General features: G+C 45.6%; 2 protein-coding genes and 1 long non-coding RNA gene across 3 annotated transcripts in view; 1 reads left to right on the top strand and 2 right to left on the bottom strand.

Moving 5' to 3' along the window:
* The window catches only part of LOC149346328 (uncharacterized), a 10,271-nt gene extending 9,396 nt beyond the window's left edge, over nt 1-875 (bottom strand). Inside the window, exon 1 of the mRNA XM_089541296.1 lies at nt 821-875. Within this exon, the coding sequence (XP_089397422.1) occupies nt 821-875 (55 nt within the window). The remainder of the gene's footprint in view (nt 1-820) is intronic.
* A 22,975-nt stretch (nt 876-23,850) lies between these two features.
* On the top strand, nt 23,851-30,890 carry LOC149346327 (uncharacterized). Its single transcript, XM_089541294.1, has 2 exons — nt 23,851-25,008; nt 30,747-30,890. The coding sequence occupies exons 1-2, from the start codon at nt 23,851-23,853 to the stop codon at nt 30,888-30,890; spliced, it is 1,302 nt and encodes a 433-aa protein (XP_089397420.1).
* Nucleotides 30,891-32,609: 1,719 nt separating this feature from the next.
* On the bottom strand, nt 32,610-41,710 carry LOC149346326 (uncharacterized). The gene is made up of 3 exons (XR_016292070.1): nt 41,582-41,710; nt 39,755-39,783; nt 32,610-32,649 (listed from the first exon to the last, which is right to left on the bottom strand). It is a non-coding gene; the product is annotated as an uncharacterized LOC149346326 (long non-coding RNA).
* Nucleotides 41,711-72,089: the final 30,379 nt, after the last annotated feature.

The raw sequence follows: 72,089 nt of genomic DNA, 5'->3' as shown, positions 1-72,089 counted from the left end.
TATGGTTTCTAAAATCTCTAAACCGTTAACAGTTTCAGTAATTGTGAGATATAAGTCTGTAATGGCATTAATATGCATAACTGTACTGAATGAGAAGTAAAGAATCCGAACTCTGTGAATCACCTTGCTAGTCACCATGATAAGTTTTTTTATCTTCTCCAACAGTGGTATTAAGATCGTGCGAAAGCCGTCATTGTACCTCTGAAAGACATTTTTGAAGGCTTGGTAGAGTTTTCACTGCAACACCCGGTTATCGGTGTCAAAGGCCGACGAAGATCGAGTAACGCGAACGCCATGTTACTATAGACTTCTGGGGAGAACGGAATCGTTCTTAATCAGGAACGTCTTTCGCGGAAGGTAAGGAAGATGTTTTTCAGGTAACTGCAAGTTTTCTCGGTATTTGGGACGCTTCAAGGGGAAACTACAACCACCTACACTCATTAGTGTTTTGCAAACACTTGAATGCGCTTCGAAACCTTGCCTCTGGTTTTATAGCTTACTTAAATTTCAGGGCCGATGTCATGTAAGGCAACGGGCCACAGCAGCAAGTGAGTAATGTTTACGTGTTACAAAATGAGCTGCAGTTGAAAAAGAAAAAGAGCGGTAAAAAGAGCGGTAAGAAATCTGTAATTGATGAAGTGAATGAAAGAAAAGGGACGATATATTTTTACCTAATAGCAGATGGCTTTTAAATATAGAAAAGTCGGGTACATTGAGGAAAGACCTCTTGTGCGATAGAACACAATTTCCGTTGCAAGGCAATCTATAAGAATAAAATTGACTTAGACACGATCAATATAGCAACCAAAACATTACTCACATTGGCCGTTGCACGATAACAACCAGAGCATCGTGAGGAGCAGCGCGACCCGCATTTTGGGCTCCACCAGGCTTCCAATGTTACCGCAGCAAAAATTCTGGCAAAATATATTATAACGTTCTGCTCAACGTTTAGTGCAAGAATAAAAATGTCCCGTTATTTCCACATCTTGTAGAAACGATAATAATGATTTTTTTGTTCCACGTGGTTACTATGCCAAAAAATGCGATTGGCGCAGTTACGTTTTGTACTGAAAGGTACCGTTTGCATTCTAGAATGCTATATGATTGCTTCTCTACAATACAACAAACTAGCTTTGAAGTTTCATATATCAGAACTCAGTAACGAGGGGGCGTCAGTGCTTATCTGGATACAGCACATATACACGTTCAAGCTTTAGAAAAACTTCTGCAGATGGAGACAATCATCTCTACCATGAGTGGCGCGAATGAAACGTCCATAAAATGGCTGGAGAAATATAGAAAAGCGATTATAGTCCCAAGAATGTCAATATTTCTCACAAAAACTAATCTAGATCACTTTTTCGGGAAAGCTGCGTCCAAAGGTGGCTCTAGAGAGTTAGACAAGAAAAAGCGCTACTTCACATCTTTTCTTCTATGCCCATATTGCTCCCTATTGTTCTGTGTATGCTTTTCTACTGCATTGCATTCTATTAAAGAGGGCTGGATATGAGTTACGCAGATAAAAGGCATGACACTTGATCTAGGTGAAGTTCACTATCTTCAAACTGCCGAGCCGAAAGACACTGCCTATTTTGGCGGCCGTTCGTTACAACCATAATATCAAGCTTCAGCCAGCCCGCTTCAGACTTCACTTTTGTGGTGTTTATTGTTGAAGTTCAGCATTAATGGTACGTGGTGGAGGACTATTCAGCAGGGTCTTTGTCAGCGGACATCTAACTGCGGGGATTTGGTGGAGATCTTTAAATTTCGGTTACTTGACTGCAGAGATCCAGGGATGAATAGATGTTTAAAATGCGTTTCAGTTGCTTTTTGGCGAATACAGCAGCTGTCTCTATAAACTGTTCAATTTTTGAGTTATTCAAACGTAACTGAAATATTTAAGTATTTAATTCTATGCATTGCATACCTTGTATCTTGTCTAGGAAGATGGGGAAAGCTAGTGTTCAAAATATTTTTCCAGAAATATGGCTTTTATATGGGCTTTGCTTGTAGAAGCGGAAACTCACTTAAAAAGTACGGTAATAAGCGCTACATACTTATTCCTTCTAAAGATGCTTAGCGCTTCTGTTGCCAATATAAACTAGTGTACAATGAAACTTACAAGTATATAGAAGAACTATTGCACACCAATACTGAGAATATAACCATTGGTAACGAGGCTCATTCATGGATATAGGAGCAGTGGCAAAACAGCAAACAGTGGAGTAGTTGAATCGCTTTTCTCTAGGTGTGTCTGTACATTGTAAATTTCTTTTAATTGAAACTGAATGACATCATAACGTATAAGACACCATAAGGCAATAACGCTTCTCCGCGCGTCGCTTCCTCAAATGTTAGTGATTGGACCTGAAGAAAACCGCGAGTAGCTGTTATCACAGTGCACACATTTAGTGAGCGAATTGCGACACGTTGCTATCATTGTGCAAAAGGTGAGCAGACATCGGTGCTCACAATAAGGCATACACGCGTTTCTGTTCTGTGCGTTGTCTTTTTATAAGTGTCCTTCCAAGAACGTGCGGAAACATGTGGGAGAACACCTGTTATATGTAGTTCTGTTCTGCAGGTTCGTGGCAGTTTTATTCTCAGTCAGTGCTATAGAAACGAGCACCACGTTTTCAATTGCTTATTTTTTCTTTTTTTACTGACAATGCAACTGAAACGGACGGCTTTAAACTAAGATGTCCTTAGTTTGAACTGTTGTGTGCAGTGAAGGAAAACACCTGTGTGCCTTCGCATTGACAAGCATAAAAAACTTTTCACATTCCCCTATGCTTTGCTTGGATTCAGTACCTGTTGGCTTGCTTCATATGCGTGTGATAATAAATACGTCATAAGTGTCATATGCGCGTCATAACTAGGCTGCGGGATGTTTTTTATGTAGCAATAAACTTCCAATGTACCTCAATCTTTTCACTTCTGAAATGTATTTCTAGTATATTAGGCCTTTCTATGCTTTCTTCTTTGCATCTTTAATGGTTTGTTACACTCGCCACCAGCACCAAAGTTCACACTTGTGCCGTTTCCTTCTTGTTCACTCTAATACCCTCCCTGCGGCAATTGAGACCATGCTTGGTGGCTTAACTCCGGCGATGAATCGCCGTGCAAGGTTATGGAAGATCTTCCGCGCCAAGGACGGTAGACAGCCTCGGGTCAACCGGAACTCTTTGTACGCAAGCGTCGTTAGTGATGGTAACCTGATACGAGCGCTCCCGATAAGGCGTGAGTGTTCCAGACTGACTGACCAGTTTACACAGGTCTTCTGGTACTGTGCTTTTGACAACCTGTCTCCTGCTGTCCCGTAAGAAGGCCTCGGCATGTTGGAGCAAGATTCCCACACAGTTCTCAGTGCGGTATGGAAGCATTGTGCTTTTCTTTCAGGCACTGTTCAGTTTTATACATGCACTCGTACACGAAAATATGAGAGAAAAGGTTTAACAGGACTTCTTGAATATCAAACTGCTTGATATTAACGAGGATTCAACCCCTTTCCTCGTGACTGTTGTCGACCTAGAGAAATTATTGAAGCTGTTCCTTTCGTGAAATGCCAGGTAATAATAATTATTTATTTCCATCACCATACAGTGTTGGATGGGTGGGGAATAAAAGCGGTCATCGCTTGACAAGGTTCCCACCCCCTGAACAGCGAGTGGGCAGTGGCATGCGATGAGACTTCTGAGAGAAAAAATACAATACAGTACAATGCAGTGCCAATACAGGGAAAAAAATGTTTAGTGTATGAATTAGGAAAATGTGGCTCCAGAAATCAAGTAGTTTAAGAGCTCAGGGTAACTAATGTTTCCTATGTCAAAATTTGCAGCAATTAATCTATTTAGGAGTCAGGGAAATTGTAATGTTACCATTTGGTGTCCATAGTTTGTTCTCACCACAGTGCGGTTTGCGGCGACGTGGGTATGTGCACTGAAATAATTTCACCGGGGCTAAGTAAGATATATTTGTTGTGCATCTTCTTTGTTATATTTTATAGGTGTGCAATAGTTTATAAGCATGCAGGGTGAAAACGTTAATAATTTTGTGCGTGGAATATAAGTTTTTAAATGGGTATCTTAATGGCCGGTTATGAACAATTTTGCGGGCCCTATTTTCAAGAACAGCAAGTTTTCGCAGATTGTTTGGGGTAGCAGTATCCCACACTAATGAACAGTAGTTTAGATGTGAGCGAAGTAATGTGCGATACAACAGAACTTTTACCTTTTGTGAGAGACAGCATTTGAAACGTGACATAAAACCTATGGCTCGAAATGAAATCAGATAGCAGAGAAGCCATTATCCCCCGGTTATAGGATGCGGCAACGCTGAATATTCTTGTTCGATGGATAGCCGGATGGAGTTGAAGGGCAAAAGATGAACAGGTTGGCTGCAGCATGGCAGGCAGATGACGAGCCGGTGCGAGTGATTGTCAGTGACTTGGACATCCACCCAAATCAACCCCACAACAATACTTCAAATAGATTGTAGTTGAAAACAGGGAAACGTGACTCACCTAGCACCTGCTTAAGGAAAAAAGCGGGCTATGCGTCGCTCTAAGCTCGATTCTTGGAAGGTTACAGAAAACGGAGCAGCGAAGCCGCACAGCGCGCAGCCGTCCATTGTTAGTGAAAAGGAAAAGTGAGCGCTCCCAGAAGTGTCATGCGAACACCTGTTTTAGGACGAGTACAAATGGAATATTGCTATATTTTTTTAAGGAATCAGCTGTTGTGGCTTCATGGGACTTGTAGCGTGCTCAGAACGGATAAGGTCATTTTATGGTTTTTAGAGTTTAACGTCCCGAACCGACTCAGGCTGAGAGGGACGCCGTAGTGAAGGGCTCCAGAAATTCTGGAGTTCTTTAACGTGCACGCACATCGCACAGCACACAGGCCTCTAGAATTTAGCCTCCATCGAAATTACACTGGTGCGGCCGGAATCGAACCCGCGTCTTTCGGGACAGCAGCCGAGCGCCATAACCACTGAGCCATCGCGGCGGCATAAGGTCATTTTTATAGTTACAGCGTGAGTGGTCCCTCATTGCGAGCTTCAATATTTTTCTATAGCTCATGACACTACAAAGGAAGTTTTTCTTACGAAAAATTGGTGTTTGAAAATATTGTCTTGATGCACGTAACGAAACATCTCATCTGGCATTTGTTCAAGAAAACGCAAATTTGTTCAAGAAAATGGGGCGCCCGTTTAGTCATATAAGCTTTTTATCTTGACCCAGTTTAATAAACACAGCTTGCCATTACCAGCCACGAAACCGAAAAAAGAGCAAGTAGAGAGAGAGAGAAATGGACGGAAAGGCAGGGAGGTTAACCAGGCGATGCCCAGTTGGCTACCCTACACTTGGGGAAGGGAACAAAGGGGAAAAAAGGAAAAAGAGCGGCAATGAAATGAGTTTTCTAAGTGTCCAGCGACCACTATGTCACGGGGACAGAGGGCGCGCACTGAAAATTTTAAGATTATAGACGAGAATACAACCCCGAGTCCCTTAAGAATCTCAGGAACGCTTTCACCGCTTTCCTTTGTGAGGAAGGTTGTGTCCAAGGCCCCAGAATGTTGGAGTCTGTTAGAGGACGCGAGTCCAAGCGGTGCAGAATAGCAATTAGGAAACCGCGCTCTCGCTCAAAATGAGGGCAGTCACAGAGGAGGTGTCCGATCGTTTCATCCCAACCGCACTGGCCACACGCTGAAGAGTTTGCCATTGCGATGAGATGGGAATAGGCGTTTGTGAACGCCACTCCCAGACACAGGCGGCACAACAGCGTAGTATCGCCGCGGGGGAGGCCGAATGTTATATGAAGTTGAAGCAACAGGTTGAAGTGGTGCGAGCGGGGTGTCCAACCTCCCGGGGCAGACCACGACTGTACTGTCAGGTTTCGGGCGAGCAGTTGAAGATGCCTTGCTGCGTCAGCTCTTGTCAGTGGTATGCGGACAGTGTTGGTTGTATCGTGAGCCTATCGAGCAGCATCCGCAAGGCAATCCGCCGTCGCGGATTGCTTTGAAGACCAGCGCTAGCTTCCTTCTCGTCGGGCCCAAGGTCCATCCTCATAGCCTAAGGGTTGGCCTTTACCATCTACCGCGAATGTTTCCCAGGTAGCTCAGGGCCAGTAGCCCATCCCACGGCAAGAAAAATGACGTCAGCGACCTTCAGGGGTGGGCTCGCTGGGCATCGCTGTGGGCGTCGCTGTAAAGAGCGGCTTGTCAGAAAAACTAATTTCTTGCTATTTCGTTTCTTATAAAGTCTTGCGGCGCGTCAGCGCACTTAACTACGAGGTACTCTCGGACGAGGCACTTCCACAGCAGAGTAACCGTCGACTACTCCATCCAGAGATCGTCAATATTTTGCGCACGAAGCCACATTTTGTGCGCTGACGCCCCAGCTTCTTCCAACTTTTCTTGTGTGGTTATGTGCATTTCTGTGAAGAAGGGAGAAATGCCAGGCTTGGGCCCGGCTGGACGTCTGCGCTGGTTGCGCTCGGGCTGAAGGATTTTGAAGTTCGTGAGCTCCCGTTCTGAAGAAGATGCTGCCAAGCTGTCGCGTCTATTTTTTGTCACCAGCACCCTGGCAATACCTATAACGCCTGCACACCTACCATTCTCCTCCATAAAGTCAGCTATAAAGTTTCAATAAGGAAGGTTGTTAGGCATGGAGACACGACCTCGCTGATGCTATTCACCGCCTGTTTACAGGAGGTGTTCAAACACATCAATTGCGAACAGTTGGGGATAAGAGTTAATGCAGAATTCTTTTCTAATCTACGATTTACTGATGCCAGTTCCATGCTAAGTTACTCAGATGAACTGCAAAATATGAGAAATGAGTTGGACAGGCAAATCGGAAAGGTGATTCTAAATATTAACAGGGAGAAAACCAAAGTATTGCTTAATAGTCTGGCAAGAAAACAGTGTTTGCAGTTTGTAGCGAGGTGCGGGAAGGGGTAAGGAAATGCGTCTACTTAGGGAAGGTATTGACCAATGATCCGGATCATGAAAGAGAAGTGACTAGGAGAATAAGAATGGGTGGAACGCATATGGCAGGTTCTCTCTGATCATGAATGAAAGTTTACAAATATCCTTCAAGATCAAAGTATACAACAGCTGTATCTTACCAGTACTCACCTATGAGGCAGAAACGTGGAGGCCAATAAAAAGGGTTCAGATTAAGGAGAACAAAGCGAGCTATGGAGCGAAAAATTATAGTTTTAACGTTAGAAGACCGGAACCGGGTAAAGTGGGTGAGGCAACAAATGCGGGTTAATGATAATCTAGTAGAAACCAAGAGCGATAATTCGGTTTGGGCAGGGTATTTAATAGCGAAGACAAGATAGCCGCTGGTCCAAAGGGTTTTGGATTTGATTCCAAATGATTTTATTCCAAGCATTCCATTTCCAAGGATTTGATTCCAACGGTTTTGGTTCCAAGAGAGCCAAGCGTGGCGACCCAGGCAGCATGAACCGTCCGCCCAATATGGGCAACGAGTAGTCTTTGGCTTCTTTTATATGGGATCGGTGCTGACTACATTGCCATCGTATCGGCATTTCCATTCTGTGCCATTATCAGCAATGGCCTCACTTGTTGCTTTTCTCTCCATATTGGCCATTCTCTTTTATATCATCTCCAACAATGTCCAAAATGTCCGCTGTTGTCCATATATTGGCAGTGCCGCTTCATTACACCTCCAACAAAGGGCCTACTTGTGCGCTTTAACCCCTATATTGGCAATGCCGATTCATTACACCTGCAACGATGACCTTAACTGCCCGCTGTCCCCCAAAAAGGCAACGCCGCTTCCCTAGACCACCAACTATGGCCCTGCTTGTCTGCTGTTCCCCAAAGCAATAGTTTTGAAAATCAGCGTCTTTTGCTGTTATGATATGTGGTGTAGGTTGCAAAGGTACTTGTTGGTTCGTATGTTCATCTGACAGGATTCAGGTAAAAAAAAAAAACAACAACATAGAAACGGTCTTTTGCATGTGCCTGGAAACAGCGCATGAGTGTTTTATTCTTTGGTCTTTTTCAAGCATGCTTTTTCAAAGGCGCTCTGTCCCGTTCTCTTGTCTTGTGTGTGTGGTTTTTTGACGCCTTTAGTTTAAAATGAATTACCAACTAGCCAAGCAAGAAGTTCTCTTTTTCAAGCAAATTCAGGAATTGTACAATTCCTTCAGCTACTGATCTCGCATCACAATTAAATTTGGTACGTGTCGCGTCCATTCGCTGTGTCCAATGGAGCGAAAAACGCACACGGTACTTTAGGACTGCGTTTAATTTAAACTCATGAGGGTGCGACTAGCGTCGACCGAGGCGGAAGGCGAACTGACCGTCCGAAGAAAGGAGGGAGCGAGTGAAGCGTCAAAAGCAGGGAGTGGCTTCCCAAAACACGAGGAGAGTGCAGGGGTCCACCTGGGGGGGGGGGGGGGGGGCATATAGCGACAGCGCGCGAAGAGGCGCAAGTGGCCGTTATGACAGAACACTACACAGCCACAACCGCTCGATGCTCCTCCCTTCGGCCGTGACAGAGCACTTCACGAAGAAGGGGACACAGCCCTTCCTTCCCCATTAGAAAGTTGTCTGCTAGCGTGTAGGGGTCGGCGCTGAAGCGTGGAGGCACGCTGTCTTTGTCCTCTCGGGGAAGCATTGTAGGCTGGCAGTTTTTCGCTGTCTTGTAGGTCTGCCCTGACCAAAGTCTCTTCTTCCGGGGAGAGGTGCCAGTATATGCAGTAAGATGCTGGACGAGTTCTCTCCGCTGCCGGACCGCTCTCAGACGGCGTAGTAAATACACGCAGCTGGTTGAGGTGTCGGCGTGCTACTGCGCCTTGCATGTTGACGAGCCAATAGCGCAGACCTATCCGTTTGGCAATTGCAGCTTCCTCCCAGTGTGTGTTTTTGAGAAACTGGCTGGCGAGGACACGATGCCCTCCATGAAGCGTACCGCAGCGCGGAATTGGGTTTTCTTCCTGGAACGTCGCCGTATTTGGCTGTGGGAGGATGGCTGTGAGCTGCGTTCACATTTCGCGCTCGAACATTATCTTCACTGGGGTCTGGCCTGTTGTGCTCTGAACCGGCGTGTGCTGCTTGAAGAGAAAGCGCGCAAGGCGGCACTGCAGCGACCCTGTCTCGTCTCTTTCTAGGGCGCGTGTTAGCTCGGCCACGTAGCGCTCGGCTTCTCTGCTTGTTGTTGGGTGGTAGGGGGCGGATGTAACTGATGAGATCCCGTTGTCGCGATAAAACTTGAGAATCTCCGCAGACACAAATGATATGCCGTTGTCCGAAACTATCTTGCGAGGCAGACCGAACATAGAAAATAATGATCGGAGGTTGTCAAAGACAGCTGCCCAAGTCGTCTCTCCCATTTGGCTTATCTCAAGGAACTTTGTGTAGGCATCTACGACCACAAGGAAGGTGGAGCCTCGATTGGTTCTGCAAAACCAATGTGCAAGGTGTGCCAGGGTGTGTCTGGCTTTTTACATTCTGGTACCGGAGATTTCGGTGGGGCGCTCCGGCTCCTCTGGGAAGGCTTGCATTCTCGCACCACTGTTTCAATGTCTTGGTCAGTGCCAGGCCACAACATATAGCTTCTGGCCTACTGTTTCATTGCAACGATGCAAAGATGTCCAGCGTGATTTTTCAGGCATAGCTTGTGTGCGTAGCTCTGTCGCAATCACAGCTCGGGACCCAGAGATGATAGAGCCGCGATGGGTGCTGAACTCTGCAGCTCGCCTGCGGTAAGCGTCGAAGTTGTCCCCTTTGAGTTTGTGCGCTTTGCCTTGTTGAACAGCTTTGTAAACTAGCTAGAGAGCTGCGCACTCCTGCGTAGATGCTGCAACTGTGCCCGCTGCAAGCGGAGGTTCTGGTAGTGTTTCGAACATGAGAACTTTGCCAGGTAGAGGTGGTTCGTCAACAGCTGCGTCCTCTGGCTTAGCGCACTGCCATTTTGATATTTATTCCTATTGCGGTAGACCATATCGTAGTCGTGCGCTGAGAGTTTCATGCACTAACGTGTCATTCGCGGAGACAAATTTGGTGGCATAGGCTTTTGTTTTCTCAGAATACCCAATAGCGATCAGCGATCAGCGTCGACGGAAGCAGAAGCCGACCTGGCGGCCCGAAGAAAGGAGGGAGTTGAGAAGCGTCCACATGAGGGAATGGCTTCCCGAAACAGTAGCAGCTGCGGGGGCCCACCTTGGGGAGGGGGGGGGGAGGAGGTCAATGGCCACAGCGCGCGAAGAAAGGCAATTGACCATAAAGACGAAACACTTCATGCCACTTCAGGAAAGAAGGGGACACAGCAGTATGTACGTGCAGAAAGCAGCGATTATATGTTGTCTCAATTTATAGTTGCATAAAGGATATTTTTTTTAATTTTTCTTAGTTCAATCTGAAACAGGCATTTGAAAGAGTAATGTTTTTAATTTTATGACGATTCTACAACGTACACTTTTTTTCTGATTGCATGAAGTGCGTTGCAGTGAACAGAATTACGCACTTTAATTTTTACTGCTTTCCTACCCTCATACTGACAGTAAAGATGCATGTGCACAGCCGTTCTGTTCAGATAAAAAGCAGCTTGAACCAAGCAAGATAGAAAACAGTGGATAACAGATTCAAAGAGTTGAAACAAATTCCCCCATGGCTGACACCACAACATTCTGTACCAACATGCTGCTATCACCGGAGTACAGCATGCACAGTTAGTGTAGGAGTTATTTCTACAGGTGGTTTTTTCGAATTTTTTCGTTCTGGAAACATTGTGATTTAGCCTCGGAACATTTACGGTTTGAAGACGGAGCTTTTTTCGTGCAATGAATTACCACAAGAAAAAAATTCGCAGTGGTTTAGCTATGGTTACACCGGGTAAATTGCGTTTGCAGTGGTGCGTGTGTGCTTCTGGCGATTCTTCGGCGCGTTGCCTTGGCCTGGTAGCATTCCAGCGTTCCTGAGCAGTCAAGTGTTGAGATTCATCGGTGACCGATGTCGTGGAACCACCCTGCGAGGTAGAACGTTGTCGCCGAGCTGCATCCTTAGCACGACGCTTTGCAAGACGTTCTTCAGGCTGTTCTGGCGTCTCTTGTAGACGTTGTGGCTTCCTCGCTTCTTCCTGTCGCTGCCACTTCTCCTTAGAGGACTGCATAGTAAGGCATTCACGCCAAAGAAAGCGCGCATTTATAGACGCTTTACAGGTCGGGAGCATGGGCGCCGCCATATTTGGTCACGTGACCATTCGGCCACACTGCCATCGCCCGTTCGCCTGTACGCCTTGCCCGTCGGTAAATTGGTGTTTCAGGAAAGGAAATGTATCTGTCTCGCATATCTCGGTAGACACGTGAACCTCGCCGTAACGGGAAGAGAGGAAGGTGGGAGCGAACGAAGACACCGTATTCACTAGACGCGCATTTGTTCATTCCAAACCATCGAGCTGGCATGGCGGAGTGGTTACCGTGCTCGTCTGGCACTCCGGAGACCCTGGTTCGATTCCCCAACTCGACCAATTTCCTACTTGGTGTTACTTATTAATGTGGTATGATATAGAAATTAGACTAATTGCTTAACCCATATCATTCGAATGCCATCGATGCACTGCGCGTCAATGCTGCTAACGCCGGCTTCGAAAGCCAGAAGTGACGGACCTTCTCGTGGGGCCATCTGTCGTAGACAGAGCACACTGCTCGGCGCCGCTGACCCGCGGCGCGCCGACGGCGCTGCCATCAGGCGAAGCGCGGCTGAAGCAACGCTGTTCAAGGTCATCCGCCCCTACCGACCGGGGCGACGCGACGAGGCGAAACCTGCAGTTTTATTGCTAACGCAATAAAAGAGCACCATCAAAAGCTGTCACGTCCCCTGCACCGGCGTCTCATCGAACACTGCGCTGAATCCTTCGCACGTCGGGCTGCCTTATAAAAACAAGTTTCAGTTGACACCAGGACATGCCAGATCAAAATCGTTGCTGGACGCCTAAGACCACACAGCCATCGCCAAAACGGCAAGCAAAGCTCATGTAGTCGCTATTATAGTAGGATACAACTTTAGAAAACAGCAGCTGCTAACACTGGGCAGCGGTCCACGGCGTTCTGTATTACTCCGCTGGCCAGTCGCAACAGTAAACGAAATCAGCTTTTTAATGTTTGACTATATCAAACAATCCACGTATCAAAGCTGATAATCTTTTTCTTGTGATAAGCTTCTTATTTACGTAACAAGAAATGTTTAAGCAGCGGATTACGTTTTCATCGTGGAGGAATTCTATGCGCGGAGGCTGAATATGGGAGGAGCTTCTCTGCAGACTTCAGTTGTATCCGACTATAGTACAAATTATCCGGTGTGATTGAAAATGGTATGCAGTTTTACCAGAAACAAGCGGAGACGACCAAATTCATTACTTGATGCGCATTTGATGCGTGCACGGGCAACTGACGCTGCCTACGACACTGAGGGCATCTAGAAGCGGAAAAAGGTCTGGTTAGATAAACAAAAATAGAAATTCTTTATCACCGTTCTCAAGCCGCGAAGCTAAGTTGGAAAGTTTTTCTGAAATAGAGAGATTAATGGCAATAGCACTGCTGTAGCTTCAAGAGGAGAATTAGGTGGGCGAAAACGAAGGCACGCTAACATGGGCGCCGCCTTTACATGAATACAACAGCAGCACATCGTGTTTCCTAGTGTATCTCGTGGAGGGGACACGCCATGCTTACTTGAACCACATCACATGGTACAGTGGCCGCAGATATCATGATCGTAGTCTGCTTTGTAATCCTTCTGAGGGGATATGGCGTTGCTTTTCGTTGTGTACCGCAGTTGCGTTAAGAAATGTCATGAAATGGACTAGGACCTCCATTGAGAGTCGACGGATCCTTGATCTCTGAGTCGCACGACGACATCATTGAGAACCTGCTAATGCATTACGTCCTTCATGGACCGTTCCCAGACGGTTTCTGCTTGTTTCAACAACATAGCAGTCCCACACAGACATCTCGAAAAGTGAGCGCTGTCCTTCACGCTCATGGCGTGCGGCAGCTGCCATGGCCTCCACAGGCAGCCACATTAAACTGTATTGAAAAGGTGTGGGGTCTAATGAAAGCTAATCTAATGAAGTCCCACTTTGGGAATGTAAGCGCAGACACGCTATGGGAAGCGATCAAAAGAGAATGGGAAGGGCTTCGCGCGTACACAGATGTGGTCCGTTTACAGTACAAATCGACTACACGCCAATTCGCAAGCGTTATCGCTACTGATGGCGACTTCTCCAACTAGTAGAATTGTGTCTTTCGCAATGATGCCTGGGTCATTTTTGTTTTCCGTTCTTAGCTTTATGTTTCATGACAAAAAATACGTCGCTTAAGGATTATTCCTCTCTTTTACTCTTTGAGTCGGGGCGATAGCTACGAATGGGCTTTGATGCGCGCTAACGATCGCAGTTGAAACATACGTACCGAATTTTTCGTTGTAAAGAGGTTTTTATCGCGACAAGCAGTTTACAGAAACTAAGTGTCTATCGCAAGGCAGAACTTGGGAATGATTTGTGAAAGAAAAGAACTTACCACGCTTGACTTCTTTTGACAAGCGCGATATAAGGGCAGCGGGCCGCGTGAACGCGATTTGGTATCACTGTGGACTGGCTGTGCGCTGAGCACGACGGCCGCATTGCTCGAGCAGTGAAAAGCGGCCACCCGCCCCCAAGGCCGGAATAATCAGCGCTTCAGGTAGAACGAGCGACCATGAAGGCTAGCGGACGCTAATACGACGCGCATGCGCCTAGTCATCGCCCGGGGCAGCCTAGTGAGTCCTAGAGGCAGCTTTTGGAAGGGCGCGTCTCGCAAAATTTGACAATAACTGACATATGTCGTTGGTTGGAATCCGTGTTGCGAGCTAGCCTGCAGCTTGGCATAGAGATTTAAGCAATGAGCAACGAGAAATCATTTGACACCGCCAGGATCGCTGTATGACAGGCCGGTTGCCTCAGAATCTTGAGAAGAATGTCGGGGAAAGTCATACAATTGGGGCTACATAAGTCGAAGTTTAGAATTTCTTTCGAGAGCTAACCTAACCTCCAACTGGACTATGAGACGTATGGTACACGTACGAGAAATCGCATTACACCGCCTGTAACGGTGTATTTCAAGTGGTTGTGACACAGTGTTTTTTACTAATGTCCCTACAAGACTGACGCCACATCGAGGTCTGCCAGTTGAGGTTTAGGAGCAAATGGCGTGTCACAGGTGATGATGGGGGGGAGGGAGGGGGGGGAGGGGTGTGTTTTGGCATCTTTTGTGCATGCTGCCGTCGCACTCGTCGCTTCGCTGGCTATACGATGGCAGTTGCGATGGCGCCTGTCGGCCTCAACGACGGCCGCCAACAGAATTTCGTCTAATGGGGCTGGTAACGGGCCTTAAAACACGTCGCAAATTTGATGACCGCGTTTACAGCGCTGAGAGTACCCCTTGGCTGTATGCCGTTTTTTAATGACTCCTCCAAAGAGGGGTACGGGGACCCTTCTGTAAGCGACGGCGTGATTCGTGAGCCACACCAAATTAAGAAATGCATAAGTACTTTGCAATGTCAGTGCACGTTAATGATCCTTAGGTGGTCGTAGTTTCCGGAGCCCTTCACTACGGCGACCCTCATAGCCTCAGTCGCTTTGGGACGTTAAACCCCAATAAACCATAAACCATGTGAGCTATTTTAGATTTTATATGTGCTACACTGTTGTGTGAATGTGTTTTTCTGCCCGCCCTGCCTGGACTCAAATGAGGGTCTGCAGTATTGTGAAAATAAATAAATAAATAACCATAAAATGCATTCTAGGTGCGGCCGTAAGGGCCGCACCTAGAATTCCGTTTTCTAGGCAACCTCCGGAAATAAATAAATATGTAGCTGCTGCCACAGGTTATCACATCCGTTCGCAATCACGTCGGTAGACACCAAGAGTAGTGCTTCTAACGTCGTTGTTTGGTTCTGAATTCTGTCGTCTTGCGTCTTGCTTCTGATCGTAAACTTATAGACGGGCGCTACTTTCATGCCAGATTTGTTGCCGACACTCTCTCTTCTTGCCCCTTTAAACAAAACCTACCAGTCGCCTTCCATCAGCATATATGCTTGCAATGTGCGCGAGTGCAATGCTCATGATATGCTTGCAATGTTTATTTTGCTGGACCATAGTGACATGGGCATAGCTCTTCCATATGGCAAGTTTGCTTAAAACTCCAACCTGGCCAGCACCACCGGCTGGTCACGTTTCTACCTTTCATACGGCCACGAGTCCGGGTAATCCTATAGACGCTGATTCCTGGTTCTTCGTAATCAGGTTTGTGGGAGCGCGCTCTGAAAGGGCAATTTGAGCAGGAATAATGACAACGAAGTGGTATGTGCTGTGCACCACATTTTTCCCGTACCGACTGCGCCTGCCAACAAGCTTCCTGGTTTCAAACCTCGCAGCACTCACAACAGGGCTAGTACGACCGCCGCCATCGCATGACCTTCGCAATAAGGTCCTTGGACTTCAAATGTTCACCCTCTCTACCCGTCGGACTCTGAAAAGAACATATCTCGGAGAAAGCTTGTACTTTGAGGTCACCCCGGCCACAAAAGCGATAGCTCTGACCGCCGCCGCGGTGGCTCAGTGGCTATGGTGCTCGGCTGCTGACCCGAACGACGCGGGTTCGTTCCCGGCCGCGGTGATAGAATTTCTTTGGAGGAGAAATTTTAGAGGACCGTGTACTGTGCGATGTCAGTGCACGTTAAAGAACCCCAGGTGGTCGAAATTTCCAGAGCCCTCCACTACGGCGTCTCTCATAGCCTTAGTCGCTTTGGGGCGTTAAACCCCATAAACCAACCAACCATAGCTCTGACCTTCCCGTAGACAGCTTCACACAAATCTCAATATCACAGTTTGCAAGTCTCTCGTCCGCTTTCCAGCCCCTCACCTTGCTCTGAAATGCCGTATTCTGCTTCGGCACACGATTTTTCAGCTGGGAAAAGTTAAACATATGCTTGGAGCGTCGTCGATTTAAATATCGCCACCATTGAAAAATCATATTTTTTGTAAAACTGACATGTTTTCTGTTTTATAATTCGGGAATCCCCAAACATTCAAAAATCTTTTGCAGCAAGAATAATGTTCGTGTCTTATTTTGTTCAAAAGATATAGCCAACTTTCGAAGAGGTGGTGAACAGTTCTGAAACCGAAACTGATGTGGTTTGGTAACACAAAATAATAACTCAGCGATAATCAGCGGCCTATATTAAAATTTTTCTGTTTTGTTTTAGTCTGATATGTAAAAGATTATTCAAAGGCAATTTGTATGGCTTCCTTTTTTTTAAAGCATTCCTTTAAATTTCCGCAAGGGGGATGCAAGACGCTACAAGTATGGCACCAAGAGTCTCAGTCGTTTACTTTGCGCGCACTTCACGCTATCGCTTTGAATTCTACCGGATTCGTCCTTCAATGATGGCAGCAGAAGTACAGCAGATATTTTGAGGGAAGCAGGCATCGAATCTGGCCACCACACTCTCCTAGCATGTTGCACCAGTGACCATTACCCTTTGATGAAGGTGCAGCGTCAATCAACGGTCGAGGCAAAACATCTCCGCAAGAAAAGACGGGCAGCAACAAATGCCAAAAGAGAGCTCTTGTCAGCTAAGGGGGGCTCAAGCTATGAACCTGGAGGATTTTAACTTCCTAGGGCATGATGAACTTGTTTCTACAAGGATTGAAAAACTTTAATCTTGTTTTTCTCAAAACTTTATTTCTCGCACTTTTGTGTTGCGCAAACAGTGATAACTTCCACATTAATAAATATTTTTCAATGAAACTTTGCACGCTATTTCCTTTGTTACCATGCTGTGCAAAGGACTAAGATAAATGAAATCGAGTGGAGGGTTTTGATATAATCATGTTTTATGTCAAGGAAGGTAGGCAAAAATGACACATTTTTTGTTTTCTTTAGCATTTTAGCTATAACTTTTTTCCTCAATTATCGGATGGCAAAGATCCTAGTTGGTTGCATAGTATGGTTAGTTGGCTAACTCTGCGCCGAAAAGTTTACAATTCCTGCTCTTCATTCACTAGTTATTTATTTATTTATTTATTTATTGTACCCTCAGGGCCCGAAGGCATTACAGAGGGGAGTGGGAATACACAAAATTTTCAGTCTAAACAGCAACAACAAGAGAAAACAAAAATAAACCAGGAATACATGACAAATTGAAAACACAGGAAGGCAATAAGATTAGAATGCAGTAGGGATATATTAAAACAGTGTGTAGACAGCGAAAGGCAATTTTTATACAGTAATAAACGACACATACTCAGAAAGAAACATTAAGGACTTGACGAAATGCATTGTTATCAGAAATACCTGCGATGTCGTGGGGAAGGTGATTCCAGCTGGCACAAGTTCGAGGTATGAATGAGTCATGAAAACATTTGGTGTGACAAGATGGGATTCCAACTTTATGACGGTGATCAACGCGTGCTGATATGTAACATGGTCTTGACAGTAACTTAGGGTTGAGAAAGCTGTTGTGGTAAATTTTATGAAAAAGACACAATGAGGCTATTGATCTGCGGTGGGAAAGAAGTGGTAGGGACAAACTTGACTTCATGGCGGTTACACTGCTTGTTCGGTGATAATTAGAAAGAATGAAACGGCATGCGCGGTTCTGCACAGCTTCCAAATCTGAAACAAGTGAATCGATGCCAGGGCTCCAGACAGATGCAGCATATTCTAACTTGGACCGTACCAATGTTTTATAAAGTAATAATTTTATTGAACTAGATGAACGTGAGAAATTTCTGCGAAGATACCCAAGCATGCGATCTGCGTTATTTATTATGTATTCAACGTGAGTTTTCCAAGACAGGTTACAAGAAACGTAAACACCCAGATATTTATAACATGACACGGTTTCGAGAGACACGTTGTTAATGTGATAAGAGGAAGGGGCATTAGAGAGACGAGAAATGCGTACATGTTTACACTTATTAATGTTTAGTTGCATGTTCCAAATAAAACACCAGTCAAGAATCTTGTTAATATCGGATTGAAGACAACAGACATCGTTATCATCTTTAATTTCGCGGTAAATAACACAATCATCGGCAGAAAGATTAATTGAAGAAGAAATGTTAGCCGGTAAGTCATTTATATAGATGAGAAAAAGGAGGGGCCCAAGAACTGACCCCTGAGGCACTCCGGAACGGACAGGCAAAGAATGCGAGTTTATATTGTTCGCTGTTACGAATTGTGAACGGTTAGAAAGAAAGCATTGTAGCCATGCAAGGACATTAGGGTCTATGTTAAGATTGCTTAATTTAAGAAAGAGAAGCTCATGCGAAACAGTGTCAAACGCTTTCGAGAAGTCCAAAAATATGCAGTCTGCCTGAGACCCGTGGTCAAGGATGCAATGAAGGTCATGTGTGTAACATATTAGCTGAGTTTCGCATGAAAAAGACTTACGAAAACCATGCTGGGCAATGCTGAAAAAGGAGTTAGATTCTAATGAGTTATGAGTGTTTGCATAACAGCGATATTTGGGCAACTTTTTGTGAATCATAAATGCCAGCATGGCTTTTTTCACTCTTTTTTGCTTTTGAATATCATGTAAAATGGTGCTATATAAAGTAAATGTGAAATAAAAATTTAATGTTCAAAATTTTAAAAAATTTTGAAAAAGGTGGTGACATACATTAATTTCAGTAAAACGACTCGTGTTTCGAAAACCTTCTCTTGGTTCGCTTCTGTGAAATTTATTGTGTGCATATTCAGCCCCGTAATAATATTATGACAGCCGCCGTGGTAGCTCAGTGGTTATGGCGCTCGGCTACTGACGCGAAAGACCCTGGTTAAATCTCGCGTTCGCGGCTATCGAATTTCAATAAAGGCGGAATTCTACAGGCCCGTGTACTGTGTGATGTCAGTGGACGTTAAATAACCTCAGGCGGTAGAAATTTCGGGAGCGCTTCACTACGGCGTCCCTCACAGCCTGAGTCGCTTCGGGACGTTAAACCTCCATAAACCATAAAGCATAATACTTTGACAGTGCCACTAGCGCATTGTTTGAGTTCTCACTGAATATCTTATATCTCTGCCTTGGGAGTGATAAGTGAGTGAAATAGTAATGCAGACGTCTGTGCACATGTTAGGTTCTTGACGGTTGATTCATGGTGTTTCAGTAATGCATTCTAGCTGCGCCGTCACCACGAAGCGCAGAGGGGCCCTTCAGCAGCTCTTGCACTTTTAAGGTCTTGTTTTGGACAAGCATACAGAGTACGCGAGTGCACTGGAATAAGGAAATTTTATTGAACCTCTTCTAGCGCCTTCTAGCTGAGATTACATCACTAAAACCCGCAGGTCACCCACGTTAGTAATATGATCAAAAACTGACACGAAGGCATCTTCTCTCTATATTACCCTGAAAGCCGAGGTTGATGGTTGCATCTGTAACCGTAACGATATATGCCTTCGGTGGGATATATGCAGGTTGCATTGAACTTTCTTAAACAATCTTGATATTCATCTCCAAGACGGCCCTCCTCTCTCCACAGAGTGCAAGACGGGTTCCCTGTGAGAGAAAGAATTACAGCGCTTGCAGACTGGCACGAGACATGAACTGGCTGCCCGTTTTTGTTACTGAGGGGCTCACAAAATTCCCAGCTTGCATTTAGGCTCTTAACTACTCGAGGCACATTTACACCTTAATGATATTCAAGGTGAGGCTTCACCCAGGTTTGGCTGAATTTTGCTGTTTTTAAAAAACGTCTATTTGTACGATTCCTTTGTTTTCGAGAATGAATTCATTAGAAAGAGAACATACAATTATACAACAATGAACTAATAAGCTAAACGCATCCAACATTAAATAATTGCATGAGGACGTTCTCGAGTACTTACTATCACTCCTGCTGCTTTGTTAAAGTTAAATGGTGCAGCGCTGTAGTTCAACACGAAGAGAGAGTTTACTTGGATTTAAGCAGCTGACGCAAACAAGACAGATTTGCCTATGGGTTGCGCGCATCAATGTGCAAAATCAGTCGTTCTCATGAGTCTGACTGCGTTCAACGGAGTACAAAGGCCGCTCCCAAATGCCCTCCAATTTGCACCGTTCTGTGCCAGCTGCGATCGCCTTGTCCCTAGAAACTGTTGAATATGACCCATACTTGACTTTCCGTCGCCTCTTGCTACGGTTGCGTTCTGTGAAAATGCATTCTGTTATCCTTAGGAAGGATCGGTCATGTTGCTTTCGCGTTAGATGCCCACTCTTCTGCAATTTCTACTTGATTCCAACAAGGTTAACGTTAACTCTCACTTGTACCCTGAATAATTCTTCTGTTCAGCTCTCTTCTTCTTCATCCTCTTTATAATGGCACATACCTACGTGGGGGGATTAGCCAAGGTATTGGGGGTATAAATACGGAAATGTCCATAGGATTACGACAAAATATCGGAGCCAATGCTCTCTCTTAACGTTGCCTCATCCTCTTCCTTGGCACAGCCTACTGCGCTTTCCTTCTCTTAATTTCAAGCCTTTATGTCAGCCTCCAGGTTTCCGCTCCAAGTGTTAGCGTCGGAAAAATGCCAGTGAAGAGTTTGTCTTTTTAAGTCATGGGTTAGAAAACAGTCTTCGAATGCACAGAATGTGCATTTTGCGAGGTGTTGGCTCGGTTCTGGTAAGCCTATACGGCCTCTGTTCTCCACATTTTTCTAAAGCAAGGCTACCATAAACACAGTAGAATTGATAGGTTTCAGCGCTACTGGTCATAGCCGTATGGAATGAAAAAATTAGCTGGTGTGCTTTAAAATGTCTACATCGCATGCAGCAAGATGTTCTGATTAAACACATGTTATAAAAATAACTTTTATCCTCTCTGCCTATAAAATTCACGCTGACGTGCCGCTAAACTGAACTTTAGAATTCAATGAGGCTTCACAGATTTCTTAAAATAAGTTTCTGACAGCTTCCTAAACTGTGTTTCTGCAAGTATGTTATAAGTTATGCGGCCAGGGCACACAAAGCGAGATGACAATTGTCACTGTCGTGCACCTAATTAACTGATATAAATTAATGAACATTCTGGGTCATTAAAGTTTACATTGCGCCGCCGCGGAGGCTGAGTGGTTATGGCACTCGGCTGCTGCGCCAAAAACGAGGGTTCCGTCCCGGCTGTGAGGCTGGGAATTATACAGGCCCGTGTGCTGTGCGATGTCAGTGCACGTTAAAGAACCGCAGGTGGTCGAAATTTCCCGAGCCCTCCACTACGGCGTCCCTCATAGCCTGAGTCGCTATGGGGCGTTAAACCACCATAATGGAAACTAATGTTTACAATGTGAACAAAGACCACGGTGGAACTTCTAGACAACTTCACATTTTTTGTGACGGAACAGCGCAAAACACCGGGACAAGAGACAAGCACTGCGCTGTTCCGTTACAAATGAGTAACCAACATGCCCAAGCTGCTGTCCTGGCCAAATTCACTTTGTGGCATTATTTCAGAGGCCACGTCTTCCTACTCTATTCGCCCCAAATGTTTCCACTGTTTTTCAGAGAGCACTCATACAAGGTGGCCGTAGTTGACGCTAAACGCCTGCCTAATGTGAGGCTCGGACATCATCATCAGCCTGACTACGTCCACTGCAGGGCAAAGACCTCCCCATGCCTCTCCAAATAGCCCTGTCCTTTGCCAGTTGTGGCCACTGTATTCCCGCAAACTTCTTAATCTCATACGCCCAACCAACTTTCTGCCGTCCCCTGCTACGCTTGCTTTCTCTTGGAATCCACTCCGTTACCCTTAAGGACCAGCGAAAGGAAACAGTTGGCTCGGCAGGTTGCTCTACGCCGTTGGCAGAAGAAACTTCGGGCCGCGGCAGAAGTTTCACGCAGATTGTCATCGTCTTGCACGCGTGCGTACATTAATTGAGCTGTAAATTCGGACGAGAATATCTCGAGCACATGCGTGCTAGAAGGAATCTAGGAAACAGAATATTGTGGAAATACGGTCGCCTTTTTCTACACAATATAAACATACCCAGTAACTGTAGTCAACACAATGTTCATTATAGATTTCAATTATTTTCAACTAGTGCCGCCCTGGCCCCATAACTGATGCGCAGAGGTAAATTTCATTTACCCAACAGCGCGCAATTTCAAGGAGTTTTATGCTTGCGAGGTTATGCCTAGATAATCGTATGGTCGAACAATCCCCCTTCCGCAAAAAACAACCCTCCAATAAAACCGCCATTTGTTTTTGCGCAACCGTTAGCATTACTTCTGCCCGTAGCAACGAAGCTTTACAATTTCTGGAGGCCAGGTATAAGTGGAGAGATAAAGCACAGGCCTGTATCAGTAGTCAGCATGATAAGGATGATGACGGTAACAAATTCTGGACGCTCAGTGCAGACGTAGTTTACCACATGACATCTTTCCATATGATGGCTACGTGACAAATGGCTGAACTTCCTAATGCATCCGTGCCGTTGCAATAACTACGCCTTCAACCAGTGTGATTACTTCTAGGGTTGGCCACAGCGCGACGGCCGTGATATAAACGGCTGTGCCTGTTTGAACCCACTGCTGTCAGCGCACAAACTTGGAGAATCGCCAAGTTTGAGCACCAATGATTAGTTGACGCAGCACATTGAATCGCGCAAAAGCCGAACGGCGGTCACAAAGGGCGAAATGCATTTAGTATAATATTTATTTTATTCTTCACATATTACTACTAAGTCTAAACACAAACAGTTCTAGAACACTTTTTTTAAAGTAGCCTATTCTGCAAACAAAAAACTTTTTTTTTCTGATATAGTGTAGTCAGAAAGAATTAGCTGGTTTCTTTAATATTACCACTGCAATGGAGTGGGGATTTGTTACATACTCGTGAAAAAATGCCAGATAAGAAGCAACCCTTTCGAAATGCATTGCTGCTGCCAAATTTTAAATTTAAGACTTATCGAACGCAAACATTGTTATGACAATGTGCTTAGACTGCTTTTTAGGGACGTGCAACACACAAAACGTTTGTCAGGACAGAGAAAGGTACGAAGCAGCACGCTAACCGCAGGCCATGAGTAAATGACGATTGTCAATTCTTACTGTCTCACACAAGCCTGTGTTGATACCTTTTACCCTGCATCTTGCATGCTAAAAGAACTGCGTTGCAGGATTTGAAATATAGTGCTTTCTTCTTGTCCTTGACGATTTCCCTCGCTATTCGCTTCCCATAATACGCAAATTAAGTCTCACATACTCGAAGGTGTCCTACAGGAAAATTTCTTTCAATGTAAATTTTAGCCAAGCATTTAATGTGGCTTTAGGTTTTCTCAGGCATACTACTTACCTCCGTTTTCTTGTTCAGTGAGCAACACAAAACACGTGTGGTTGGCATGGTGAATTTTGTAAGTGTCGCTTACTTGCTGTCCTTTCGAGTCTGCAAAAATTGTAAAATAGTGGGCACTCACGAATGTATCAAAAAGATCCTCTAAAAACGAATGCACCATCTAGACGAAATGTGCACTGTGATAACAAACTAAGGAAACAATTTGTGCACAGAAGTACTGACCCTCTCATGAATACATTCCGAACCAAATCAGCTTTATACCAGGTGTTTCAGGGAAGGTGTCAGTAATTTTTAAAAATAGGGTTTTTCAAGTAAAGGGAAGGTATTTCCGGCCTAGTAATTGCAGTGCTGGCGGTAGTCAAGAAACACGCGAATCATGTTAACTGGTGCAGTTTTTAATTAAATTAGGATAGTTAGCTTCTTAACTATTCTCGATAGGCGGCTCCTTGTAATTAGCCATTTGTAGCCGACCGTTAGTAATAAGGGGGCACGACGCCGTATTGGCAATGGAGCGCTTACCTTTCACACTGTTCCAGGCTGCCCTACTCCTTGGCTCATCGCTACCTTGTTTGGCATCGGACGTGGTCTTCACCTGCCCAGTTGAGAACGCGAATCAACCCGCGGATTGGACGCAACAGCCTTGCCTACAGATCCATCTGGAAGGAAACCTGTTCTTCGGCTGGCAACCGCGGTCGTTCATCACCAGCGATACCACTATCAGCGCCGGCCACACGGAATATAAGCTGCTGCCCGTGAACGCCCCTCTGGGGCACGACGCCGTATTGGCAATGGAGCGCTTACCTTTCACACTGTTCCAGGCTGCCCTACTCCTTGGCTCATCGCTACCTTGTTTGGCATCGGACGTGGTCTTCACCTGCCCAGTTGAGAACGCGAATCAACCCGCGGATTGGACGCAACAGCCTTGCCTACAGATCCATCTGGAAGGAAACCTGTTCTTCGGCTGGCAACCGCGGTCGTTCATCACCAGCGATACCACTATCAGCGCCGGCCACACGGAATATAAGCTGCTGCCCGTGAACGCCCCTCTGGGGCACGACGCCGTATTGGCAATGGAGCGCTTACCTTTCACACTGTTCCAGGCTGCCCTACTCCTTGGCTCATCGCTACCTTGTTTGGCATCGGACGTGGTCTTCACCTGCCCAGTTGAGAACGCGAATCAACCCGCGGATTGGACGCAACAGCCTTGCCTACAGATCCATCTGGAAGGAAACCTGTTCTTCGGCTGGCAACCGCGGTCGTTCATCACCAGCGATACCACTATCAGCGCCGGCCACACGGAATATAAGCTGCTGCCCGTGAACGCCCCTCTGGGGCACGACGCCGTATTGGCAATGGAGCGCTTACCTTTCACACTGTTCCAGGCTGCCCTACTCCTTGGCTCATCGCTACCTTGTTTGGCATCGGACGTGGTCTTCACCTGCCCAGTTGAGAACGCGAATCAACCCGCGGATTGGACGCAACAGCCTTGCCTACAGATCCATCTGGAAGGAAACCTGTTCTTCGGCTGGCGACCGCGGTCGTTCATCACCAGCGATACCACTATCAGCGCCGGCCACACGGAATATAAGCTGCTGCCCGTGAACGCCCCTCTGGGGCACGACGCCGTATTGGCAATGGAGCGCTTACCTTTCACACTGTTCCAGGTGAGTTACCTTGATCATTGCACTTGCCTAAGAAGCAAGAATCGCTGCTTGTTTTTGGTGTCGTGCCCCAGAGAGTGGTTATATGCCCTAGAAGCATGCGAGGAAACTGTGCAATATTGCTTAAGTAGTTTACTCTTAATTCTTTCCGGGGATGTGGAAACAAACCCCGGACCTGATTCTAATGACATCCTGGCTACTGTGCTGGAGACTGTACAAAGGATCGAATCCGGCCAAGATGGAATTCGAAGTGATTTGAGAGAGTTGAAGCAGTGGCAAGCGTCAGTAGACATTGAACTGAAGCAGTTGTCTTCTAGACTTCGCAGTGTTGAAGTGGACGTTTCAGATCTAAAAAACAATCCCGCTACGTCTTCGGCTGATTCTCCTGGTGCAGTTTCCAGCGTCATCTCTGACCAGCTCAGAATTATTGAATCGCGTTGTAATGACGCGGAAAACAGGCTGAGACGCTGCAACTTACTTTTTTTCGGCCTTTCCGATGACATATCTGAGACATGGCCAAGTGCTGAAACGAAAGTGATTGACCTGTGCAAGAATGAATTGGACATTACAGTAGATTCATCGCAAATAGAACGGGCACACCGCATTGGTAAATACGACCCGGAAAAGTGCAGGCCAGTGATGGTAAAATTCACATTATTTAAGGACAAACAACAGATCATTGGGAACGGCATCAAGCTGAAAGGAACTAACTACGCTGTGCGCGAAGATTTTTCCTTCCAGACACGACTGGCTAGAAAGAAGTTGATCGAATTTGCCAAACCACAAAAAGTTCCGTACAAGCTAAATGTCGATAAGCTGAGAATAAACGATAGTGTTTACGTATACGACGCCGCTACTGACACCGTAAAACTATCTTCCGCATAGGTAAGGTGTTGCTCGGCTACACGTGTCATCAGGAAAGAACGAACATCTTACCGCAATAACACCGCGCAATCGCAGCTCTCCTTACTTTTCACTAACATACGCAGCATCCTTCCTAAGCGCATCGAACTTTGTTCATACCTTGACAATTGTGAATGCGACATTTTAATACTAACCGAAACGTGGATTCATAAAGATATTAGGAACGATGAAGTCTTGCCTGATATGGACAGTTTCACTATCTACAGAAACGATAGGAGCGACAGAAGGGGAGGAGGGGTGTTGATTGCAGCTAAAAAGCATATAACTTCTTTTCTCGTTGATATTCCTAGTAAATTAGAAATTTTGTGGGTTTGCATCACATCGCCATCTTCCAAGCATCTTCTTGGAGTTTGTTACAGACCACCAGATAGTCCGCAATCATTCGTCTCCGATCTACATGATAACCTAACTGAAGCAAAAGCTAAATTTCCAAAAGCAAGTATTTGTCTTCTAGGTGACTTCAACTTTCCCGAAATTGACTGGCCGACCTTAAGTTCGAGAACACGTGATAGCACTAATTTTGTTCAACTAACTCTCGATTTCTCTTTGGTCCAATTAGTCGAAAAACCTACCCGAGGAAACAATAAGCTTGACCTCGTATTCTCGTCAGTCCCAGACAATATAAGCCCTATCTCTTATTCTGATGGCTTCAGTGATCACGAACTGCTTAATTTCACGATTTCCATGCCTCCATGCGCACGTGCACAAACACATAAACGCATTTTTGATTATAACCGCGCTGACTACAATGCCATTAATATCGGGTTACAATCCTTTTGTGACACATATCTTCCGAGTTTTTCTCAGCGTTCGGCCAACGATAACTGGGTTTTGTTCAAAAATAGTTTACTGGAATTAGTGCACCGTCATATACCACTGCTCACCCTCCGCACGAACGCGTCTAAACCATGGTTCAACAGGATGCTACATGCACTAAAAAACAAGAAAAAGCGACTTTTCAAAGCTGCCAAACGCCTTGGCACACCGGCTTCATGGCAGAAACACAAAATCGCCGAAAAAACATATTGTAGTGCCATCCGCAAAGCAAAGCTTAAATATTATTCCCATGACCTTCAATCCCTTATGACACACAACCCTAAAAAATTTTGGAAAACGATATCACCTACTGACACTCCGGTTCTTGTTTCGTTGTTGGATAACACTGGTGCTCCAGTTATAGAAGAAGAATGCCCACTTATATTTAATAATTATTTTTCTTCAGTGTTCACACAGGAAGACCATTCCACTACTCCACCATTAGTAGATGCCGATTACCAGTACATGAGTCCCATAGAAATAAGTGTCTCCGGTATTGCAGCATTAATAAACAATCTCAAGATTTCGACTTCTGCTGGTATTGATGATATTAATACAAAAATTCTCAAAAACACAGTGATCCATTCAAGCAATATTCTCTTCCATATCTTTCGTCAGTCGCTATCAACTGGTGAGATTCCAAGGGATTGGAAAATTGGTAAAATTATCCCCATCTTCAAATCAGGTGATAAAACGAACGCGCAAAATTATCGCCCTATATCTTTGACATCTGTCCCATGTAAGATCCTCGAACACATCATCGTATCAGCAGTGGCGCAGCATCTAGATAGTAATAATTTCTTTTTTTCTAACCAGCACGGGTTCAGGAAAGGCTTCTCTTGTGAGACTCAACTACTGGAATTTACTAACGAGCTACTACACAACATGGATGAGAACTTCCAAACAGACTGCATATTCTTAGATTTTTCAAAAGCATTCGACCGCGTTGCGCATTCACGCTTAATAGGTAAAATTACTTCCCTCAACCTAGACTCACTAACTACCTCATGGCTAAGGAATTTCTTGTCTTTTCGTAAACAGTTCACAGTTGTTAACGGCCACTCATCTCCGTTTAGCGATGTTCTATCTGGTGTTCCTCAAGGAAGCGTCCTGGGCCCGTTGCTGTTCCTGATTTACATTAATGATCTGCCATCCAACATTACATCAACCATTCGCTTGTTCGCAGATGACTGCATAATTTACCGCAAAATCCGATCACCTGCAGATCATCTTGCACTTCAAAGGGACCTCGATCATGTAACCGCTTGGTGTTCATCATGGCAAATGTCACTTAACACTGAAAAATGCAAGTTAATGACATTCAGCCGCAAAAAATCTAACTCTTCGTTCAATTACATGCTCGATAAAAGCTTAGTCTCTCAGGTGTCTTCTTACAAATACCTCGGTGTCCATTTTTCATGTAACTTGTCCTGGTCCACTCATATCCAGAAAATAACAGCTAAAGCATCCCGGACCTTAGGCTACCTAAAACGGAATCTTCATGGAACTCCTGCTACTACCCGTAAGCTCGCCTATCAAACATTTGTTCGTCCGCAACTCGAATATGCGTCATCCATTTGGTCACCTCACCAGGCTTATTTAATTAACTCCCTTGAATCAGTCCAAAATCGTGCTGCGCGTTTCATCTCCAGAAACTATGACCGTCACTCAAGCGTCACAAACATTAAATTATCGCTCTCTCTTTGTACCTTGCAATCACGAAGATTAATTGCCCTAGTCTGCTTATTTCACAAAATAGTCTATAGCACTAATCATTCGACTCTCCCTCTTGCCCAACCTCACCGCACCTCGCGCCGTTTAAACAACCATCTCAGCTTTCAACGCCTTTCAGGTAAAACCGTTGCATTCAATTCATCCGCTTTGCCGCAGGCTATTGTTCACTGGAATGGTCTTCCGCAACACATCGTCAATATTCGTGATCCAGCTTCTTTTAGGACCGAAATAACAGCCATATTTTCTAATTACTGACGCGTCAATAACTATTGTATAATGATGTTCTTATTGTTTGATGGTGAGTACTAACAGTCAGTTGGCATTGTGTAATGATGTTCTTATTGTTTTATGGTGAGTACTAACAGTCAGTTGGCATTGTGTAATGATGTTCTTATTGTTTTATGGTGAGTACTAACAGTCAGTTGGCATTGTGTAATGATGTTCTTACTGTTTAATGAGTACTAACAGTCAATCAGCATTATATAATCATGTCATGCATGCTCCTGTTATTACCCCTATTTATGTAATCCCCCCCTCACACAATACTCCATGCTTGGAGCCTGTGAGGCAACGTGAATAAATAAATAAATAAATAACCATTTCCGTTTTTAGAATTTCGAATATGCGAATCCGCTTGTCGCTACGCGGCAAGGTATTCTGGGTGTTCGCGGCGCGTGAAATCGAAACCGTGTGGACGACGCGGGCATACAGCCACACCCACAAGCTCGCGGTGCTCAAATGGGCAGTCACGTGGCTTGCTGGGCCCCGCCCGTCTCCTGCTTCCTTACTTTCTAAGCGAACCTGAGTCACTGGCTGCCGCACTTTGCGAACGAGTTTCTTGGACTGAATGCACGCTTGCGGCTTGGACTGGTTAAACTGCTGAACTGTTTGCATCTTGCGAATTTTATTTATCTGGGTATTAGTTTTATTCTGCTCATTCCACCATACCAAGATCATCAACTGGCATCACCGACCTTTTTGTAGGAAAACACCGGCAGGTCATGTTCTTGGTGTTCCGGCAGATAAAAATGATGTGACGCGCGTTCTGTTCTATTTTTTTTTTCATTTTTGCCGTGCAGCTAATTTTGAGGCAAGAAATGCGTACTCAACGGTTGTTTTCCTTGCACTGTCGCTTTAAACGCACTAAATTTTCTGCATATTTTTTTCATTTCACGCGACGTTCCGTTTTTTCCGGGTCCGAAAGTGATGGGTTGGTAATACCTTTTCTTAGAAAGGTTTTTCTTGCGCCACCTGACCTTCGTTACCTTCGCTTTACTTTGTCGTTTAATCTTTGTATTTTTTAGTAGTTTTTCACATGGTTTGAAATTTGCTAAAGCCTCCGCTAACACTGCTGAATAACTATAGCGTTCACAACAATAGCATGAGTATTTAAGGACATAAGCAGGGTTAAGTTATTTTACATTATAATAAACAAGATAGTGCTTTGTTCGCATTCAACAAAACATGTCAGCAAACGACAAGTATAAAGTCTTCTGTGCTGTCTTTTTCCATGCGCCTGTTTGTAACATAAAAAGAAAATAAAACACAGGACCTAACAGTAAGCCGACATGAGTTTATGGATTTTGTTTCGAAGCTACACAGGTGACCTTTACAGGGCAGAAGTGCAAAACATATGTTCGTGACATTTAGGCGGACACTAATGACGCTCAAGCGGACTAAATTAACCTTGAGCCTTTAAAAACGGTGTCCAACATATTCGACACTGCAACCAAGAGGAATAAAAATCCATCTGTAAAAAGCCATTTATTACGCGGCAGAAAATTTGCACGTGTCGAAGAAAAAAATCTGGGTGCCTCAGTCAGCAATTACGCTGTGTGCGCTATCGCGATGGAAAGAAACGGACGCCTACGCTCTCTGCGTTTCAATTTTGTTTATCGCGCTTTCACCTGGGAGGTAAGAAAGAGAGCTTAGAGGTCTCCTAGAATGCATCACCAATGAATCTAGCGGATTTCTGCTACCACCGAAGTAAAAGCGCGATCAACGGAAATGCGAATAACGAAGCACCTAGGCGCTGCTTTGTTCTCATTTCTTTCCATCGCCCCTGTATAATACCAGAGTATTACATCACGTGCACAAAAAGCTGTCCTTCCAAGACAATGCACAGCAAAAAACGAGCTTGCATCCCGCGGAGAGAGCGCTCAATCATGTCCTGTGGAATGCTTGTCAAGGCCAGAGTAATTCTTTGCTTCAGGTCTTCAAGGCTGGAGGGCTGCTTCCTATAAACAGTATTCTTCACGTATTCCCAGAGGAAAAAGTCCAGAGTAGATAAGACTTGTGACCTAGGAGCCCAAGCAGTCGGTCCACCGCGCTCAATCCACTGCCTGAGAAAGTTCGTCTCCAAAACGTCCACAGCACGAGAGAATGAGTGTGGTGGAGCCCCGTCATGCTGAAACCTCATCAACTTCAGCACGTTAAACGGAAGTTCTGAGGCGAAGTTCATGACCACATCATTTAGGATGCGCTCAGTGTTGTTCCTACCGGTGAGGTTCCGGTCAATAAAGTATGGACCTTCAATGCGTCCTTGAAATATCCCGCACCTTACATTTGCGGGCCACTGAACCTGATGTCTTTGTCCTCGTACCCAATATGGATTGGCGGCCGACCAATAATGAGCGCTGTGTACATTTGCCATGCAATCTCAGAAGTGCGCTTCATTTTTCCACATCACGTTGTCTAAAAATTCAGAGCTGTCCTCGCATTTCATTAGGCACCAGTTAAAGAAATCGAGCCGGCGCTAAAAATCAGACACTCCTAGTGCTTGGTGCAGGCATACCTTGTAGGGATACGTGTTGTGCGGTTAGAGAACTCTCCAAAGAGAAAGGAAACTGCATCCCAATGCATCGCCGATTTCTCTCACGCTGACCTGTGGGTTGATTCGCATAGGCCAAGATGCCCGTTTCAAACTCTTTGTTCAAAACTGAGTCACTTCTTTGACGTTGAGGGTGCACCGACCCTGTTGTCACAAAATCACTGAAGATTTCTGAAAGTGCAGCGAGAGGGCACACGGCAACCAGGATGCGCGTCTCCGTACAACTGTGCCGCAAACGTTGTATTCTTCTGCGCGCGCATGTACGCGGTAACAATGTCAACCATTTCAGTGGTCGAAAAGTGGCCTCCAAGAATTGTGGCCATGTCAGCGCTCAAATGACAATAAGACAGTCTTCTTACAAGATGACCACTCGAAGACATTTCCCAAGTGGTCTCCGCTGCGTTCATTCTTGATTTATTTCTGAATACATTGGGCCGCTTTATGCTACGTTGCATGTGCTGTCGGCGTTCCTAGGTTATCACTTTCGCCATGCATCAGCAAAGAATATGCTCGCCGCTGGTGCCATCGAAGCAACTTATCACTTTTCATCGGCGCAGCGCCAGCTGACGCGCGCATTGTCGCGGTGTTCCAGCCAGGGCGGGGCTGTGAAGACCACGCGACAAACTGAAACGTTTGATTGACGTCGCTTTTAGCCCTGCCGCCGGTGCGCGGTTTGCGAATGATGCCAGAAATGGTCCAAAATAAACGAGCCGCACAGGCGCGTGTAATCACGTTTTCAAAATTCGAATGGTGATATGGTTAATACCAAAGGCCGACTACAAATCACTAATGCAAGCGGGCGCCTATCACGAATATTTAAAGGGATACTGAACAAAACTTTTGGAGCTGCTCTTTTGCATGCAAACAATAGCTTGACGGCTAAAATTTATTAATGCGACAAGCATTTTTGCGTAAAATTACAGATAGTATTTTTTTGCGATTTATTGCCGTATCGTTGCACCTGGCGGCCGCATGTGGAAGCTACAACTAGTGATAACATCCGCACGTCCAGGATTCCCGCAGGAGCATGATTGCGATCGCTACTCGCGGGCTTCGCCAGTTCTGCGTCGGCAGCGTATTATACCGAGATAGTATTATAACTGAATTAAAGAACGTAATTGTTGGTTACCAGCGAAATTCAAAAGAACTACTTCCATAATTTTGTCTGGCGGCTTGTGGCACTATCAATACGAACTCAGTTGATATACCTATGCACTCATTTATATGTTCACACAGCCGTTAAAGCTTGTAGCAAAAAATTGAAGCTCTCACCAAAGGCATTGAGAACAACTGATGGCGTTTTATTCTTGAACCCGGTGTACCAGTAGGCGTCCCACGTTCTGAAACAGAAAAATGCAGGAATGACCTAGATAATATTTTTAATTGTACGCACACAATCCGTCTTTCAAGAAATTAAGGGTTTTAAACTCCATCACAAAATATTTCGCAAGCATAACGAACTTTCTCTATCAAATTTTCTCGTGTGAGCCTAAATGCATGGGGCACTTGGCGGTAACTACCGCCATGCAGAATAGGAAGCTCTAAGCTAATGAAAACTATTTCATTAGTAGAATGCTACAGACAAACCGTCGCTGCCGACAAACGGAATTTCACCACTAATTGCAAAGGGTCGAGCACTTTGAATTTGTAAAGATAAAAAGTTCGTAAAGCAGGCTTTTAACGTCTCAAAACAACTTAGTGAAGGGTTCCGGAAATTTCGACCACCTGGGGATTTTTAATGTGTACTGACATCGCAGAGGACACGGATCTCTAGAATTTTGCCTGCATCCAAAAAGCCTGCGCGTCTCATGGGCATATCGGAGTGGGACAGAAGAGCGGAGATGCCGGAGGAGGTCATCATGTAATGCCCTCTTGGCTAGCATGGGTGTGGGGAAGAGCATAACGGCCTAGAAAGAGAAGAGAAGGTGAATATCAACTTCTTGCAAGGAGCGTGTTCATAAATTCATTTGCTCCCCCCAAAAATCAGACACCTGCCAATCATCTACACCCGTCTTCTGATACCTGCGGTCCTTAAAGGTTTCATGACGGCGTTAAGGACTAGAAATTTTCAGGCCGTGATCCCAAAATTAGTTGTTCGTCAGAGGACGTAAGTCCAAGCGTTGGAATGCTGCCTCCAGTGACACGCAACAATATTAAGACGAAAATCTTTAATGCCTCATCGTTGTCGACAGAGCGCTGTCAGCAGAGGTGTCACGCTTTTCTAGTCTGACCAGAAAAAATAAAAAAACGCTGTAGGAAATTCGTCAACTTGGGGAACCGAAGCAGGCTCTCCGGAGAGCGAGACGAGCACGCTAACCACTCCGCCGTGCCAGCTTATTTTTCTTTATTGCCTGGCTTTTACACGTAACATTCAACAAAACCAACACTACTTGTTCTATATGCGTGCATGTTACTGCCTTTTCAACGTGATTTATCTTGTAGTTTATGTTTTTCTTGCACGCTGTTGTTTTTTGTTGTACTATTTATTCTGCGATATGCGCTGTTATGTTGTTAAATGTTTTGACGTAACCTGTTTGTTCGTTTTTCTGTGAGCTTCATTTATGTCTAATTTTTATGTGTATTTGCAGCTGTATTTTTTGTTTCACTTTCGTGTGTAACCCACTCCCCTCTGTAATGCCGTCTGGCCCTGAGGGTAATGAAATAAATAAACGCTATGTACATACACACGCTCCTATTGTGGACAGCCAGCAAGAATCTGGCTTCGTCACATTAAAATTCGCGAAAATTGCATAGCGGCTCTTGTCTCGAGAGCCACTCCGAAGGCTCCGCAGCGGCTTTCTGGATGGCCAGAGACCAGTCCATGCTTTCCCGAAAGTAAGCTCGGGTAGGTCTTGAGTCTTTGCAAGAATGTTAGCTTGCCATTCTGGCGTGCCATGTACAATAGAGCCCTATCAGCATTATTAAATCAAAAGGTACCCCATCCTCATTTTCTACAGATAAGTGCCAGATGCCGTGCGGGTCTAGTGGTGATTCTTTCTTTAGGGTTCGCTGAAATACATTCCAAAAATAAACCCTTTCCCAGCAGTGTAAAAAAAACGTGGTCTATTGTTTCTGTCTTTCTGCAAATTAAACACAGATTCCGAGGGTAAAAATAATTCCTTTCGTTCTCAAATTTTTTTTTACTGGTAAGATTCCGGTGTGCAGCTTAGTAAAGAAAGTTTTTGTTCCTGCCGGCACCTGCATTTTTTTTAACCCTATTTAAAACATCTGGAAGCATGGAATTTACAGAAGTCACAATTAAGCGAGAAGAAAAGTACGTTTCCCCTACTTTTCCTCTTCGCTTGGCGCGCCCGTAGTGCCATCAGGCGGCACACACTAAAACCACTCTCTCCACCTCGCAATGTACGCCACTGCCCCAACGTTAGCGCGCGACGGCAGCGCCTCCCTCTCGTCTCGTTCGGGCGCAGTGGGGCCTTTCGGGGATACAGCAATCACGCGGTGAGCAGCGAACAACGCAGCGCACATCGAAGGTCCGTACTACGAAGCTTGCGGCTTGCTGCCCGTTCGTTCGGCGCGGAAGCTACGCTGGCGTTCGTGGCACCGGGCTTGTCGGGAACGATGTGCGAACGAACTACGACTGCAACTTGAGTCACACGCGTTTCGGCAAGGCGCCTTGCAGTGAACTCCCAAGCATCAGTGAGTGTAGAGATGACCTTCTCCATATATCGGAATTAGCCCATTATACTATCAAGTGATACCTTCTGGGCGGAGCTTGAATGTCCCCTCCAATTTTTCCCCGGGCAATCTCTAGATCACTACTACGTTCAGACGTTCAGGATTCGGATTTATCTGTACCATGGCTATTCTTTCTAGGTTCCTTGTAAATTTTGTCCCCTTTATGTTGCCCAACATGAGGTCGTAAATGGGCTGTTCCGTGCAGGCTGCGGTAAAATTTCCGTTCTAGTACCGAGTCTGCACATGTACTCCAGCACGCGGCAAGGGCTGAAATGAGCCGCCCACTAGCCGCGCAGGGCTCTTTGTTCCAGTGAGATCCTCATCTCGGGCCAGACTTCGTTTTGTAATTAGAGCGCTACTTTGTGTGTCCCGCAACGCGGCAATTATATTTCCTTGCCTTCACTTTCAGGACAGGCATTTTATGCATTACGGATTCGGGCCGCGCGTTCACTACGGCGTTCGCGAGTTGAACCTTCTTGCCATTCTTCAGTTACAGAAAGCCGTTTTCAACTTCTTGCTTCAGGTGGTCCCCTGAGGGGGCCCGTACACAGACACCTGTGTAACGTACTTGCCTGGGTTCGGACAAATCGCGGCTGTGTGCCGTTTTGTCTGCGCTTAATACACGCCGTTGGGATATTGTTTAGCGCTGTTGCGGAAATTAGAGACGTAGTGGGCTAACTTAGTTGCAAAGTTAACATATCTGTGGTGCCTTTGGGCTGGGTCGGCAGTCGAGGCGTTCAGATTTTTCGTTGTTTTCTGGTGTTGGATTCCTAATTTTGCTCAGATTTGCTCCTCCCTGAGCTGTAAGAAATCGGTCTGCAAGTTCCAGCGTTTCGGAACGAGTCCTGTCCTTTCTCTCCCTGAGGTACAACGACCAGCTCGGATGACTGCTGATCAGGAATTGTTCCTTGATGAGAAGCTGACGAAGCGCACTCTACTATTGTGCAATACCAGAAGCTTCCTTTCACCTGACAAAGTTGTGACTTAATCGTTTCACATACTGGGTTACCGTTTCACCGTCTGCGGTCTTGCCAGACCAGAATTTATTTCGAAATCACTCGGTGATGAGTTGGAATCATTTAAGCAAGGTGGTATTCACCTTGCTGTAACTTGTTGCATCTCCAGGAGGCAGTCACCCGAATACACTTAGACCTTCTCCACTCAGACGCGCTAAGAACTGTAGCGTACTCAGCGTCTGACGAACTCTGACTTCCCACGGTCAGTTCGAATGGTCTGCGGAACACGTCGATATCATCGTTTTTTTATATAAAATCTGGGAAGCAACCTGTTGGCATCTAGCCGCAAGATGTGCCTTCTTCTCTCGTGCTAACAACTTCGTTCGAGTTGTTCGCAGCGCTTTGCACTTCATGCTTTGTGGTAAGAAGTTTCATTTAGATCTCAAGTTCTATTTCTTGTTGTTTTTCTGTTCTATCTCTTTCTAAGTGCTCTCTGTCTCCCTTTCAGCTTCTTCTCGAGCCTCTTTTCTCTCTGGTTCAGCAATTTTCGCAGTTTGGCTTCGGACATCCCCATCTTGATGCGAACCTAAACTGGCTCACATTTGGATACGGAACTTTATATTACAGGCAACGTATACCTACACTTGGTAAACGCCTCCAACCACTTCATTGCAGTAGGTCATAATATTACTCCTCTGCTAAAACTCCATTGCGAAAACTTCGTAAAATCCTTCCGACTCTTTCTCCATTTTCTGAGCTTACAGAGCATCAAACGTCATGTCGTAAACGCCAGAATAATACGAGGGGGTACCCATAAGAAACCGGACTAAATTTTTTGGTCGGCAAAGCTTCTGTGGTACCGCGTTTCGCCACTAGGAGCGCATAGAACGAACATTCCAGAGTCAGTAAGCCGAGTGCCGTCGTCGAAGGAGGTCAGACTAGTTTAGGCAGAGTTTTAGAGTGACGACTGTTTTGTGTGAATGTCGTTTTTGCAATGACTGATTTTCGTGAACAGCGTGCGCCGGTGAAATTCTGATTTTTTCTCGGAAAAAGTTGAATGGAAACTCTTGAAATATTAAGAAAGACGTACAAGGACGATGCTATGGGGACAACTCAAGTGTTCCTGAATCGAATCCTGAATCAAAGCAACAATCATGCCAATGGAAAACTTCAAATTCACCTCGCCTCAAGAAAGCTCGTTAGGTGAAACCAAACCTCAAAATAATGCTGATTTGTTTTTTCGACGTGGGAGGAGTCGTCCATTGAGAATTTGTTCCGGAGGGTCAGACAGTTAGCCAGGCTTTCTACTTGGATGTTTTAAAAAGATTAGGCAACAGTGTGCGGTGGAAGCGGCCAGATTTGTGGCGGTCGGGTGACTGGTTTTTCCATCATGGCAATGCCCCTGCTCACACAGCCCTGTCTCTACGACAATTTTGAACCAAAAATGGCATGACCCCTATTCCTCAACCCTCATACTCTCCCGACCTTGGCCCGTGCTACTTTCTTTGTTTCCTAGAATGAAAAAAATAGGTGAATAGAAAGCGTTTCGCTGATGTTGCTGAGGTGAAGAAAAAAACGACGGAGGCACTGTGAAGCATCACAAAAGATGAATTTAAACAATGTTTTGAAAAATGGAATGAAAGATTCGACAAGCGTATCATTGCAAGTGGGGAATACTTTAAAGGAGAGTGAAGGTCTGTACTTAAAATGTGAACAAATAAGTTCAAACAAAAATAAGTCCGGTTTCTTTTGGGTACCCCCTCGTATCTCTGCTTCTCGCAGTTATGGCGTGGCCTCCCAGACACACTTAGAGTGCGTGGAAGTAGCGACCTCGGCCTCAGAGGAGATGCCCTCAACTCACACCATCATTACGGAGTGCGCCCTAGAAGCAAGCGATAGGATGGTCCACAGGGCACCGGAAAGTTATATCAGGAGACGAAAGATCTGATTAAGAAACACCGAAGCATGACGGTGTCTAACCCTACAAACAGCATACTACTAGCAGAGCTATCCAATTTGGTAAATAAACGCAAGGTAGCATAGCATCCGCTTGAATGTTACGTGCATCATGAGCATGGCCGTGAATGCAGTGTATGTGCACAGGACATGAGTACTTTGCGCATAAGAGATGAATTGATTGTGCAATCTCGAATGTGTGTCGAATATTAAGCTGTTTAAGGGCGCCGAGGTAGTCGGTCTAAAGATGAACTGCATTGAATGTTGGAATGACCGGAGGGGAAACAATGGCACTACAAATGCCTTGATGCTAAAACAAGCGGGTGCATTTATAGGCGGTAAATGTCGGTATATATCTCTGGAGTATGTGATACATCGGTGCACAATATGCACCCTCCTTCAGGCAAATACGCGGCTGATACCGACGGAGAAACAGTGGGGCGATTGCCTGTGGGCTGACAATACAACCACAGAGGTAGTGTCTTTAAACGATGAAGTTGTCGAGGCTGTTTCCGAGCTCTGTTTGCCACCCATTGGCAGATGAGTACCCTCAGTGTATTAAGTTGGACGAACTCCTGAAGCAAAAATATTGGTGTTAAACGGGGCAAATGTGTTATGGCGCGCATAGCCTCAAGATTGATAGCTTCAAGGGTGTCCCATTGTCTTCGCGTGAGACGCTGAAATTATGCATGATATATTATCCGTCGGTGAAGGATAAAGCGCACAAGCTGGCGGGCCTTACGAGCACACGCGCCACCAGATCGCATTGCTATGCGACGAATCAGATCTTGATTAGCATGAGCCAATTTACGGGTGGTTGTCAGCCACGGGTTGCTTGTTCCAGATGTATGACTGAGGAGGCCATGAAAACGAGCAATTTCTACTTTAGGAATCAGATAACTACATATTGTAAAATTTTGAGGGGTAGCTTTTCGTAAGCCTGTTTTGTTTCCAGTACGAGTGAAACAAGATTTAGCAGGCGAGACGGTTAGACCGAGAGGTGGGAGGCGAGATGTCAAGACATGCAGCGCGTCCTGGAGGACCGACTGATGATAGACGCATCTGGGTGACAGCACCACAATGTTATATCATTGTAGTATGCAAGCACACTGATGGAAGTGATGGTCTCCTTAAAAGCCACATTGAGTAATATGTGGGCTAGGACGGCCCCATGGGGTACTCCTCTATTGGACATGAAGTAACCAAAAGGCTTTCCGTGGACACGTTCGTTCCGTAGGTGGAGCGCATATAGCACGTTATCTCAGATTATGAATGGCAATTTACCAGTATTCCTCAAGAGAGAAGTATACAGCACTTGTATCTTACCTGTACTCACCTATGGTTCAGAAACGTGGAGGTTAACGAAAGGGGTAGAGCTTAGGGACAACGCAGCGAGCTATTCAAAGAAAATGATAGGTGTAACGTTCCCCACCCACTATGACCGCTCGGGGCACAGTGGGTAAGTGAATTAACGCGGGTTAATGATATCCTAGTCGAAATGAAGAGGAACAAATCAGATTGGGCAGGGCATGTAATGCGAAGGGAAGATAACCGCTGGTCCTTAGGGGTAACGGAGTGGATTTCAAGTTAAGGCAAGCGTGGCAGGGGGCGGCAGAAAGTTAGGTGGGCGGATGAGGCTAAGAAGTTTGCAGGGATACTGTGGCCGCAACTCGCAATGGACATAGGAAAGGCCTTCTTCCCTGCAGTTGGCATAGTAAGGGTGATGAATATGGTGATGATGGTATGTACTCCAATCCAAAATTATTCGCCATAGCGGAGATATATTAATGGCAGCAAAGGGCTAAATTGAGTGCACAGATTAAATTTGTGTACTTACACTTTCTGCAATCTTCTCTTCGGCTTCGTCTGGAAAGAACAAAAGTTTTAAAACTTAATACCTAGGCTTCTGCAGTTTCCGTGTAACCTTGTTGCAGATAGTGCGCGTGAGGGCCAGCTATATTTGTTCATTTGTACATCTCATGCGGGCTAGACGCCAACGTTGGAACGAAGAAAGCGCATTTAAGCGCTATTCCGCTTTCGCTGGTTCACCTCCACTGCCGCTTGGTTTCTCAGTTTAAGCTGACCACACGTGGCCTGTCTGCGCAAGTGGGGCAGAACTAGCGAAATTGTTCGCCTGTCTACATCAGCCTGCGATGTTTAATTCAGAAAATGAGGGTAAAGACAGAATGCAGGCACCTTCCCGCTCAAGGCGACAGCGACGCACGAAAACACTGCCGTTAAACGCAGGTCCATTTTTCGAATGTTCATGCATTTTCTTGGTTTTGCTTTAACGACACTGCTTCTTCCTGGTTCTTGCACCTCCCTGATATCCTGCTTTTAATCTTTTTCTATTCTTTTACTCCTGCGTCGAAGCAACTATAATGCCGACAGAGGATTGGTCTTCTTGTAAGGGCAAGGTTTGGTATGGCAAATATTTCGCGTTATATCAGAAGCGCCCCCATTGTACCGTTTCGGAACCTGTGGTGGGCTAACCGAAAAACAGCACAAAATAAAAACTTGGTCAGCGAACCTTACATAGCCGCGCCGCAAATCCTATACAGCTATGCGCAAAGTACACAGTTCGGATAAAATCAGGGGGGCACTTTGTTGACCTAAAGTGCGGTGAGGCGAAAGCCTTAAGCGCGTTGTTGCTGCTTGTTTCACTGACGCGTCTTTAAGATGTTAGGCTTCGCCTCTAAGAGTGAAATGCGACCGCGTCTTGCAACGCTGCGAGGGAGCCCACAGAACGCCATCGCTCGTTCGGTTATACGCCTTGCTCGTCGGTAAATTGTTTTTTGAGGAAAGGAAATGTATCTGTCTCGCATACCTCGGTGGACACCTGAACCTCGCCGTAACGGGAGGGAGGAAGATGGGAGTGAACGAAGACACCGTATTCACTAGACGCGCCTTTGTTCATTCCAAACCATCGCGCTGGCATGGCGGAGTGGTTAGCGTGCTGGTCTCCCACTCCGGAGGGGACTAGCCGGCTGGACGTGGCGTGGATCGGACGCTCGCGCGAACGCTCCTCGCTTCACCCATGCCCACCGCTGAATTCAGCGACGGTCAACACCGCTCTTGAACGGATTTTGTCTTTGAAGCTCGGATAACGCCGTCGAACGCATCGGCAAGTCCCTTTTTGCCTGTTTGTGCGGACTTTTCTGCGTTTCGGCTCTCACCGGTACGCACGGCCCGCTAGGCCTACGCCAGGCCTAGCGACCCCGCTCTGACGGGGCTGTGCCGCTTTTTCTGAGTGGAATCTTCGCCCAACATTCGATATGGAAGTCACCGTGGAGGGGACTCATATAGCCCCCGAAGAAGTTTCGCACCAATATGGTTGGTTCACCGTCGGTGAATATCAACGATCCGGTCACAAACGCCAAGGGAATGACCCCGCGGCACACAATGGAACCGATCGCGCCCAGGGACAGGGCAGCATGCGGCAATCTGCCGACTCCTCTGCGAAAAAGCTTGGCCGACGACTTGCTCGACAAGCGGTGGCGTCGAACCTACCTCGCCTACCCAAGGGCGTAACCAAGGTGATACTCCGGCCATCGAGCGGCCTCCGTATACTCGAGAGCTGTGGCCAACTCGACATCTTTCAACTCATTCGTGACGCCGCGGGTGTAACCTTGGCGGACTCTTCTGAAGACGAAATGCTACTCACCTTCAAGCAACACACCATACTGGTGGCCACCCATTCCGCGGCACGAGTGGAACGCTACTTAAGCATCCAGGAGCTCACCTACGGCGAGAACAAGATCGCCATCACCTCGTATGTCGCCACGCCGGACGGCAGTGGTAAAGGAGTGGTCCAAGGCGTTCCCAAACATCTATCGGACGCTGTCATCCTAGCAAACCTTCAGCATCCCAGAAATCCTCCAATATGTGGTGTCCGGCGCATGGGTGCGCAGTCGCAAACGGTCCTCATTCTCTTCAACGGTGAGAGAGTTCCCCGTTGAATCAGCTTCGGGGGTGGCATGATTCGTTGCTGCCTCTACAAAAAAAAAAACCAAGTATGCTCTTTGTGCGGAAAACTCGGACATCGCAGAGACGTTTGCCCGGACCCGAAAAACACTCGTTGCCACGGATGCGGCATAGCCAACGCTCCTGAAACGCATACCTGTGAGCCTAAGTGTGCCTTGTGCGGTAAGGGCCATGAGCTGGGCAGCAACAAATGCCGCGAGATCTACCGCACTCCATATATTGTGAGCAAACGCCGCTGGGAAGAGGAACGCCAACTTCTGACCCAGCATAGCCAAGAGACGCCGCAGTCTAAAGAGCGACGCAGCCGCTCCAAAAGCAGGGGGCGGACGAACTATAGACACCGATCCAGCTCCTTTCGACGACTGGAACAGAGAGGCCGGTCCGCCTCCAAATCCAGGACTCCTTCACACGAGCCACGGAACCCCGGTTCGAGCCAGGACGCCGTAGGCACGCAGAAGGTAGGCTGGGCAGACAAAGCCTCCCAGAAATCTAACTCCAACCCCTCTGAGCTAGCAGACCTGAAAGTGCTGGTAGGGAAATTGCTTCATGAGGTGGAGGAACTAAAGAAAGAAAATGCCGCTCTAAAACAGCAACAAACGCAGACTGGGTCGCCGCCTATGACCGGTGGCGCCAATAACCCTACCCCCTCTACCTCCGCCGGAGCGGACATGCATGTTGAATCACCGCGGGCACCCCCGCTTAAGCGAAAAGCGGGTGACCAAACACTAGCCGACAGCATTCACAAAATTGAAGAAGCGCAAACGCAGACTAACAACACCCTCATTCAAATGCAGCTTACAATGAATTCCATCATGGAAGAATTATGCACACACCGGCAGGAATTACTTAGGCACCTGGCAGCAGGAAGCAGAGAGTAGGCTCTTTCCCGTCAAAATTCGCAAATCTGCTTCTTCTGAAGCGGTATCAGACTAGCACAATATGGCGCCACAACCGAACTACACCATCTGGCAGTGTAACTGCCGAGCTGTACTCCAACAATTCCTCCACAATAGGAACGGACCAGACTTAATCGCACTACAAGAGACACAAACCAATAGCAAGCTAGCTGGATATCAATCCTTTTCATCGGGGGGTGAAACGTTTGGAGTCACGACTCTCGTCAAATGAAATATTACGAAATATTGTCTAGTCGAATTAATTCCGCCTAGGAAACCTGACCACAGTCTGTTTGTGCTGAATATAGCAGCCCAAAGTTACGGAAAGCAAGCTTTGGCCCGCTCGTTCAGGCGACCCTGAAACTTGCAGGCAATCACCCCGTCATTTTCACGGGAGACTTTAATGCCCAACACCCGGCTTGGGGGTACTCACAGGAGGACATTAAAGGTAGAATATTGTGGCTCACCGCACAACAGGGTGGGTTGACTCTTTTTACAGACCCAGTAGTCCCCACCTGCTGCGGTAACAGTGTTTCCAGGGATACGACTCCCGATCTGACTTTTGCTAAAAATTCGGGCACTCCAACATGGATAAACACTCAACAAAATTTCGGCAGCGATCACTACATACTGGAAATAGTGGCCTCAACTGGCCCCAAAGGTCGTAGCGCTAGAGCTCCCACCCTTGTTGATTGGAACATGTTCCGCGCTAAAAGGGCCGCCCGAGAAGCTGATACCCCCGATATACTAGACAATGATGTCTGGGCACAGGATCTTTGTCACGATGCCAAGGCAGCCACCAAGGCAACCAAGGACGCCAAGGCAGCCACCAAGGCAAAAACGCGGGATACCAGAATAATTCTTAGACTCGACCTGGAAAAGGCCTTTGACAATGTCAGACGTGATGCGATCTTGGAGAACCATCATGAACTCGGGGTGGGAGCCCGCACCTTCAACTATATCCGCGACTTTCTCTCAGGTAGAAAGGCGCATTTTCAAGTAGGAGGTCTCCACTCGCGTGACTTCACCCTCGGCAACAAGGGCACCACGCAGGGATCGGCCCTGTCACCCTTTATCTTCAACGTTGCAATGTTGAAACTTCCACACCAATTAGCGCAGATCCCGCAACTCCACCACAGCCTCTATGCTGACGATATCACCTTGTGGACCGCCGAGGGCAGTGATGCCGAAATCGAGGAGAGACCCCAGCGTGCTATCGATATCGTGGGGAACTATGTAGACCCCAGGGGGCTGCGTTGCTCTCCAGCCAAATCTGAATTTCTCATATTCCGCAAAATCAGATCACTTGAGAAACCCCCGCCGGCCATTGAACTCAGTATTCGCGGAGTCCCCATTCCTCGAGTACCCAAAATTAAAATCTTGGGCATAATTCTACAAGAACACGGCTTCAATGGTGACGTAATTCAGAAGCTTCAGGGAACCTCGCAGCAAATTATGCGACTCATTCGCCGCATTAGTAAACGCCACCCGGGCTTGAGGGAAAGCAATACTCTCCGTTTAGTACAACCCTTTGTGATCAGCCGCATCGCTTACGTATGCCCTTACCTACATCTGAAGTCAGCGGAAAAAGAGAAAGTGGAGGCCATAATCAGAAAATGCGTCAAACAGGCAGTTGGGTTACCCATGCACACAGCGACTGAGAAAGTGTTAGGTCTCGGTCTTCATAACACCTTAAGTGAGATTATTGAAGCGGTAACCGTCTCGCAGTACGAGCGACTAACGGCCACACCAACTGGCAGACACATTCTGTCCACACTAGGCATAACATACGCACGACAAGGCGGACCAACAACTGACCTTCCCAGACAAATACGCCAGCTTCTGGTCATTCCTCCACTACCTCGGAACATGCACCCAGGTTTCCACGCTGAACGTCGTGCAGAGAGAGCCAAATCATTAGGCAAACGCCTCCTTAATGATACCCCTGTGGTATATGTTGATGAAGCAGATTCTTCGGCTGACAAGATGGTAGCTGTGGTCACCACGGAATGTGGTACACTCATAACTGGGGGCACTATACGCACTCACCACACACATGTTGGAGAAGAAACAGCCATTGCTCTAGCCATTGCTGGATCCTCGGCAGAAACCGTTGTCAGCGACTCAAAATTGGCGATACGTAACTACACGTTTGAAGAATCTCTCCACAAGCAGCACGGATTCTGCTAAATTATCAGCCCACGCGGCGCATTAGCCTAATCAGGACGCCTGCTCATGCCTCCCTTGCTGGTAATGAGGCGGCTCATAACCTAGCTCGAGAACTATCCCGCCGAGCTGGGTCGTGCAGTCCACCCGGCCTATACTCCGGCAAGGACAGGTTGTTTTCTTAGAGAGAAATCCTGCAGCACTACAGGCTTGCAAGGCTCAGATTCCCCCCAGCAGATAAGACGCTTTCCAAGCAACAGGCCGAAGCCTGGCGTAAACTTCAAACTAACACCTATCCAAATCCCCAATTGTGTAGCTTCTATTCGGATGGACTCTACTCAGACAAATGCAAAAATTGTGATGCGAAAGCCGATCTAAATCATATGATCTGGAACTGCCCGCAGTCCCTACCCGCGAGTCGATTAATTACCGACTCTGATCATTGGGAGGCTCTATTGCTCAGCCCCGACCCGGGGACACAGATCAAGCTCCTCCAGCTGGCTGAAGACGCCGCCGCTGCCCAAAGGATAGCGGCCGCCGTTTAAGCGGGGGGGACTTCGGGTCGCTCCTCTATATCCGCTGGAAATAAAGTTCCACCACCACCACCACTCCGGAGACCGGGATTCGATTCCCCAACTCGGCCAATTTCCTACTCGGTTTTATTTATTTGTCTGGCCTTATTAGAAAGGTCAATTAGGCTAACTGGGTGATTAAGCAATTAAGTAAGCTCATTCCCACTTGGTGCATCACTGTACGACCCCTTTAATTGGTTGCATGGCTACTGGCCAAAGTACAATTCGCCCCGTTTGAAATTCGCTCACTGTGACGTCACGACCATTTCGACCAATTGAAAAGCATGACATTTCTGTCGACAACTTCTGCTTACAACGATGAGGCATTAAACGATGAGGATTAAAGGCTTCCGCCTTAAAATCCTGGCGGCTGGCGGCATAGCCGACATTAGCGCTATGCTCTTTAATAAAAATGCAAATTTTTACAAGTGGATACCACTCTGAAAAACTGTGCCATGCCTAGAAAAACCGTGTAGCTAATGACAGAGTAATAAGATGAAGTGCCACTACAAATAGCTTCTGGCAGAAAGACACAAGAATATTCAGAACAGACCCGGAGGTTCGTAGCCACACGACCCAGACAAACAGAATGAAAATAAAAACTCTTTGAAATAGACTAAACGTCCTTGCTTGGGGGCCGTGACTGAATTCTGTGAACAAATTGCCAAACATGAAAAACTACTAGATTAATTGAAGAGCGCGATTGGCCTTTAGGTGTTCCATCGCTTTCTATTGGAGACGTCGCCACCACTGACCAAATACTTGTAAACGATCAGAATATAACAGGAATGCTCGTTAGATATGGCCGCCAAGCGGTTAGAGATGAGTTTCTCCGGGAAAGGCGGAAATTGATTTGGGAATAACTAAGTTTCCTCTTTTAGAAAAGATAAGCAGTCATGACAGCTGCTGCGGCTGGCAAAGAATTGGGGGAAACAAAGTGATATATGTAGGTCTGTAATTCTGCCATAGAATTCCCAAAAATAAAATGCCTAAAGCAGATGATCAATCACCATTCATGCTGCGCAGCCTGCATTACCTTCCAGCATCGCATGTTCTTGGGTAGTTGAGCGCATGTATGCAAAATGTACTTTTGGGGTTTGCCGTGCTGGTGGTAGCTATAGCCTTTCAAAGTGAGCAGAGATGAACCCATCAACTACAAATTTTGCTGAACAGCCCTTCCTTATACATTACCTTCAATTTGCGTTTCAGAAGCAGAAATGCATTCTTTCATCTGCAATTTCTTTTTTTTTTGAAGCTCTACTCACGGAAACCTGTAGAGATGGTCAGGACTTTAGCGTTTCTTTTTAGTTGTACTTTTTCTTCAGTCAAGCAAAACGTCGGTGTGGTGTTGCCATCCTCATACAGTGGTATCCAAACTTTGTGCTGCTTTTCTCTTTGCATCAGCAATGTGATTTTTTTTTTGTTATCGGCCCAAGGCTTGCGCTTGGGAGCATGCTAATGTGCAATTACTCGCTTGTTAGAAATTTGCTCCAGAGCGTTTCCACGACGTGTTATTAGTCAGTTCGGTGTTGCGCTGCCAAATTCTACCTTCAAGGTTAGCTCAGATCGCAGAATGACTGCGCGGTGAAGCTGTGGTCTCCGGACTGAACCCCAACCAAGGAAGAATTTTTCGTTATGTACAAAATTTATGTGGAGATTGTACATCTTTCCTTGTAGCAGTAAAGCTGCACTTGGGTAAACCTGGATGCTAATGAGCAATTACTTCCTTATTAAAAGAGCAGTACTCTTCATTGTGATTGCGCAGTTACCTACCACTACCTTGATTGCTCTGAGATGTTAAAGAGGATGGCAGAGCAAAAAGACTACACGCGCATAATCAGCTAACATTGAGATTCGCACAAGGTATGCCTGTGCAGCGCCAGCCGCTTCCGGCCGTAAACACCGCGTCTAGTGGCGTCTGCAAACCGTTGGAAAGGTGAGGTGTTTTGCGGATTCAAAAGAAGAGTGTAGTACATAAATTTATCCGTGAGAGGAAGCTTATGGAAATCGAAGCGCCGGTTCTCGCTGCTGCCGGGGCCGTTCTTAGAACTGTCAGCATCTATGGCAATAATAAGAAAAACCGTGTAGGGGACATTTAAGCTCCCCTTTAATTGCTTGACGCGATACCCCAATTTGTTAATTCCCATAAATTGAGGTCATTCTCTAGTTTACTTTCATTGAGCTCTGATATTCCTCGCACTCCTATCGACACAGTGGTGTAACGGTTAATGTACGCGCCAGTGCCTTTCGATGGCAGGTGTTCCCAGCGATGGGACTTGTCCGGCCTATGTTGCTCTTCTCTAGCGACCAGTTATTAATTTAACTGGCACCTTCCGCGGTGGGCAGTTTGCTCACTATTCTATGGCAGGTTGTAATGACGCTGTAAGCTCACGTGACCTAGGTGGCTCTCCTAGTGCCACCTGCCACAGCCAAGCTCGTGATTTTTCGCTCACAACACAGACTTTTACAAGACTGGAACCAGAATTTCTGGAAAATGAGGCCTTTCACGCTATCATCTTAAAATAAGTAATCGATCTATGAAGCCACCCCAGACCGTACAGTACACGAAACTTCTCTTATTTCTTGCAGTGGCACCTTGGCGGCATTTAGTTCCTGTGCTAGACCCTATGCCATAGTATCGGGGCTCAGTCGCATTGAACTTAATTGAGGTGGGGTGAAGTAGCAATGGCGTGCAGGTGCTTTTCGTGGTCACTGATGATTAAAGAATCCCAGGTACACGAAATTACGCCGTAGGCATTCATGAAGGTGGCGAACGTCATAGTTTTCAGCAGCATCATGGCGTTCGGCCATTGAGAACATACAGTACACTACACACACACCATTTTTTTGTAATGGATGGTAGGGTTACTCTCTTTGGCTACGCGTCTATTATGTTGCTCCAAATTTATGAACTTGGGTGGATAAATATTTGAATCACCTCTGCACGCAACGTTCTGCTGTTTTTAGTATGACACACTAAGAATCACTCACGATTTGCTGCTCGAATTTGAGGCTGTGGCGAAATCCAGGTGAGCACAGGCTAGTCCTTGTCGATGTCCAGCACCTGGTACGGTTTAGTCTTGCCAGCCAGTCCGCCGTACGTAGTTGCAAGATCAGTGTTTTGGTACTATTCAGCAACTGCGTTCGGAGTAAAAGGACTCCTCAGATAATCGTAAAGGTTCCGGTCTTCTGCTTGGAAGTGACAACAGCTTTTTGGATAAAAAAGTAAGGGTGAAATAGCTGAACGAAAAACAGTTCATGGAGACTACAACTGAAAAACGTTTCAATGGCTTCGCTTCTACCCAGGAATTATCCTAAAAAAACGTTTTAGAACTAACCAAGAAAAAATATATGCGTTGCTACATTGCGCACAGCTCAACTCGCGCAGTGGGCAATCTGTAGTTGCTAAACATAACTTTTTCGTCTGGAGCTCTTGTGTAAAAAGACCTACCGCAAGGGTTTATGGGGTTTAATGCCCAATGCGACTTAGCCTATGAGGGACGCCGTAGTGAAGGGCTCCGGAAATTTCGACCACCCGGGGTTCATTAACGTGCACCAGAACAAACGCCTTCAGAGTTTTGCACCCATCGAAAATTTGACCGCCGAGGCTTGGATCGAACCCGCGTATTTTGGGTCATCAGTCAGGCACCTTAACCACTGAGCCATCGCGGCGGACGCTTGTCTCAAAATATGTGGTGTGAACATTATTTGAGAATAATTGCAATGCTTTTTTTTTCCTTGGCACCTGGTAGGGCTACCCACATTTTTGTTAAGATAAGATTGACGAGGAGTTTAAAGCGGTCTGACTCAATAAATTTGTCAAAACGGCCATAACAGTTCACCAGAAAACAAAGCATATACAACTATGAAAGCAAAAAAAAAGCAGAATGATGAACGTGACGCCAGGAACATTTACGCAGGGAAACTGCGTTGAACAATGTTTTCTTCGGCGATCCCAAGTGTAAGAGATGTTGCCATAAAATTGGTACTTGCGAAAATCCAACAAAGCCAACAGAGTGAAATTGCAAGTGCATATTTTTTACTTTCAGTGTTTCGAAATACGTTGACGATTAAGTAAATTATCATTTAATAATCCAGATAGCCTGTCATATTGACGGCAAAAAATTTTCCATAAGACCTTGCCCCCTCCCCGCCTTGAAAAAAAATCCAAAATGTTTGTTAATCATTTTCAGACCAACAATCTGATTGCTTAACCATCTGAGGCACATACTGTCCGGCTTGCTCTGCAATCCCGGTGAAAAGACCGCACTGACCTTTGTCTCACAATTTTCAAAATCAAAATGTTTAAAGCTTAAAAAAACGACGCTGTTGCAGAGAATGACAAGTGAGCCCAATCAGTCGGCTGCACAGATTGCTGGATCAGATCTTATTCAGCTCTGTGTGTTTCTTTCTCAATAGCAGCGTATTTATTTCCATCTTCTCTTCTGATAGCTCCTGCGAATTAGTGAATTTAAGTTCAACCTTTTTCATTAGGCTCCATGTGCTGTAAACAAGGCTGCATTACCTGACGAAAATTCTCATGAATGCGTATTTTGAAGTAATTCTAGGCTGAAATATGCTTACCTTTTCAACATACTGTTGTTTTTGTTTGTCACTTTTAGGTACTTGCGACAGGTCATCTTCAAGAAAAAAGCAGAGCGCAAAGGGAAGTTAGTGTCGCTGCACGGAGCAGAAGCAAAAAGCGAGTGCTTTTATAAGTTTTAACCCCGCGTAAGCAACTCCAATTCGGAATGGTTATTCAGAACAATATGAGTAGACGCGCTCGGCGTCCGCCTATCAGCGCCGTGTGAAATCCGTTTCTCGTTTTGGGTGTAGTTTTATCCGCTCGCTACTACAGCCAAGGTAAATGCGTCACAATATGATGCGTGCTTTTTCATCTCCGCGCATAGTTCACGGGAGCCCCAAAATATTAACTGTGGTGCTAGGTTGATCAGTGGCGGGCGCCAATGCATCTATCGCCATCCGAGTCTTACTCACAGGTATTCGAATGACACTGCTTCCAAATTTAGTTCTCAGGATGGCTGACCACCTTCTGCTATTTCAAAGCCATGTTTGTTTTTAATACATGTTAATAACCTGCTCTGTGCTATTAAAACCATTACCGTTTGTGCTACGCTGCTGACGGGCTTGTTTTGCTCTTGTCCCTCAGTTCTTTTTTCCAGTGAAGAATTGCGGCCTGTCCAAGACGCAGTTTGAACAGCGGCCTCTTACACGCGAGGGGGATGCTCTATGTCACCGCTGCCTATGTAAGAATATTTAAGCTCTATCACTATAATTTGCGGTACGTTTCACATCTTATATTTCTCATCACCCCGGCAGAAGAAAGTCCTCTGCAATAGCTCTCGAATTAACCTTGTGGTGCGCCGGCAGTGGCCACCGCAGGGGTTCTCGTAATGTTATCGGCCTACCCGACTCTGCTGACGCCTGTTTGTGTTTGTATCACGGCGTATACGCGAAGCTCACTCGGACCATGTAAGTACATCCATGTCCAACATTCTTGGACAGAAGCTTTGAACATTGGAAGCATGTAAGGTACTGGTATAAAATTTTTGAAGGCAATTATCCACTGTTCTGATAAGTAGCAAAACCTTTTTAATATAGTGTTTCCATCTCTCGCTTCGACCAGTTAACTACCATAAAAATCAATGGGGAACGCTTTTGACGACACTAAAATAATTGAAGCCTGCCGAGGGGACATCTGCGGATATATTGATTGTTACAATTAACTCTTACAGTATATGAAACAAAATTGGGCTCATAACCTCTTACCCTTCCAAAAATGCTTTTGTACAGAATTTTGGGTATGGTTATTCACAAGTGAAAGACAGTAACCGTCGTCATCTATGTGTCGATCACAGTCATGCTGTTCCATGGTGAGAGCAAAGATTCTTTTAGGAAGCTGTAAACGTCGTCACTTGACCGCAGGCATAGAGCAGGTGCGCAATGAGGCAAGTTGGTGAGAAAACAAACAAGCGGGGCACTCGATGTTACCGAGGTCCCCGTGTCCGAAGATGGCACTGCGAAGTTTTACAATGTAAAGTTCATGGTGCTAGCATTCTAAGCGTATGAATGTGTCCACTGAAGTAAGCAAGATGTTCGCCGCCTTAACGAAGCGACCATGACCAAATTACGGGAGTCACGAACTCCCGGTGTCCAAAATTGTACACGATAACCCACGCATCGATTTACCGCATTCTACGAGTAACTTATGTTTCGGAGGGAGCTTAAAATCATCAATCCTGTCATCTCGTTCAAGTCGCGATAAAGAGGATAATTTCCCTGACATAGTCAGGAAGTTTTTAAATAAGATTTTTCAGTTAAAGGATGGCTTTTTGGCACGCAACTGTGAACTATGTAGTGCATCAGAATACAGCTGATACACGCTGTTCTGTTTAACATTTACAGTTAGGTTTTACTGTACAGAGACTTGTAAAGTGCCCGAAATACAAGCTATAGCAGTTGTTAGATTAAAAAAAAAAACGCCATTCTTGTGGCCGCTGTATAACAGGAATTTTGGGGCCACACACAAACGAACCCAATGCACAACCAGGAAAAGCGCTTGCCACGCCTACCAGCACGCTTCGCACATAGGTTCGCATTTTACGGGCTATCTACCAGCTCGCAGCTACCAGTAAGACTTTGGGAAAGGAGCACCTGAAACACTCACCGCTCTGTGACTCGCGCTCGTAGGTTTGGCTGTCGCTCTTTCTGGCCGCGCGGGGTGCTTTCGCCCGTGTGCGGCCCAGAATTGCACGTGCAACACAGAGCATGACAATGACATTATAGGAAGGCCAGAACTGATATGTATATTGATTACTCTCGGCAACAAGCGTCTCAATAAATGGGCAGCCTAACAAATATAGTCGAAGAGTTGGCTATTCTATATCCCTTAACTACCGTGCTAGCTAGCACACCTGTGCTGCACTCAAGTGCACTTTCCGGCTCAAAAATTTACAAAAAAAAGCGCTCTTTGTAGCCAAAAAGCTTATTTTAGGAACTGCTAACAGTCTTCAATAAAATACCATGTCTGCATGGGCGCTATGCCGGAAGGCCCGAGTTTGGCGCTCGCCCGAGTTTCATCCGAGTTTGCGATGACGGCAGTCAGTGAACGAAGATAGCGCGGAACGTGCGCAGGCAGCGGACAATAAAATGTAGAGATAAAGCTACGTAAAGGCGATACAAGCGAACCCTGCGCGCCTGTTTCACACTTCAAACACAATACACTGCGCAATACCAGGCCGCAGCGCTACCTGAAGTTATCAGCGCCATATCAGCAATCGCAAAATCGTGACTTCTCTGCTAGCCATCTGCACACTCGCCGCTAGCTGTTTGACACGCCTTTTCGGGCGCGTCAAAGGCGTGTCTTCTCTTTCAGCTCAATCTGTCTCTCCATTTCTGAAGACGAACAGTGCGCACTGGGTGCACTCTTGTATCAACCCTTTCTCTTCTCTCGAATACGTTAAAAGGCAACAGATAATATTATGAACATTTTGTTCATTTCCAAATGTATTTTAAAATCTGAATCCAATGAAGCGTTGTTGAAAAGCATAGCTTTAGGAAATTAACAAAGATTTCACACTTTCTGCCGCTAGAGGCGATAGTGAGGCAATTGCTTGCAGCGTGGCTTGCATACAAACTAGAGCGGCAGCCCACCGTGTCGAAAACGAGAGAGCTCCTGCGCTGACACGCCGCCGGTAGCGCTGCCTTCGACTGGAAAGACTGGGCAACTACTACACGCTGAATCTGTCTTATTTTTCGGCCATTGCGATAATATATTTTATTGTATCGTTTATCAAAATTTAACAGTCATGCATCTTCTGGCTTGCATAATAAACAAAAGCAAAAAACTGAACTTCACTTCACCCCCGCCTCACTGCTGCTCTCTGCAGTGACCTCAGGTGGAGCTCTCCGCTGCTACGGCCGCTGCCGCACCCCGCTATGGCCAACCATTGCTTTTAGTACGCTCTTGGTGAATATCAGCGGTAGAAATTGGCCGTGCGAGCTGCTGTGATGCGGTGTGAGAAAAAAAAAATGCTGTTTGGCTGTATTCAATGATTCATTACGTATGCCTGTTGTGTGTGACGCCTCTTTAGTGCACTGCGGATGCGAAGAGCGTGCTACCCAGCGACACAACTCATCCTATGTCATCAGACGCTGACTAAAAGCTGTGAAGGGGGTAGCGCGCGTATCTGCGTAGTATTTGTTAACGTCGCGCACTTCAAGGTTTTGCGGACTGGTTTGATCACTAACGTCAATCGCCGTTGTACACCGTAGGGGCATCGCATTAATATCATTCGGGCAGGTGAGGGATCCTGTTTGTAAATAATGGAATCGGACTTACAACAGAGAAAGGTGTTACGGTTGTGAAATACGCAGTGCTTGCGTGCTAGAAATTACAAACACTGTATTGCACTGGGTCTGGAGCAGCGATCGTTTGTCGATCCCAGAAGTGTTTGACACATTGTTGCTGAGCTTTATCACCGATGAAAGGACGGCCAAGCCAAACACCTGTGATGCGATGTTGTTGGAGTAGGACGTGCTCCAAGCACCGGTTCGTCGTCGTGCTCCGTGTTTGACGCCTTGCAAGCAGGTGTGACGCGCCTTCAGCGTTGTGCTGTGTCTGACGTGGTTGCAACAAGCTATAGTGTTGTGCAATCTTGGTATGCGAGCGAAGAAATCGGCGGCTTTCGCCACGTTGCGTGTCCTTCGCAGAGGTGCTTAGATTTATCAGCGATGACGTCCGTTTTGCCTGTTATATTTCGATGCTCAACATCGTCGATGTCTGTCAGCAATCAGCACAGCAGCGCAGCATACCTGTAGCCGGCAGGGATGTTGGGAGTGGCCCACCCATAGCGCGTACGCCTATAATTTATGTACGGCACGCCGGGAGCGTGACCAATGGTTTTGATTGACAGGTGAACTCGGAGCTAAACTCGTGAACGGGGAAGTGCCCCGAATTCATCTCGGGACTGTCATGACGGCAGCAGCAGCAGCCTGGGTAATCGCTTCCTCTGACGGCAAATGTCAGTACGGCCGGCTGGACCCGTTTACTGCCTTGGCCGACGACGAATTCTAGCGACATTTTCGCCTCTCCAAAAAATCGCTACGATGGTTGTGTAAATAGTTAGGCGACGACCCACGCCTGCGGAGAGTGCGTACCGAGCCTCATTCGCTTTCGGTCGAAGATAAAGTCCTCTGCGCCCTGCGGTTCTTCACGACCGGGAGCTTCCAGGGTAGCGTCGGCGCAGACCGCTTTATTGGACGCCAATAAAGCACTGTGAGCCGCTGTGTGAGGGACATCTCCAACGCGCTTATCGACGCGGCTGTGCAGAAGCGGTGGCTCGCATTGCCCACGACTGCGGCCGAGCGTGCGTATGTTGAGGAGCGTTTCCTTCTGCGCGGCGGCATCACAGACGTCGTGGGATGCGTCCACGGGACCTACATTGGCGTAAAGGCCCCTTCGAAGTCCAGCCCTGACATGGTGAAGACCAACTATTTCACGAGGAAGGCACATTATGCATTGAACATTGCAATCAGCACAGTGCCAAAGTCGGTCCCAGACTCTTTTGGCGAAGACTGGATCAGCCGCTAACCGGTTCCACAGAACAATTCATAACATGCCAGGTACCTTAAGGGAGGCCCACAAAAAAAAAGTGGGCTCCTCGGAAACGGCGAAATCGAAAGTTGCAGATGCCCACTTGTTAATCAGGCCACTGCAGAGCATTCACCACTGTGCTAATTAATTAAATCCGACGAATGAATGTCATCTTTCGCACACACCTCTCACTTGCATCTAAAAAGTATAGTCACAATGCTGCAGAATCGGGAAGATAACCGCCACTGCTGACCAAAAGCCGGTGCGAGCTCATTGACAACGAATTTCGGACAGCTCACATTAACGCGGTATGCATGAAATGAACAGATGCATGCAGTTCATTTCAGAACACGGCATAATATTCAAGCGATTCTGAACAAACCGAGTTTTCTCATTCAAGTCACGCGAAATTCAACTCGCGATGAAAAAAAAATGTGTGATAAAAAAGATTCACCATGCGGGATTTGAACCCAAGCGCTCCCATTGCCTGTCGACTCTCCGGAGCGACGCGTTAGACCGCACGGCCACAGAACAGCGCGGAGTGATACACCTCTCTTTATTTTTTTTTTTGCGGACTACTTCCGTAGCGTTGCACATGTACCTCGTCGCCATTGGCGGTCAGCTGATGACGGGCGTTGGTAGCGTTCCCTCGCGGTACAAAGCAAAATTTAATAATGCATAAATCACTCCAAAGCGCTTTAAATCCAAATGTTGCACACTATAAAATGCTTATAAAGGTGTATTAAGTGCATTATAAAATCCAACAAACCTCGTCTGTCTAATTGCACACGCAGTGCACTTGGTGGAGCGACACACAAATGAAAAGAGCACCGGCGGTTGGCTCACGTGACCCGTTCTTTGTAGACCGCCCAAGAAGCCGATGAGGTGGCGCCGATGTGATGATAAAGCACGGAATATATCCAGATAACCCAATGAAGTTGGAGGCGTGACGAGGGTGGGATTTTGTCTTGCTACCATTAGTTCACTCATCTGAGGGCATCGCCAGAGCTCGGGAAGATTCCGAGTTTCAGCAAACTCGGGCCTTCCAGCATAGCGCCCCATGGCTACTTCTCTTTTTGTATTCTGATATATGCGTTTGTTATCGATGACCTAAGAGATCGAAAAGAAGAGTACTGAGGTGCTTGCAATGGTAACTGAACGCAATTTGCAAGTTTCATTCTCCAAATGCCCACAAAGGTCGAAAAACATCTGGACTCTGAAGGGGTGTGTATTTTGAAATAAACTTCATCTCCATGAAATGGTACATCAGCAAACTGGATGGATGACAGATTTTTATGACGCAAGGGCATCTGTGGCAAAAGATCGCCATGGCACAAGCTATTGTTGTTCCACTCAACGTGGGGTCAAAGCCCCATTTAACAAGAATTCCACCCTAAAGACGCCGAGCACCAGGCCAGGGGAAAGCTTGTACCCAATGCATCACCGGTGGGTAACCTACGGTACTCGGGATCGAATTATTGCAGCAAAGAGCAAAGACTACGGCCGCTTATCTTTTTTTTTCAGCAAGCGTCCGCTTCGGCGGAAGCGGTTGTTGCTGCGACGCGCGTCTTTTCTTTTCTTTTTCTCTCTCCTCTGATCCTTTAACTCTCCTCTATCTGCACGTGGCAACGGTGGAGGCTCGGCTGGAGCCAGTTGGCAGGCCCGTGCAATTTCCTTTTCATTCTTCTATCAGTCGCAACAACAACAAAAAGGACATCCGCTTTCATAGAGATGTCGTGTACATGGAAGCTATCAAGCGTAAGAATAACCGCAAGTGTAACGATGAACGAAAGCGTATCACTAAAGGACCGGGACTGCACGAGTGAAAGAATGGGCTTCATTGCTAGAGCTTTGTGAGGCTCTATTTAGCGGCGCACGGAGGCATCGCTTTCATTACGCTTGTACCAGGCAGGGCAACGTTATCTCCTGCTATCGCTGCTGACCTGGGAATGCAGACGCCGCGCATTTAGTTTCTTTTGAAGTATTCAGTGAAGTTTATTTCCATCATGCTAGGCGGGAAGTCGCCGCCTCGACTTCCGCGAATAACCGCAGATTTCTTCTCCATTTGTCACCGCTCTTTCAGCATCACGAGCCTGCGCGACATGTTCTCTTCTCCCGGTTTTCATATATGACGCTCTTTTTACCCATCGCACTGGCTCTATGCTGTCGAGAACGGAAGAAATGCAGGGGAGTGACCTTCACTTCGTAGACATTGTATGTCAGTAGAATTTCCTTCTCAAAGTGAAAGAAAATAATTGAAAATTTTAGTAGAAGCCCCGACGGCTAACGTTTGTAAAAATAAAGCAGCACAGGTACAAGACGCAAAAAAAATAATTACGAAAAATTTTTAAAGGAAAACGACGGCTGTGCTTTACTCCAGAAGGTGAAAATATTAGTATTATTTTGTATAAACAGTAGAGGCGGCAATGATTTCAAATATCCGCGCACTTGCTGCGCCAACGCCACTATTAAGGGATGGTTGTAGTGGCAACATCCAACAGGAGAAATCCAGTGGACCCGGTACCGGATACAGACCGGTATAAAGGGCGGATACGGCAGACAATCTTCTGTGAGTTTCTGGAATCCCATCAGCTGCTTTACGAACATCGCCGTGACACAGCCATCACCTTGGAAGCCATGAGGAGGTTTGGTTGAAAAAAAAGACTACTCACGTTGGGCGTAGCAGGCTATTAACCAGAAGGACAGAAGAAGGAATGAAGGCCGCATTATGAGAAAGCCGAATTTTCTTTGCCCAGCAGCTGTTAATGGAATAAAAAGAATATTAGAATCTTTGCCGTTGCACTTTGCAAAACAGTCTGTCGGAGGTTTTATAGAAGTTTCTTGGTTACTGAAAGGCAAAAACAAAATGTCTGCTTTCATTATAGTTGCTGCAAAAAAAGTTGGCTTGCTACGGAGGTTTGTTTCAAAAGGATCAATGTATTCTTGCTACTGCGAGCTACGACAGTCTTTGATGGCTTTTTTCATTGATCGCGACCTTATTCTGCAGTTTTCTGCTAGATCAGAAACCACAGCATGGCCACTGCCTGTGTAATTTTATTGCCCGGAACTTCAGATCTTTTCGCGCCATCACACCGAAACCGTTTCAGATGAAGTGGAAGTAAGTTGATTGAGAGTGCGAAAGAAAGTTGCATCATACCATGCACTTAGGAAAAAAATTGTAACTTGGAGATCCCATCTGTTAATTCGGTGTGCATTTGCGGATATCCTAACGACGACTCCAAAATCTGTAATCGCTTAACAGCGCTTAGTCGAGATATTGTATAAAAAATTGGCGGTGGCTTAGCTTTGGTTAAGCCTGGTAGGTTGCGAAAGCAAAAGCGCAGCGCCTCCAACTGAGGAACGCAGTGCGCCGCGTCTACAGGTCACGCGTGGCTACCGGCCGCCGCTGCGCGACGACTCAAAGCGTCTTCGGTAATTTTTTTTAATATTTTGTTTTTGATATTGTTGCGATTGAGAGAAAGAAAATCTACAGCTGGTATGACGTCACAGCGGCAGTAGCGCCAGAAGTGCGCCGCGCGGCAAACACACACCCTAACTGCAGCCGGGCTCTCTGAAGGAGCGAGTTGTTCATCCATAATCTACAGCTGGCATGACGTCACAGCGGCAGCAGCACCAGAGGTGCGCGGCGCGGCGTAACTGCCGCCGGGCTATCTGAAGGAGCGAGTTGGTTGCCCACATTCACTCCGCTAAAGGTCAAACGTAACTGCGGCCGGGTCACGCGAAGGCTTGAAAGTGCTAGTAGTATTGCTTTCCCAATAAAATTAGGCATTCTTTCTCTTTATTCCTTTAACCTCAATCCATATGGCGACACTCACGATCAAACCTGGAAGGATGAAACGACCAGTCTCGTGTTAGGCGCAAGCACTAAAAAGAGAAGCACCAGACACTCCCATGACGGTTCCTAGAGCTGCCCTGACTGTGGTAACAAGCACTAAACTGCATCGTTGAACAAAGCAATGCTACAGAAAATACACCAATGGACCCTCTCGCATAAATCGGTATAAAATGCATTCCTAATAAAGTGATTTCTATTCTCAGATCCATATTATTTGTTCCACGTTTATTTTAGGAAGAATTTAACACTGCATGTGCTAAGATGCTTTTTTCTAAGCCGCCGCGGTGGCTCAGTGGTTATGGTGCTCGGCTGCTGACCCAAAAGACGCGGGTTCAATCCCGGCCGCGGCGGCTAGAATTTCTTTGGAGGAGAAATTCTAGAGGCCCGTGTACTGTGCGATGTCAGTGCACGTTAAAGAACCCCAGGTGGTCGAAATTTCCGGAGCCCTCCACTACGGCGTCTCTCATAGCCTGAGTCGCTTTGGGACGTAAAACTCCATAAACCAAACCAAACCAAGATGCTTTTTCTGAGCTTTTTAGCCTGATAGAACCCGCGAATTTTGATCCCTGAATGACGTAGCCTATCGATAAATATCGTATATAGATGCATTATGAAACTGGTATATATGTGATTCTTCCACATATCATACGTGCCCAATATATATCAAGAGAAGACAAAAGAACTGGACTGGAAATAAACAAACTGAAGTTGAAAATAACTGTCATACAATGAAATGCAATTAAAATAGCAAAAAAAGAAACGTATAAACACGCGGCTTCAATAAGATTCGAACATCCTGTAGATAAACTGTTCAATGCGCTATCACTGCGCCGTGACTGCCACTATTTTTTGAAACATGGTATTTATTAGAGATACAATGTTCTATGTACAATACACCCTGTATTAACAATTCGGAAAACAATGTCTAACCAACATGGTGCGTAGTACGACACACCCTTGCAACCGAGCACTAGAAAAGACGCAATGCTGAGCACATCACAGTGACTGCCTATGAGATTCGAACTCGGTCATGCCATATAGAATTCAGATAGATGATCACTCATTCTACTGAAGGGTATTTTACAGAAACAACAGTCACAATCTCAGGACATCATGCGTGTATTCCAGAGGGTGTCTAGTGCGAGGTCATTTATGAGACTTGATCAATAAATGCCAGTGCAGTAAAATATAGTACAAAGCGCAGTATCAAATTAATACTTTTTTCTTTGTCTGTTGCATGATATCTTAGAAGAGTATTTCACCTTGGCAATTAAAGAAAACATGCTCAGTTTTTTATGGACAATCACAAAGGCGGCAATCGATCGTCGAGAGAAAAATACCTTTTTTCTCTTACTTTCTTTCAAGACCAATGTCTGGGTGTGTAGTTTTTATAAAAATGTCTGTACATGGCGACACAGGCATTTTACACACTCATTTGTGTAATAACTTGTATAATTTGTATAATACTATTTTCCACATGAATGCTGTTTTTTGTGAACCGCACAGATTCTGGCCGAAACTAGTCGAATATCCCTGAAGTGTGCCCAGCTATGTTGCCGGCTCTAAACGTGTGAATCTGGATGGGCACTGTTATATTATCAAATTTTTGCTACACGAATTCCTCTGCCGCGAAAACAAATGGCGCTATGCATTACGTAGCTTTACAACCGTTAAGTAAATCAGTTCCAATGAAACGTATGTCCATGCACACTGGAAACGCTGAGCGGCAGAAAGTTTGGCTAGCTAATATTCAGAGCAAGAAGAAGGGCAAAAACTAAAACGCGTGATGAAAAATCCGCGCAAAGTACTTTTGTTTTTTTTCTTTACATTTGCTTCGGGGCTTGTTAAGCACTTCTTCGCCGTTCCTTGCCCTGCGTACCGCGAAACTCGCCACTTTATACGAGATACTCGCAAGCGCAATCCGATTATTATCTGTCAGGTGATGCAAGATACATCTGAGCTCATGTGTGCGCTCGGGTGTGTGCTAGTCCGACGCACGTCAGATGAGGTATACTACATAAAAGTCTTTGCAAGACACATTTGGGACGCGTTTTAACCTCTATGCGGCGCACACGAGTTCACAAGTGAAATTTTAAGCACGCGTATGAACTCGTATGCAACCCAATGAGTTTATGCTAGACAGTCTGTGCAACCTACGAACACGTATCAAGGATACATGTGGCGCCACGAGGCACATTTCTTAACACTATAACTGTTTTCTTAACAACATAAGTTATATGATGCTCATATGAGTTGATACGAGATACGTTTTCGACATGTATAAATATTATGAGAGGCACCTGAATTCATACGAGACACATATGATACCATACGAAATTTTTCAGCAAGGTATTCTGAATCGCGAGCCATTTCAGGTTGGTACTGTGCTTATAAATAATAATTTTCCCTCAATACTTTAGCAGTGCACATTACCCTACGGGGAGTGTGAAAATTTACGCAGATCTCCAAGTTTTCAAGGTTTCTTTTTGTGCGAGTAATGAGTGAGCCCAAGAATAGCCCCAGTATGCGCTTTTTGCGAAACATTGTATATCTGCCATTATAAAACTTGTATGCAAAACGAAAAACAAAGAACATCTTGGCATCTCAATGCAGTTGAGCTTCATCGAAAAACTATTTTTCTTCATCATAGAAATAGTTATTTGCACATGTTATTCGGCTACCGCTACCAAAAGGCAGTAAACTCCAATAAAGAAAAAAATGAATCGTAGGAGAAACAAGTCCTACGCTTTCATTAGACGCCTGAAATGAATTTAATGTTGGGAACACTGACACAGCTGCACTTGAGTGTGCTGGGAGGACAGTGTTCTAAGGAAGGCACCTTCAGCTTAGCTCTCGTTCGCCTTCAGAAAAAGATACGCAGTGCTGGAAATCATTCCATCTTTTATTATCAGCGGTTTGTATTCGTCCTCAACTTTCAAGGAGCTGCTGCAACCTTTTATTCGTCGGAGGAGGACATCTAAACGCATACAATTTGCAAGCTGTAGCGATGTGACATGTCGTACCACGTCACTGCTCTTTGGTCAGGTTCAGCAGCTAAAAATAATGAATATTCAGCGAAGTTTAAAATTGGGCTTGAACCCGGCCAAGTTCAAAACAACAATAAATATTTCATGCGAAAAAAATAAAAACAAGTGTAGGGCCATCTGTGATGTCTTATTTTTACGGATTTCTAGAAAAAGCTGCCGGATCATCGAGCGGTTGAACTGTTGCTTCAGAAATAGTTATTTGAATATATAAAAAAGTGTGGTATATGATGCCTGATGAAGGAGGAAAAGTTGGAGTCTGAATAATTTTTTTTTCAGAATAAGGGTAGGTTATTTCAAACTTACCTTTACCAAGAAGAAAGTCTTCGAAAATGATAACTATTTTACGGTTACATACCTTTCCCTTTCAAGAAGCTTCGGCAATTCTGTGAGCCCAATCAAGAAGTCTGCGCGCGAAATACAGCGCAAAGCTAGTACTGCTTAAAAGCGCACAAGCAAAGCCACGAGACAATAGAACAATCTTTTCTACTTTGCTCAGAACAGCTATGTGCAGCTGCGCTTGTTCTAGGTCACCTTTGTGTTCAACCTGTACGAAACCAATGTTAAAACACAGAACGTCTTACGAGAATAATTGAATCTTTTTTGTGCATTCTCTGTTTTTATATAATGTAAATGTTGTGATGTTTTTTAACTTCGTCTAGAGGAAAAAATTTCACTTGTGTCCTGCAAAGCACTGTACGAAACGTCACTAAACCTTTTATTAAACGCCAGATTGGTAGTGAACAAAATAAATATTAACTAGTCAAGTGGACTGTGAAGTAATTTTTCTCGTGATTACTGGCAGCAGTTGTTCTGAGAACCGATGCACGTGCGAATGCTTCGAGCATAGTTTTTTTCCACAATTCACACGCCAGGAACGTGTGGAAAGTAACGCTGAGCACGCATAAATTAGCTACTGTGGCGTTCATAATACCTCATGCAGTTTTCTTTCTGCATAAAATATTTTAGGAACAAACATGTCGCTTAGGAAGCTCTGACGTTTTTTAGGGAGGATTTGACCAAAAAAGTACACCTTTTCAAACAATAAATTGGCATTCTTCAAAGGACCCATTGGCTGTTGAGAACAGGAACACTTAGTATACCTATGTTCTCGCAATGAAAAGTCTGCCGTTTCCCCGTTGCACTCGGGTAAACGTCAAATGACAGGCTTATCGTTATGGGGCTATTTTCAGCGCTGGAAGTTTCTGCTCATTAACTTCCGAAAACTGCAGTATCCAAAGCTACTGAATTAATTTATCTTTTGTATCATGCCTAATGAAGGCCACTCATATATAAAATGAAAACAAATGTGCTTTCAGGCGCATAATTCTAAAAAAGTTCGAATTAAGAAAATACTGTAAATAAAATTTACTCCAGTGGATACACAAGCGTAAGCAACTGCTCATTTTAAGGCTATATCTGCTGAGGAGACCAAGGCAAATGCACGGTAAAAACCACGCTGAACATAGGAAAGCAGTTTATATTAGTGAACTTATAAATATTTTTCCAAGAAAAGGACTGTGTGAAAGCAAGTTCTCAACCAAAATCCAATCACTCCTTCACTAACGCTCGGCGGAAACTGCTAATAGCCAAACACAGCACTTCCTCTCTTTTCTTCTAATGATAGAAAAACAATCGAAGCCTGCAGCAATATAAAGCCGAGCCTGTGCGGCAAACTGAGAACAACCAACTACATTTTCTCATAATATTCCCGCAATAACCTGAACCCCAATACACCAAAAACTGGAAAGTACGATTTTACGGAAACGCACTATAAAAAAATAAAACGAGGTCGTTTCTAGCTCAGGCAGCATAACAGCACATGATTGTGGTTCTATTAGAAGATCATGCAACGGATATTCACAGAAGACGATGAGAAGGAAGTGCCTGACTGGTGTGCGCGCGCTATTGTTCGGTGCCTCCTGTGTTGTTCGCTCTGCGCTCCGGTCGCCCTTGCTTGTGACTAGCCTTTCGGGCAACGTAATATCTTTGGTGGAGGTGCGGGGTATATTTATAACTCGCCCTAACAAAAGTAGTGGAATTAATACTATGAACCTGTATGTGCGTGATCCATTAGCCCAAGACCAAGACCATGGCAACTATGATATGCGTTGTGTGGGCTTTAACTTACCTAAGTGAGACATGGTCATTGCTGGAGCTCGTAGCGAAGGGCTTGGGAATAATGTAGGAAACCTGGAGCTTATAAATATGAGCGTGCTTCGCACTTCAGAGCGCCGTTTCTGCGTTCCCCCTCACAGAAATAAAGCCGCCGCCACCAGGATACCATCCCGAAGTCTTGGGCTCAGCTGCCATAACAGCGCGTAGATAACGTAGGTAACTCAATAATCATGCTCTCCATCATCGACCACTACCACACCCTACCTGATTACAACAATAGCAGGATAAAGGCCTCTGCCATGTCTCTTCAATTAGCCATTTTGACATTTTTCAATTAGCCCTGCCGTGTGCATCTTCTTCCCTGCCCCAGCATTCTTCTTAAAGGGGTCATGACATGATTTGAAGACTCAAGATATTGCATTTTGTTCTAAATTCATCTCGGAACAAATGAAAATATGAGCTCATTTTGTGCAGGGAGTAATTTGCAATTAAATTTTAAGATTTTGAACCGTATGGAAGTCAGGAAGCAGTGGCGTGCTCTAGGTCTATGAAGCCATAAACCGATGGTCACGTCCGGGCTCGCGAACGGGATTCTGAACTGAGCACTGCCCGTAGTAATCGTAGGGGAGTGCGCTGTTCGTTGTTCGGGCAAGGGGCGTGGAGGGGTGAAGGGAGGAATTAAGGACAGGGGTACAAAGGGTGTTTCCGTTTTCTGCCTACCTTCTGGCCGGTCTCGGCGACAGCACCACAATGTGGCACGGCCTGAATCGTGTAGGCGTGAGCTCTGCTCCCCTGCCACCGTACATGGGTCAGTTTTGTGGCACACGACGGAGCTGTCGGGTCATGACGTCCCCCAGACTCCTTCAACATGACTGTCGTTGGCATCGCGGAGGGGCTTAGAGACTAAAACTTCAAATGAGAAGTTCTATCTAAATGCGCCCGTAGAGCCCTACTTGTTAAAGTACGAACAACAGCATCGTGGCTTTTACGTGCAACGTTAAATCACAATTTTTTGTTACATCACGCGAGGGCCCCTTTAATCTCACCGCCCACTTGACCTTCGGCCGCCCCCTGCAACGGTTGCCTTCTCTAGCTATCAAATCGGTTACTCTTAACCACCAGTTTTTCACCTCAGAACACTTGCTTTGCACAAGCCAACTTGTTCTTGATTTCGACTGGGATGCAATCAACACGCGTTTACTTTCTGGGCCACTGTGCCCTCTCCTTGTCCCTTAATGTTGCGCCTATCATCCTCCTTTCAATTGGTAGCTGCTTTTCACTCGATTCAAGTTGAACCACTTCCGCTAGCCTACACGTATCTTCCCCATATGTGAGTACTGGAGAGATATAGCTGCCGTTCATAATATAGGTGAACCTATCAAATGCACTCAATCTCATTCTTATCATTCTAGTTGTTTGACTTTCCTGATTCGGATCTACGGCGACTGCCTTAAGTAGACGTATCCCTTTACCACTCCCAGCGCTTCACTACCAACTGTGAACTTCTGTTCCCTTAGCTCTTGAACATTACTTTCGTTTTCTGCAAGTTAATTCTTAGTCTCACCGTTCTGCTCTGCTTGTCTAAAGGTTGATGACGGTTTGCAGGTCCTCTCCTGAGTAACTTAACAAGGCCTTGTCATCAGCGAATCGCACATTATTTACGTATTCATTATTAACTCTTCTCTCCAACTGTTATCAATTCGGGCCTCTGAATACAGACGATGGATAATATCGTCGAGGTTGTAAACCGGAGAACTAACTTTTGCGAGCACGTATAATTTTGTAATTTTCATCCTTCCGCATACTTTGCTGGAAAACACATCCATTTCAAATAAATGCTGAACTGCATAAAAAATAAACAAAAGGATATTTGTCGGAGCCTTAGTTAGGGCATGTAAATCACAGAGAAGCAATGATTGTAAACTATCAAGAAGCGTGCGCTTTTTTCTTGTGTACGTACAGAGAGAAGACTAATTTCAACAGAATCTACAATCTCGAGCATGCGCTTTTACTTCTGCCCGTTAAAGACTGAGCAGCGGGTGATTTACGGTCGGCATTGCTTAAACTGCGGAAGACGACTGCATATGGGGTAATGGAGAATTATGTTGCCCTAACAGTCCTGCTTTTTATGCGAAGCATACTACTTTAGCTACCACCTCGTGCCGTCGCTGTGGTTATGCGCCTCCAAATCACGTGATACATGACGTCACACCACGTGACACGATGACGTCACAACAGTAGAGAAACGGGGGCCCACCTCGCGCCGTCGCTGTGGTTGTGCGCCTCCAAATCTAGTGATACATGACGTCACACGACGTGACACGATGACGTCACGACAGTGGAGAAACAGGGGCCCACCTCGCGCCGTCGCTGTGGTTGTGCGCCTCCAAATCACGTGATACATGACGTCACACCACGTGACACGATGACGTCACGACAGTAGAGAAACGGGGGCCCACTTCGCGCCGTCGCTGTGGTTGTGCGCCTCCAAATCACGTGATACATGACGTCACACCACGTGACACGATGACGTCACGACAGTGGAGAAACGGGGGCCCACCTCGCGCCGTCGCTGTGGTTGTGCGCCTCCAAATCACGTGATACATGACGTCACACCACGTGACACGATGACGTCACGACAGTGGAGAAACGAGGGCCCACCTCGCGCTGTCGCTGTGGTTGTGCGCCTCCAAATCACGTGACACGATGATGCCACACCACGTGACACGATGACGTAACGGCAGTGGAGAAACGGGGGCCCACCTCGCGCCGTCGCTGTGGTTGTGCGCCTCCAAATCACGTGATACATGACGTGACACCACGTGACACGATGACGTCACGACAGTGGAGAAACGGGGGCCCACCTCGCGCCGTCGCTGTGGTTGTGCGCCTCCAAATCACGTGATGCATGACGTCACACCACGTGACACGATGACGTCACGACAGTGGAGAAACGGGGGCCCACCTCGCGCCTTCGCTTTGGTTGTGCGCCTCCAAATTACGCGACACGATGATGCTTCGCATTCTCCAGGCTTAACCAAGTTAAGCCTCAGCCATTTTTTTTCCGTATACCGCAGTACCCACAGGCGCAATTGCTGGAATGGAGTAAAAGAAAAATAGATATGTGGAATACTGGAGAATACTGCAAGGTAGAACACAGGACAGTACGCATAATGAGATAACACACATTATATATAACGAACTAGAATGGCTCAATGAAATAATTAATACATAGCATCATGCGCCATCCGGTGCTTACAAATTGGCATTATTGAAAAGCTGTGTTTGAAAGTATCAGTGGGAGTGCAGTATGACTTATAACAATGTCGTCATCGGTATAAATTGTGTGGAACAAGATTAGCTGAATTAACAGGGAAACGCAAGAATTATCGCGGCTTGATGTGAACGCTTACGGATAGAGGATTTCTCAATGAATCAAGGTTTAAGACAGTAAAAAATGGTTATCATACAAACTATGTAGGACCCGTAATAATTTTCTTTCCATGATCTCGATCAGGCTAAAGTAACATTATAAATGAGGGTTCCAGGTGGTTGAAGCACAATGGAGAATCTTCACAAAAAACTATTGGTCTTTTCTGACGGATGAATGCATCGTCGCCTCAAATGTTCGGGGTTTCTATTTGCCTTGGTACTGATAATACCATAGGACGAAGCCACGTTACCGTGAATATAGCGACAATTTACTTACAGTAATAATCATGCAGCAATGGCTGAAAGTTGAAAATATATTTAATCTTTGAAGAGGATGTACTACTGGTACTGAGAGAATTACTAAAATATTAGCAAAATTTACTGTCATTTTCGAAGTATTAAGAAGTCAGAAGCTAAGAAATCATTTACTTAGTTCCACATGAGCTCCACACATATAAATCCATGAGATATTACACAGCCTTCCCCTTAAGGACTTATATAAGAGTTATTTTGTGACCTAGAAAAAATGGTATCCTAAGAATCACAATACCAAGCAGTGAATCTTGAGGGATGAAAATTACGTATCCATAGGACAAAATTTGGTTAAATTTCAATATACAAACTTTAAACGATGCGAAAGTTACTAACATCCAAAGCAAGTAATCAAGCGAAGATATTTTAACTTACATTGTCTTGGACATTGAACCGCAGCAGCAATGTTTCCAGATTTTCAGTTCCACAGTTCAGCAAATAGTGTTTGAGCTATTTGTGGCATTATACGCGAAAACCCGGCTACGCTAACTACAAAATATTGATGGCGATATAGCATTGGTAAGCAGGAAATATTGTGCGAAAGCACAATTTTTATTCAGGTGGACACGAACGTCACGTATCTGAAAGCACTACTAAGGATTTCCCCAACCAATACAGCCAGTTACGCGCATCTTCTACTTTTTCGTCCTGAGTGACAATTTACCTAATATACGCCGGCGGCCTACGCTCGAGTGCCGCGTTTCTCCAGCAATGTTGTCACCGCCAACGCATATTGACCTTGTGCTCTGCTTCTGACACAACGTTGTCCCGGCCAACGCATGCAGCGCCAATCTGTTTGTCACTACCGCTACCTAGCTCAAAGGGGCATTACAAGTTTTATCGCATTATTAGTGGATGAACAAGACCATGTCCAATGCAAAGCGCGAGTATTTGCTGCAGATTATCGCAAGGCATGTTTGGATGCGGCGATAGCTTGAAAAACACGAGGCAATCTGCACACGCTTATTTCTTCAGTTCATATCCCACAATACAGAAACCGCTGACGGCTCTACTCTTCATAAGACTTATGCTAAGTGGCTCCAAGTTTAGTGCGAACAGGAGTGGGGAAAGTGGGCAACATTGTTTCACAGAGGACTGGATGCAGACTGGTTATGAGAGACAGCCATGTACAATTCAGCACGTGGAACATTTTTTGTAACAAACGCGTATCCCAGAAGAAAGAATTGAATCAATATTGATGTGATTTAAAAAAAAGAGAAATGAATGGCCCGATCGATCGAAGCGCCTTTTCCAGGTCAAACTGCAGTAGTGCTTGTTGTTCAAGAGTGTCACTGCAACACAATACTGTGCGCGCTATATGTAGATTACACGGTATTGTCTGTCTCCTCGAGCCAAATGTTTGACGCGGTCCAATCAAAGTAGACATTGCGAAGTACAGCGCATTTGAGAGTGGTATAGCGAAAATCTAGCAATCAAGATTAGGAAGCTTTATAAGCCTCTAGCCACATACAAAGCGTAGCGTTTGCTTGTCATCACTTTTCGTGCTGAGATAGTATGGCTTTTGGCAAATCAGGGCAGCAAAAATGCCACATCAATAGTGGTCTCAAAAATTCATCAGAGGAGTGGGGATAAAACATTCATTTGTCTTATAAAATTCCCCTTTGCTATGTCTGTTCTCGTGCTCGGTTATTTAGGTGCGTCATAATATGCACTGTGTTGATTTGCCACTTTTCGTAATGGTTTGTACATAGTTGATGTACATAGAACAATGCTTCAATGTAGTAAATGCCATGCTTAGAAAAAGCAATAGCTCAGCGCCGTCGCGCAGAGGCCTCCAAAGCTGATCTGTTCATTCCTCGCCGGTTCGAATTTCAGTCAATAATATTTATTTCATTTATTATTTTCACTTGGCACAAACCAACACGGCAAGAATTCCCACATCGCAAGATCAAATAGTGTTTTGTCCTAGTAAAAGCAAGCGAGGCTGAATTTGCTTTCGAAGCAGGGGCGCTATTACTTTGAAGGACATAGTCACGGCTCCAGTGAGTTATTTTCGCGTGGGTTTAAAGGTGAAATGCACTGTCCCCATGCAGAGAATTTGATCTGAATTGAATTCAAATTCAGAACTTCAATACTTGTGTTTGAATGACATATAACAACCCTTTGTGATTTATTATGTGGTGTACGCGCCGAACCATTCGCCCTGAAAACGTCATTGAAGGCATAACTATCAGATTTTTTCCCGCTGAAATGACGAAATCATTTTCTTTTTTTTTTTACATACAGTGGCATCTGCTAAAAAACGCATTCAAATGCAGCTGGAATTTCTCACGAAATGCCTTAACGGCAATTCCATGCCTCTGTGTCGTTCAGTATACGATTTACTTGTGCCTCCTATCCAGCCTGCGCCATCTTTTTCTGTGCGCGAGTAGACGCAACTCAGAGGTAAAAAAGATGCCCACACAATCTACGGAGGAGGACTCAGCGCCTTATGGGGTGAGCTGCTTCGAGCCACTTTCATGCCACTTTCATGAAACTATCGGTTGTTAACAACGACACAAGCACAGGATGACTTATCACGCAATTGTTTTTTTTTTCGAGAACTGGCTCTCTTCTGGTAGCCTATCGTTTACAATATTAGCCATTGTAAGATGTAGCGAACAGGCGGTAGCGCGTGTAAATTTCTTGGTATTGGAAACTTACCAAAAACTTTAAAATTGCTCTGTTGTTCTTCTAAAGAGAGTGCAATGGCAGAAAATGTCGCTGCAAAAATCGTTCTTTTTTTGCGGCATATGTATCGCACAACTCTGCATCGTACAATAGAAAGAAGGCTCGGCTTGGAGTCATGGTGACAATAGTTTCAGTTAATATACTTGTATGATTTTGTTCCTTAATATTTTACTCGTTCAGCCATTGTTCGATTTCTGTGAAAACGGTACTATACGGGCAGCTTCATTCTTTGAAGAAAGTCAAGCTTATTTTGTGTTGCAGGTCTAACCACTGTGCGTTTGTTTCCATGAAGCAATATACACAAAAAGTGCGCTGAGGCCGTATTCTATGGGGTCTGTTTGAAATGGATACCGATCTTCCATTTTATTTCCAGAGACGTCCGCGTGGCGGCTACGCCAGACGAAAGTAGCAAGCGGCTGCTTATAGAAATCCCAAGATGCTGGACCCCACGTCGACGAGAGCGTTCGCCGCTGACCGCACTCACAGGCTATCATTCCGTGGCAGCGACTTGCAAATAACGGCGAGGTCCGGTCGTCAATTAACGAGTGCTCCGATCACTTTCAGTTGACAATTGATAAGCACTGTTACAAAGAACAGTGACCACTGCTAGGAATTCTGAAATTAAAAATGGACAAATAAAACCCTACAGCATACCACACTTGTTCTCTACTTACTCTAAATAGTTTCATGCTTAGCAAGCGTGAGCGTCGATGATATTTGTTCACGATTGCTCTAAACGTGGAGTTCTTCCGCGCTGAAAAAATCACGCTTCCTGTGCAAGACCCGAGAAATGCTTAACGCTTGGAAAGCGTGGGTGAAAGCAATTTTCTCCACGCTTGATTTTGGCGCAGTGCGCTTTCAGCGCTAACGCTCGCCATCCGTTACTGCCGATCTCCCAGACGCTCAATGCGTAATAAAATATTTCAGTTACCTGATGTGGCATTCACCTGTTCTGTAGGGCTCCAAAATCTGAAAGCTGAAAGGAGACAATTCTTCTTGTGCCGCATTTAGGGGCTTGGCGGTAGAATAGTGCTAGCCGCCAAAAAATACTCAATAAAAAAATTAACTTTTAATTTTCATCTTGCATCATTGGGGAAGAACACTGCTCTGGGGGACATGAAGAAAGAAAGCTTGCTTTTTAAGAAATTCTAAATACGGTTTATAGCACTAGTAATATTAAAAAATTAAGACATTCTTAATTTTTTGGCTACTATTACCATTTTCTACTTAACGGCACATAATGCGTGTTACCCACTTCTCAAGACCGGTATTTCGTCATTGTGTGCTATGGTAAGTGGAACGACTGTGCCTTCAAAACAACGCGTTTTCTGGCATATATTCTCAATAAGAAGCGGGTTTCTTAATCCTTAAATTTAAAAGTAGCCTGTCTGCATTTTTCGACTGTCCTCGCCTTTAAATTCTTAGCAAGGGCCTGAAAGTTGCAAGAAAAAGTTAATCATTTTGTTTTCGCGGCAACGCTATAGT

The sequence above is a fragment of the Amblyomma mixtum genome, chromosome 4 (genome assembly GCF_055824585.1).
Source record: "Amblyomma mixtum isolate Tamu chromosome 4, ASM5582458v1, whole genome shotgun sequence".
Classification (NCBI taxonomy): domain Eukaryota; kingdom Metazoa; phylum Arthropoda; class Arachnida; order Ixodida; family Ixodidae; genus Amblyomma; species Amblyomma mixtum.
This window is presented reverse-complemented; position numbering and strand designations above follow the sequence as displayed.

Excerpts from the sequence above, each read along its gene's own strand:
- LOC149346327 (XM_089541294.1), top strand. The coding sequence starts at position 23,851 with ATGGAGCGCTTACCTTTCACACTGTTCCAGGCTGCCCTACTCCTTGGC. Across the intron at positions 25,009-30,746 it reads TACCTTTCACACTGTTCCAG|AGGAAAAAGTCCAGAGTAGA; the intron begins GTGAGTTACCTT and ends ACGTATTCCCAG.